Raw genomic sequence first — 72,089 nt, forward strand, 5'->3', positions numbered from 1 at the left:
GGGAAGTTCAAGCAGACGACCGCCTAGCCTGGAGGCTCGCGGTCAGGCAAGGTACGTCACGCGTGGAGGCTGCGCGCAACGAGGAGGCGGTCCAGAAAAGATCGAGGCGGAAGCAGCGTCAACAGCAGCAACAACAGCCATCTGCCTTCACCTGTACCAAGTGCGGCAGGGATTGTCACTCCCGAATCGGACTGCACAGCCATTCTCGGCGGTGCAGATAGACTCTCAAGAAGCTACGCCATCGTCTCTCGAGACGGACGGCTGCCGACGACGACGACGACGACGAGTCCTGAGAAATTTTCTTGATCTTTTAATATCTTAAAATAGTGACCTGGCACCAGTTTAGGCCTATAAAAACATAATTGTCACAAGTCACATAAAAACATGATAAATAACACAAGTTTCTGCATGTCTGAAAATAAAAGTCTTTGGATAATAACTATAATGCATAATGCTGCAGAGGATCCAAAGAAGAACTCTAAATGATGGGTATTATTTAATGATGATAAGTAAGAATTACTTTCTAAAAAGCAGTACCAATGTCAACTTTAGGTAGAACATAACACGAAATTATTTCACGAAATATAGTCTCATTCTATGCTCTCCCGACAATACCCCCAGCAGAAAGCATCCAGTCTGTCTGCTGTGTCTTGGCTGATGAGACATTCATCCTTTAATTCCCTGATTGTCTTCCTCAGTGATTTTTGGAAATGTTTCTCTCGGTCTAAAACATTCTGCAGACTTTTCCTGGTATCCTCTAGCTCGCTGATCACATGATCTAATTTATGCTTCAGTTTCTTTGGACTGTCCATTATACTGTAGCTATGTTCCTAAAAACATAAACACCAAGTTAGTAAACCAGACAGACAGTAGCTAAAATCTTATAACTAGGCATCAGCTGTTTCTCTATTTACTGTGCGTAGAAAAGATTTCTAGGTTGGGGATAGTAAGAGGTTTAAAGAACATAAGGAAAAGAGAGGGAGACAGTAGTGTTTCAGGGACCTCTTTCTTTGGCTGAGGCTAGGCAGACATGGGGAGTGCAGAATACTATGGATGGGATGCACTTCTCTTTCGGAGGTAGGCGCCTGCTTATGAACACCACGATACAATGACTACACAGCTTTTGTTCTCTAAGTGTGGGGCTGCTAAGTTTAAGTTTTATCTATAAAAAAAAAACTTGCATTCTTAAACCTGTAAATGACTTACTTTATTTTGATGACTATTTGACTTTATAAGGGAAGACAGGAAAGCAGCACAGACTGAAGCAGGAACTCCTAAAGAGATAATTTCTCTCAATATTTATTATGATTATGCTTACATTTGCTGGGTATACTATTTTGTTTTTCATTTGAAAATAGGGAAAATACCACTGACATTTATAAAGGTACTATAAAATAATTTTGAAAAGCTTTTTATTTAATATTAAAATTAGCGAGAAGGAGTTTTGCTTCCAGCCAAAATGAAATAAGAGACTGGACTGACTCCTATCTAAAAAAAGTTTTGAGATAATGAACAGCAACAAGGAAGGAAGCAATTGTGGAGAGATGGGAAACAAACAGATGACTCTATGATCGTCTACAGTGGCTTAGTACCTTGAGAGAGATTGTAGGTCTTAGTGAAAGGAGGGGAAAGAGGCAGATCTTGGTGAACTGAGTTGAAAAGATAACGCAAAGCATCCAGGGAGACTAAGGTGGCTACAATTCACAGGACAAGGAACTAGAGAGGAAAGATCTGTATAGAGAGAAATGTGGAGCTCCGCAGATGCTCCCCGTCTCTCCCTACAATATTACTCTGGGTAAGATCAGAGCATGTGTGTAGGAAACTGCTCAAGGCTGAAAAATGAACAACCAAAAAAGATCAGGATTCCCTGTGCTCAGAGGGCATAGCTATACTTCCACTGGCCAGACTAGAAAGCTTCAAGATTCTTGGGGCATGGAGTAGAGTATACAAAAGGGTGTTGCCTCAGTAATGGAGAACAAAAACGTCTGAGCACTGTTCAGGTCCTACCTATCAAAGTAAAACCTGAAAGGATCAAACTATTTCCAAATAACTGAATTATATCCCAGAACAAAGTCAAGAATATAGGACACAAAACTATGCAGCATCTAGCTAAGTAAAGTCCACAATGTGTGGCACACAAAACTTACCAGGCATACAGAGAAGCAGGAAAATATGAGCCACAATATGATATAACCAATCAATGGAAACCAAACAAGAACTGATGCAAGTGTTAGTAGACAAGGGGATTGAGAAAGTTATTAAAACTGTATATATGTTCAAAAGTTAAGTAGAGACATGAAAGATAAAAAAAAAAAAAATCAAATAGAACATCTAGAAATAAAAACCATAATGTGTGAGGTGAAAAATACATTGGAGGGAATTAAAAGCAGATTAGACATTTCAGAAGAAAAGATTGCTGAAGGTGAAGATATAGCAATAGCAACTGTCCAGAATGGACTACAGAGAGAAAAGGGAAAAAAAAAAAAAAAAAAAAAAAGAAGAAGAAGAAGAAGAAGAACAGAGAGTCAGTTAACAAAACTTCAGACAATTTAATATACATGTAGTTAGATTCCCCAAAGGAGAAGGAAGAAAGTTGAGGTAAAAAGAAATATTTGAAGACATCATAGCCAAAAATTTTCCAAGTGTGATGAACACTATAAACCCACAGATAAAGAGGCTTAACAAATCCCAAACACAAGAAACATGAAGAAAACTAAACTAAGGTACATCATAATCAAATTATTCAAAAACATTGAAAAAGAAAAATTCTTAAAAGCAAAGAAAAAAAATGCAGATAAAGAGGATAAAGATAAGTATGACAGAATATTTGTCATTAGAAACAATACTTGTGAGAGTACATAGTAGTAGCATTTTTAAAAGAACTAAAATCAACAAATTCCCAAACTATTAACCTAGAATTTGATATCTAGTGAAAATATGCTTCAAAAATAAAGACTAAATAATGACTTTTTAAAGACATATAGAAGTTGAAAGAATTTAGCACCAGCATAGCTGCACTGTAAGAAATGTTGACACAGAGTGATACCAGATGGAAACATGGACTTAAAGGAAGAAAAAATCTTGGCAATGGCAACTACACTATTCCCTCACTTATTGCGGGTATTACATTCCAGAGCCCCCCGTGACAGGTGAAAATACGCAAGTAGGAACCTTACATTTATTTTAGTATTTTAATATATTTTAAGGCTTTATAAACCCTTCCTACACACTTACAAACCGTTCCCAGTCCCCTACTAACCTTTCCCACTCCCTTATTAACCTTTTCTACTTTTATAAACACTACTTATATTCTTAAACATATTCTACACTCTTAAACCTATGTAACTTTAACAACATACGTATACAGTACCTCAAAATCCCGCGATATAGCAAAAAATCCCCAATAAATAATTAAATATAATATTTTAAAAAATCCCATGATACAGTGAGGCTGCGATAAATGAACTGCGATATAGAGAGGGACTACTGTACATGCATAATATAAAAGACTTTTTTCTTGTTATTTAAATCTCATTAAAAGATAATTTACCATTTAAACAAAACTAATAATAATGTAGTGTGGGGTTCATGGCATATTTGAAAGTGAAATGTATGACAAGCAATAGCATAAAAGTTGGAGAGGAGAAATACAAGTATATTATTATAAAATTCTTATACTAAATGTTAATTAGATTAACATCACTTATCATTTAACCTTTGACAAGTTAATGGTGGATGCTATAGACCTGAAAGCAACTACTAAAATAAAACAGAATTATAGCTAATGAGTAAAAATAAAAAGGAGGGGGAGAATATGGAATCATAAAATAATTAAATTAATCCCCCTCAAAAAAAAAGAAAAACAGAAAAAGAAGAAAATGGGAACAAAGAATATAAATAGAAAATATAGGAAACAAATAAGATTACAGATTACTTGTTAGCAAGATTACTAAACCAAACCACATCAATAGTCACATTAAGCATAAAGGGTCTAAATAACCCAATTAAAAGGTAGAAATGATCAGATTAGATTAAAAAAAAAATTCAAGACCCAAGAGCACATTCTGCCTACAAAAAATGTATTTCAAAGATAAAAAGGCACAAATATGTTGAAGGTAAAGGAGTGAAAAAAGATATGATAACACTAATAAAAAGACAGCTACAGTGGGTATATTACTATCAGACAATGTAGATTTCAGAGCAAAGAATATTACCAAGAATAAAGAAGGTCATTTCTTAATAACTAAGGTGTTAATTTATCAAGATATAATAATACTAAATATTTAGCACCTAATAACAATGCTGTGTAATGTAAGGAGCAAATACTGACAACTGCAAGAAGAATCAGACAAATTCGTAATTATACCAGAAGATTAAACACCTCTCTCTCAATAATAGAACAAGTGGATAGAAATTTAATGATGAAGACTTGAACAACATTATGAAATAATTTGATCACACTGACATTTATAAAACATTCCAGCTAACATGAGCAGAACATACATTCTTTGCAAATGCACAGAGAACATCTGTCAAGATAGACCATGTTTTAGGCTATAAGCCTCAAAAAATAATTAAAAGCATTCAAGCCATGCAATGTATATTTTCTGATTACAATAGAATTTAATGAGATATTAATAAAATATCTGGAAAATTCTCCAATATTTGAAAGCTACACAGCAAACTTCTAAACCCATAGGTCAAAAAACAAATAAAAATTGAATTTGGAAGTATTTTAAACTAAATAAAAATGAAAATATGATATTTAATTTGTGGAATGCTGCTAAAGCAATACTTAGGTAGAAATTAATATCACTAAATACCAATATCAGAAAGGAAGAAGCCTCAAATCAATGACCTCAGCTTCCATCTAAAGACACTAGAAAGATGAGAAACTTTTACTGAAATAAGTAGAAAAGAAGTAATAGAGATTAGTGGAAATCAGTTAAGTAGAAAACAAAGACAATAAAAAATGTGAGAAAATGAAAGCTAGTTATTTCACATGATCAGTAAAACTGATAACTCTCTTGACAGACTGATAATCAATTAAAGAGAATAGAAACAAATTACCAATATCAGAAATGAGATGATATCCCTAAAGATTTTATAGATATTAAAAGGATAACAAGGAAATATGAACAATTTTAAGCTACTAAACATGACAACTGAGATAAAATGAACAAATCTCTTGGAAAATACAAGCTACCAAAGAATCTTTTCCACAGAGAAAACTCCAGGCCTGGATAGCTTTGCTGGGGAATTCTACCAAATATTTATAGAAGAAATAATTCCAATTCTATAGGAACTCTTCCAGAAAATAAAAAAAGGAAGCAGTATTTTCTAACTCATCCTTTTGAGTTCAGCATTATTCTGACACTGAAAGCAGACAAAAACATTAAAAGGAAAGAACACTACAGGCCATCATCGCTATTGAACATACAAGAAAATATTCTAAACAAAACTGTAATAAATCAAATCCAATACTATATACAAGAGATAATGCATCATTAAGAAGCAGGGTTTATTCCAGGAATGCAAGGCTGATTTAACATTAAAAAATCAATTGATGTAACTAATCATATTAACAAACTAAAAAAGAAAAACAATATGATCTCTCAATAGATAAAAAAAAAATTTGACAAAATTAACATTATTTTCTGATAAAAACTCTCAGCAAACTAGGAATAAAATGGCACTTCCTCAACCCAATAAAAGGCATTTACAAAAAGCTATAGTTAATATTATATTAATATCTTTAATCGTAGAAGACTGAATGTTTCCTTCCTAAAATTAGGAACAAAACATGAAGCTGTGCATGAGTAGCTCAGTTGGTTAGAGCATCATCCCGATACACCCAGGTTGTGGGTTTCCCTGGTCAGGGCACATACAAGAATGAACCAATGAATGGATAAGTAAGTGGAACAACAAATCAATTTTTTTTCTCTTTCTCTAAAATCAATAAATAAAAATTAAGAATAAAATCACGAGCAAGGTACAGAGATTAGTTCTTAGCAATTCTATTTGGCATAGTCCTGCAGGTTCAAGGCAGTGCAACAAAGCAAGAAAAAGAAATGAAAATTATTCATATTTAAAAAATGAATTAAAACTTTTTAATGACAGACACCATGATGTAAAAAATCTGATGACTTCTACAAAAAGCTTTGATAATTTTTATGTGAGTTTGGCAAGTTTTCCAGATACAAGATCTATATATAAAAATCAACTGTATTTCCACATAGTAGCAGTAAATAAAACGATACTATTTATAAAAATGAAGTGAAAGATCTGTCCACTGAAAACTACAAAACACTGCTGAGAAAAATTAAAGACTTAAATAAATGAAGAGATATAATCAGTTCATGGGTTGAAAGATTTAAATTGGTCTTAATTAAGACAACAATTCTTCCCAAATGTATCTGCAGGTGCAACACAATCCCAAAATTCTAGCAGGTGTTTTAGTGGACATTCACAAAGTGATTCTAAAATTCATTAAAAAAAAAAAAAAGCAAAGGACACAGAATACCCAAAACGACTTTGAAAAAGAACAACATTGGGAGACTACCTGATTTAAACAATTATTACAAAGCTATAGTAATCAAGATAGTAAAACAGATTTGGACTCCAGGCCTGGTTCTAACACAAACAGACAGTAAGATTGAATAAATAATGCAAGCTTGACTACTTTGTATGTATATGATGGTTCCTTAAAACCTAAAGACATAACTACCTTGTAAATGAGATATTTCCACATAAAAATATAGTACCTAAAGGGAGGAAGTAATTACTGTAATTTCTTGGTTGAAATATCCTCGTGAAGGCATTATCTGAACTAAATATGTAATTGAAGGATTAGCTACACTTATATTGTTATTGCATTATTAATGGCCCTGGGAAGCACTATTATTTTTGGATATTACAGATCTAAAAAATATCTCAAACAGTAAAAATTTGGTAATATTTTGAAAGGCTTAATACTAATGGAGAGGAGAAATTCATCTTTAAAATACCAACATTAGCTTAGTAAGTAATTTTACTTACAGAAATGAACTGGGATTGAAATCCTTCAATACATGAGGAAGCATGAACAAGCTGGTGATTGTGGTTTGTGACCGGAAGAGTCTTGAGGGTGAAGTTTTTCCTACAATGAAGTTTTTCTCTTTTCCCCTGTTAAGAATTATTAATAACAATTATTGTAGATAGTTCGGTCCTTTTAAAATTTTTATTACCTCCTAACTATAGTAAAATTAGTACATTTCTTTTCATGGAAATTGCTTTTAAAAGTCAGTAAATTTTAAATTCTACTGAAATTATTTTAAAGAAACTTCCCCAAAATTACTCTAAAGTTCATTTAGAAACACAAATTTTCCTAAAAGAGAAGAGAGATAATGAGGGAAGATATGCCCTATAGCAGTGATTTTCAAGCCATGTGCCACAAAAATTTTAAAACATGCACTGACCTCTTTTCCCTTAGATTGTCAAATAAAAAAAATGACAACAGCCAACACAACAATAGGTGTTTGGTGTGACTGAATCAAAATTATACTTTTTTTTTTCTTGTCAGAGCAGCTAAAAATATATTTTTTGGTGTGCTGCAGAATTTTAGTAATTAGTTTGTGTGTGCCATGAGATTAAAAAAGATTGAAAATCACTGCTCTAAAGGTATTAAAAATATGTTACGCAGAAACAGTAGTAAAAATAGTTTGCTAGTCTCCTAGACAGAAAAATCCAGAAATAGATCAAGTAAATAAACCTTTAGAATTAAAAAATGGCATTTAAACAAGTGAGGAAAGGCTACAAATTAGGTCAAAATGAACTAATTAAGAAATACAATTATATCCTTTATATGTAATAAAATGTGATGAAGTTCTATGTATTGAAAATGTATGTAAAATGCTCACTTTGGCAGCACATATACTAAAATTGGAATGATAGAGAGATTAGTATGGCCCCTGTGCAAGGATGACACACAAATTTGTTAAAGTGTTCCATATTTTTGAGGGTCCAAAGGCATATGAAAGAATGATCAACATCACTAGCCATCAGAGAGATGCAAATAAAAACGACAATGAGATACCACCTCACACCAGTCAGAATGGCCATCATCAACAAATCAACAAACAACAAGTGCTGGTGAGGATGTGGAGAAACGGGAACCCTAGTGCACTGTTGGTGGGAATGCAGACTGGTGCAGCCACCATGGAAAACAGTATGCAATTTCCTCAAAAAACTAAAAACGAAACTGCCTTTTGAACCAGCAATTCCATTGCTAGGAATATACCCGAAGAATCCTGAAACCCCAATTCAAAAGAACTTATGCACCCTATGTTCATAGCAGCACTGTTTACAACAGCTAAGTGCTGGAAACAGCCTAAGTGCCCATCTGTAGATGAGTGGATCAAAACACTGTGGTACATTTACACAATGGAATACTATGCAGCAGAGAGAAAGGAGGAGCTCCTGCCATTTGCGACAACATGGATGGAACTAGAGAGAATTATGCTTAGTGAAATAAGCCAGGCAATGAAAGACAAATACCATGTGATATCACCTGATACAGGAGACTAATGAACAGCACAAACAAATGAACAAAATTGAACCAGAGGTGTGTAAACAAAGAACAGAGTAACGTTATCAGGGGGTAGGGAGGGGGGAGAGAAGGGGGTAAGTAGGGGAAGGGTTTAGTAAAGGAACTAGTATAAATAACCCATGGACATGGACAACGGGGTGGGGAATGACTGTGGGAGAAGGGATGGGCTGGGTTGGGAGGAGCAATGGGGGAAAAAGTGGCACAACTGTAATAGAAAAACAATAAAAAAAAAAGAAAGAAAGAAAAGAAAATGTATATAAAGATGAAAACCATGAGGAACTATAAAAGATTATAGGGAATGTTTATATAATCTTAAAGTGGGAAAGGCTAAAGTCAGACAACACGAGAAAATATAGAGTTGACTAAGGAAAAAAAAGTCTGAATTTCAAAAAAAACAAAATGAAACAAACCAACTCTATTAATTAGAACTAAGACAGCAAAAAGTAACTGCACCATAGATGACATTGAAATGATTCATGTCCTAATATATAGTAATGTTAGAGCATAGAGTAAAAAATGATGAAAATAGGAGAGGAACTGAAAGAAGCCACTCACACAAATGCAGAAAGAAAGAAATGCAAATGGCTAATACATTAAAAATGTAGAAACTCAGTAATATTCAAAGATGAACTAAAACAATAAGATGACTTCTTTGGACTATCAATTTTAGTAAAGGTTAGAAACACAGCTAATATGAGGATAGGTTAGTCAGACATTTTTATGCATTGCTAGTAGGGGAATAGATAGGTATATGCTTTTGGTAGGCCTTTGAAAAATCTGTATCAAAAGCAATGGTCTTAAAAATGTGTGCAATTTTTGATCCAACAATTTTATTTCCAAGAATTTAATTCAAGGAAATAAAGATATGTACAAAGCTTCAGCTATAATAATACTCATTATAGTGCTGTTTAAAATAGTGAGAGATGATAACCTATATACAATAGTGAGGACCGATTACCTAAACTATTCTTCATTCATAGAATCAACAGCTATATGATCATTAAAAGCATTCTCTAAAGCTGAAACCAACAAGTACTAGCAAGGATATAGAATTAGAGGAACTTTTATATGCTGATGGTGGGACTACAAATTGGTAAACCACTTTGGAAAATTATGGCAATATCTACTTAAGCTAAACATAGACTTCCCTGGGACCCAGAAATTTCACAGCTAACAGAAGTGTTTGTATACTCTTCAGAAATGTGTACATAAGTGCGTCAAAAGACATGGACAAAAATGTGCATAGTTGAATGGGGAAATTATAGTTTATTTATCAAATGGAACATTATAGTGCAAAGAAAATAAACGAACTACTATCACATGCTATAACATGGATGAATCACACAAACAAAATGCTGAGCTAAAGAATCCAGAGTACATACTGCAGGACTCCATTTATGTAGCCGATAATGACAGTGGTTACCTCTGTGGGCGTAGTGGTTGGGAAAGAGTAGAGGGAGGCTTCTGGGGCACTTGTAATGTTCTATAACTTGGTCTGAGGGGAGTTAAGTGAGAGTACTTATTTTGTGAAAATTCACTGATCTATATATATACACTTATGTGTGTACTTTTCTGTATATACATTATACTTAAATGTAAAGTTTAGCTTTAAAAAATTGATATTCTATATAGTATTCTCTTTAAAATGTGATCTATAGATCTGTAACACAGTCATGTGGGGTGCTTGTTATAAAGTGCAGATTCCTAGACTTTAACACAAAATTATTGAATCAAATTCTGTGAAAGAGGGGCAGAAGAGTCTATATTTAAACAAGCTTCCTGGATAAGTCTTATGTAGGCTAACACTTGAAAGCCATTGTTGTGAAAAAATACAGGGTAGGGCAAAAGTAGGTTTGCAGTTGTGAGTATGCAAAACAGTTTCTTTTTGTATTATTTTCCACAGGAACAACCATAAACCTACTTTTGCCCTACCCTATATTTAACATCATGGGAAACAGTACTTAAGAGTGCACCCTAGAGCCAAAGTACCAGGGTTCGAATCCAGCCTCTGCCTTTTTTTAATAGCATCAGCCTGGGGAAGGTATTCCAGTTCTCTGGCCCTCAGTTTCCCCAAGTGGTAAAATGAGAATAACAGTAGTATTTATCTCATATGATTGCTGTGAGGACTAAATGAATAAATAACGCATGTGCTTAGAATAGTGCCTGGCACACAGTAAGTAATTTCTTTTTTAAAAAAAGAAACAGAAGCAAATTAGAGAGAGGCTATACATACAGTGTAATTCCATTTTGGTAAGACTATATAAAAATAGATGAATTTATATACAAACATACACATACATACAAATGACTGGAAATATACACACCAGAGTGTTAATAGAATTATCTCTAGATTATATGATTAGGAAATAGTTTTTGAAAGTTAGTAACTTATGCTTTATTTGATTTATTAGGCCCACATTTCTTAAGGTCCTCTTAACATTATAGATAGATGACGCCTTACTATAGGGAAAAAACCCTTTAGAGAAAATTGCACAAGATATTGCACATTTATTAGTATGGAAGAAAGTGAGGCAGTATCTATTTGATAACTCAGGTACAACAGGAACAACTGCAGAAAGTGACCAAGACTGCATTGGTACAGTTACACTTCTGGACTATTTCCCTTGTTTCCAGCAGCCAGGAAGGAGATACCTTTCATCACTATTGTAATGAAACTTCCCACACTGGAATCAGTCAGTCTAAAGTTTTCGGAAGCAAATATACTTTCAGGCATATGAAGTCAAGAAAGATATTTAGGAGGCAGTCAGCCCATGGCACTAATATAACTGAGAAAAAACAGAATTCAGCTAGAGTTTACTTACCCAATCTTGTTATTTTCTTTTTCTGACCTCTTATCTCCTTACTGTCTCCTGTTCTTATCTCTCTTTGGTTTTCTGTTTTCTTCCTTTCAGGCTTACCTAGACTTTAAGTCTGAATGTATATGGCTCTAAAAGTATACTTTGGTCCTGATGGAGGCTCTGCTCTTGACTTTTGCTCCAGCGTGAGGAGGACTGCTAACTTGAAATTTTACTTCAGCCCTCTTATGTTCCTCTGCTTTTCAGATACAAATTTTGAGTTATGCTAATTCCTAGGGTCAGTCCACATCACCAAACCTTAGTAATGTACAAATATTTCTGATTGGCTACTGGTAAAATACTCCTGCTACATATTACAAAGTCTGAAGCAGCAGTTTACATATTTAAAAACTTAAGGATTTCAAAGCAAGTATGGTGAAGCTTCTTTGATAGTACCATAGAGTGAATAATGATGGTAAGCAGTATCTCATAAACAAACCTGTAAGTGAGATGGGGAATCAAAGATAGAAGGTATGACTCCAGCTTTCAGTTTAATATTCGGAGCACTTCTGTCAAAATCTGTCTTCTTAAAGTGCCTTGAACATAACACATCTCCTTTTTTAGGTTCCCAGATGCCTGCAGCATTCACATCAAGTCTTTTCATTGCTAACACCCATTTTCTTTTGACATTTTCATCTGTGGGGAATCTAGAAAAAAATACAAAAAGTATTTTATAATTAAACACTATTGATGTTATATTTGTGTTAAGGGTGTGACTAAAATAATTCCTTAACTAGCTGTTATTACTCTAGGAAAATATTACAGAAACCATCAAGATCCATGCTTTCATAATGTTCATTTCAATAGCCAGGTTTTCCTACCAATCATGCTGTAGGTAAATGGTCATTTAAATTTTTCTCATGTCATAAAGAAGCTTCAAATGATATTTACTACTTTATAGTAATAGCCACAACTGAAGGTTTTCCTTTATCCAAAGATGATAAAGCATATCAGTTGGGCCTTTCCATATCTGAAATGACATCCAGAATATATTTCAGTTGAACAGAGCATTAAATACACAACAGGTCTACAAGTCCTTAGTGAATGAATGCAGGTAACACCTGCAGTTTGGAGTTCCTGAGAGTAGAACTATTTTGAGATATAGAGGCCAAAAACCAGTTATCTTCCCTAATTTTCTTAGCTGGTTCCTTTCCAGAATAAGGTAGAGGACACATACTTACTTCTGATTTCCTCATACCAAGCAAAATAGTTACTAGATCTTTCTCTAGCACATAGCACAGTGCCTGGCACAAAAGCAGCAAAATAAACCTTTAGCAAATGAATAATTATTAAATTTTATTGCTCCTCCCTTCATATGTTGTCAGAAGTATGGCTAAAATGCTAAATTAGAATAACCTTGATTTATGTGCAGTACAGCTATAGAATTAATTGATCTAAATTTGTAATTTATATTTTCTCTCTACAACCTAAACTTGATCTGTTTCTAAACAGAAAGGACAGAATATATTTGGGCAAAGAGCCTTCATTCAGGTTATAAACTACATGTAAACAACACTGAATTTCCTTGAAGGCATGTTAAAATGCAAAGTAATGCTAGCAAACATGACTTTGATGATATTTTTGTTAATACCTTGGCAGGTATTTTAAACTTTTAAACTAAATTATAAAAGTGTAAAGGTATCACTATCATTTCAAAGTTAACTAAAAAAGTTATTTATTTATTAATAATTTATTTGTTTGTTTACTTACTTATTTATTTTTAGAGAGAGGGGAAAGGAGAAAGAGAGGTAGAGAAACATCACTGTGTGGTTGCCTCTCACTTGCGCCCCCAACTGGGTACCTGACGTGCAACCTAGTCATGTGCCATGAACGGGAATCAAACCAGTGACACTTAGCTCGCAGGCCGAGGCTCAATCCACTGAGCCACAGCAGCCAGGGATTGAAAAGGTTATTTAAAAAGAACTTGGGAACTAAAGTTCAAACTTGCAATTTTAAATAAAATTGCTTTTTGCTTTTTAAAGTACTTGGCTTAACTTCAGCAAAATCTTACACATGAAATGTCAGTCCTTTTAACTTGGAATTTGGCAAACAGCGAGAAGCACATCCAATCGCCGAGCAACATTTCACCATGATTTTAGCAACTCATGACAGAACTGAAAGAAAATTAAAATGGTCACAGTTAGTAACTTCAAAGCCAAGGGAACATATTTACCTTTCTCAGTACATTTTAGGTAAAGCGAAATCATGTTAGAAAGCCAAAGGCAACTATTTTCTTCCCACACCTGCAGCTTTGCTCATAAAAATTTCCAGGGGCTTTAATAAGGCAGGTCATATTTAGCTATGCACGTGCTGAAGCATATGACTTCACTTTCATAGGCTTGGTGGTACCATTCCTCCCCACTGCTTCCTTCCATGCTCCCTCTGCCACAGGGCTTTAGCACTCTAACTCCTTCTGGCATTCTAACCCATCCTCAACTTTCAGCCCAAGTGTTGCTCTCCTAAGGAAACCTTCCCTGACGCCCAGATTAAGGGAGATCCCCTCTAGCATTAGCTCTCGTAGAACACAAACTTTTTTTCTAGCATTTCTCAAAGTTGTGATCTTATATTTATTTAAGAGATTCTCTAACGTCTTTCTACCCCAGCAGTCTGTAAGTTCCATGATGGCACAGTGGGGCGTGTTTTTTCTCTTTTTGTCCCCACGACTTAGCTAGTGACTGGCATACAGTAAATATTAATACATATTTTGAAGGAATGAAGAGCAAGTATAGGACAAGGGGAGGACAAAAGCAAGAAGCAGTCCCGGGCGCTGGTGAGTGCCTGGGTGCCCAGCAGGTGCAGTGCGCGCCCGGGGACCCTCTCGGAGCCCAGAGGAGGGCCCAGCTCCGCCCCTTTCTCGAGGCTCCGCGCTCTCGCAGGAAAAGAGGGAGGGGCCGCCCTGTCATCAGTGCGGAAGTGGCCGGAGAGCGTCCCTTCCCCCGGGGCCATCGGCGTCTCCGAGCCGCTGCTCTCCTCCTCGCCCCAGACCACGCCCAGAGTTCCGACGGGCAGCCATGGGGTGGGGAAAGAAAAGGCAAACTAAGAGTTGTTACCGTTAGGAGCGAAGGCAACGACTAACGTCGGCGACAAATTGCGTCTTCCTTCGCTTCCGCCCCATCGACCGGAAATCCGACTGCCCTGGGTCACGTGCTCAGTCACCATATTGACTCTGGTGGCAGCTGTCTCTGAGAGAAGGTGTACCAGGGCGGCGCTGCTTCTCTGGGTGCAATTTTCAACCTAAGAGAAGGGTCCTTCGAGTGTAAGGGGAGGGAGAGGAGATGGCGGCCTTGGTGCGGGAAGATGGCGCCCGAGGCCTAGAGCAAGGGCGGCGGGGCTGCGAGCATTATGACAGAGGATGTCTCCTGAAGGTGACTTCATTGGGCCCTTCCTCTACGAGCTTCCGCCGGGCCGGGCTGGGCGCGGGGTGGGCAAAGCGGTTAGGCTTGGGCTTCCTTTGCGGCTGAGCTGTTTGCCAGGATACGTTCTCCGCCTTGAACTGGGTTTCTGCTGTAGAGAACGTTCTTGGCAAGGCGTCCACAAGGTCCTACCTTTTCTCCTGTTCTGTAGTTTGCAAGCACAGCTCTTCTTGCTTGGGAAGAGCCTGGGTTGTACATTGGTAACTTTTATCAGTGGGTTTATTTATTTAGTTCTTTGCTACTGGAAGTAGACTGAGCTAGCCTCGGGCCTGTGCTTTCTTACCCCCCAGGATCCCTTTCGGGTCTCTGATGAAATAATGGAAGGGCGATAAGCAGGTAGAGACTCATTTGATTTGAGCTCCAGTAGTAGATACGTTTTGTGGCTTGCCAGCTTCATTTTAGGCAATGAGTGTGCTCAAACCTGCCAAGGAGAAAATGTATGTGTGAAATAGTAAGACAGTCATGCAATTGCTACTCGGTAGGAAATTATGGATAGGACAGTGTCTGGTATGCATATATTGTTATTTTTGGTGTTTACTTTGAGAGAAAGATTCCTAATCACGCTAGAATTTTTAAAATTGGCATCCATCCAATTAAAGTTTCCTGATTTTTCATGCAAGAAACAGTAAAGATTTTGCTTAGAATGCTTGAGGTTGAAGTCCCACAGCCCTACACACAAATCTTAGCTCTGCTGCATGATAACTCAGTGATTTTGAGCAAACTACCCTTTAAGTGCCCCATATATAAAATACTGGTAATACAAGTTCCTGTTTCATAGGAACTAGGAGGCCTGTAAGGACAACCTAAAGCTTTTTATTGCAGGTCATGGTTTGGTGAACATTCCTCCACTGTGCTGGGTGGATGAGCTCTCTCCAAGGTGGTCATTCACCAAATGCCGTGTATAAGGAATTGAAAGCTATCCTTATGATTTCATTTCCACTGAGTGGTTCTGTTACTCTTTCAAGCTTGAGATCTAAAACTGAATTAAACATCTTGGCCTTACCTCCAAACGCCCAAGAAACTATGCAAGTATTGTATCTGTGTTTCATAGTACTCAGATACTGAACCTTGAGTATCAGATGCTTTTTTGTCCTTTCCCTCTGTCTTCCTTAAATACCAGAGGCCAAATGAAGAATTTTTAAGGGGAAGTAATCAACTAAGTCAAGGGTGCTGTTTGAGTCAGATAAAAACTAAAAATTGACCTTTAAATTTATCAAGGAGGAGGTACCTATGATCCTGTGGAGATATTGGGACAAACCTTATAGACATGGATTCAAGAGAGAATGGGAGTAGTGGGACTGGTAAACAGTCGTTATAGACAACTTTTGGAGTGTTGTAAAAGAACAAAAATATAAAACTGGTTACTGGGAGATGTGGGCTCATGGGATTCCCCCCCCCCCCTTAAGATGGGAGTTATTGCAACAAGTTTGTATATTCTTGGAAATGACCCAGTAAAGTGAGAATTATTTTATAATGCAGGAGGGACAGAGGAAACTAGGAGCACTGTTTTTGAGCCTTCAAAGGATATGGAATCCAGTGCACAAGAGGAACTAGCCTTAAATAATAACATGGACTGTAGTTCTGTAACAGAGGGGAAGACAGAATATGAAGTATATTTGCAAGTAGGTTGATAAAATCTGTGGCAGGATGTTCTGTTATTTCTACTGTTTTCATAGTGAAATAAGCAAGGTCATTCATCAGATTGTAAGGAGGGAGGAAGAGGTGTTTGAGGTTTAAAGAGAGGTCCTAGACTCTGGAAGAATGAAGGTAACGAGGGAATCATGGTGTAAGAGCCCATTTTTAAAAGTGGTTATGATTTTAAAGTGAAACCAGTCAGATTGGTGTGTTTTTTCTTTAGCTATATTCAGCTGTTCATATATATAAGTTAAGTAGGAGAGACCTGGATTTCACCAGTTGAGATTCTGGGTAGGTGAGTGTGTAGAGGAAGAGAGAAGGAACTAGGTGTCTGCAAGGGAAGAATTGGAGTGAGTTAGAAAGAGAGGAGGTAATTTTAGAGAAGTCCATGCTTGAAATTACAAACAGGATTCAGTTCTTGTTCTAGAGCAGTGGTTCTCCAAATGTGGTGAATGGACCCCTGGTGATTTCTGAGGCCCTTTTTAGGAATCCTCAAGGTCAAAACTACTTTCTAATATTGATCCTAAGGCAGTATTTGTCTTTTTTAATATGGGCAAAAATAATGATTAAAACTTCTGGCACCGTAGCAGGAATCAAGGCAGTGTTATTGAACTGTGGTATACCTATAGTTAAAAAATAAAAAAAAATAAAAAAAGCCAGGTTCAACTAAGAATGCCATTGATAAAATTAAAGCAGTAAAATTACTAATTTTATAAAATCTCATTCCTTGGATACATCTTTTCATACGTTTGATGAAATGGGATGTTTTCATTAACCCTGCTGCAAACTGAAATTAGGTGTTTTGGTGTGAGGAAAAGCTGCTGTGCAATTGGATTACGAACTGCACTATTTGCATATTTCATGGAACAGCATATTATTTAAGGCTAGTTCCTCTTGTGCACTGGATTCTATATTTTTACTTGAACTATGATTATTCAGGCTTAGGTATTTGGTGGGCATTTTCTCAAAAGGAGAGACGTGAGACTGTCATTACAAGGAAAACAACCAACAATGATAAAATTTGAGCTTTTGTACAAAGTAGAATTTTATCTTAGTCCCCGTTAGCTTGAATACTTCGCAATATCTAAATAATTTTCTGATGAAATGGGTACTGATATTAACGAATGTGATTTTTTTAATATTGCATATCAAGTATATTAACAAATGGAAGATCTACATAATTCACTGAACTGTTACTTGCCAGATGATCAAATGCATGAGCAAAGGACACATTCAAAGTTCAAGATAGGTCAATGGGTTTTAATGTAACAGGGAAAAAAGTTTACTAATGTGATATCAGAGTCCATGTTGCAACTAACCATTTACAAGAGTTGTTGAGTTTTGGTGTAGTATCAGAGAAGAATATCCATGATTCTCTGAAAAGGCTACTAAAGGTACTCTCTTTTCCAACTACATATTTGTGTGAGTCCAAAATTTTTTCATACACTTCAACCAAACCTCATTGAATGTAGAAGCAGAACTGAGAATCCAGCTATTTTGGGGGGAAATATAACTTATTTTTCATTAAAATGTTATTTATATTAAGATGTAATGGGCTTGTTGCTATTTTAAAATGTTGTAGATATTCTAAAAAACCTGTCAGTTTCAATTTATAATATGGTATCAATAGATATAATTCACATAAGCAAAAGCTCTCTGGGATACTCAATTTTTAAGAGTGTAAAAGGGTCCTAAGACCAAAACGTTGGTAACCACTGTTACATAGTGTGACTGAGCATATGTGGCTGAGGAGGGTTGGAAGACAGGCCTTTGGAAGTGAGAAAGTCAAGGAAATGAGAGTTCGTGGTATTGGAAGGATTATCATTCTGGGTGTGCAAATCACTAAGATTTAGGACAAGAGAGTGTTGGAGAGAAAGGCAAACAGTTGAGTGTTAAAATTTTCAAGAAATGAACTATATTATAGGAGGTGTCCAGAAATGAATGGAGCTAAAAGGTCACAGTGTACTGGAAAGTATTGGGTTAGTCTGCTAGCCTGGAAACTTATTAATATGTACTAGCTAGGGTAAGGCTAAATTGCTATAACAGAAAGACTCAACAGTAAGGTGAGTTAAAGAATAAAGAGTTTATTTCTTCCCATTAACAATTCCATAGTAGGGATCACTCCAGGAACAGTTTTTCTCCATTGTATTATTTTGCCGTGTTTTAGGGCTTATAGTTATCAGCTGGGTTGCTGCCATGTCCAGGTTTCATCTTAAGGAAAGGGAAAAGGGAACATGAAGGAGGAGTCATGCTGAGTTTCTTAATATTCAGGCCCACGAGTGGTGCTGATGTCTTCTGCTCATATTCTTTTGGTAAGAGCTTAGTCCTTTGGCCCCAACTAAGAACAAGGAAGGCTGGGAACTGTGGTATATAGCTGGGCAGTGATGTGCCCAGGAGGACGGAGAGAACAGATTTTAGTGGACAACTAGCAGTCTTTGCCACTCCTAAAAACAAGGACTATTTGTTACATATATTGTATCATCTAAAATATCAATCATATAGTTAAATGATTAATAAACACGTGAACTAAAATATAATCTTCATAACATTTAATGTTTAGGGGTTGAAGTAGGTGAATGAATTTATCTGGAAATGTCTATAAGAAGTTGATGGCTTGCTGTTTAAGCTAAGAATGAGTTTAGGGTGTTGCAGGATTAATTGTTCAATCTAGGGATTTCTGTTCTTCATGATTGTTTTGTCTTTACCTTGTACATATAGATGTTGAAGAGGATAGTTAAGATATACCAAGAAATAGTGAAATGTTTTGTTTAGGATCAGCTTATCCAACTGATCCGTTGGTTGCAGTCTTTGACCTTGTTCCAGGAGGAGGAGGAAGAAAATTTCTTTTGCATTGCAAACTTGTCTTCTCTTGCTTCTTTTAACTCTTTTTCTCTCCTGGGCATTAGGCACCTTGCTGTGACAAGTTGTATACTTGCCGGTTGTGTCATGATAACAAAGAAGATCATCAGCTAGATCGCTTTAAAGTAAAGGAAGTGCAGTGCATAAACTGTGAAAAAATTCAACATGTAAGATTTTATCGCATTTCTATTTTCTTTCTTTTTTAAAAAATTTTTACTGAAGTGGTTTAAAAATTCAATCGAGTATTGCCAAGTAAGACAACTCTCAAAGTAAGCAATAGCTTTGATTTAAAATATTTAAAAACTTGTTAAAATAAAACTGCATATACTTCAACATAAATTTTAGATATAGTAATTCAAAATGTTTTGGTAAATTTATCCCAATTTTTAATTCCATATGCCTTCTTCAGGCCCAACAAACTTGTGAAGAATGTAGCACATTGTTTGGAGAATATTATTGCAGTATATGCCATCTGTTTGACAAAGACAAGAAGCAGTATCATTGTGAAAACTGTGGAATTTGTAGGTACTGTATGTAAAATGTTCTTTTCTAATTTTAATGTATCTGGGAAATAATAGTTTTTAAAAATCAACTTTATTGGAATATAATCTACATTAATAAAATACGTGCATTTTAAGTGTCCAGTTCAGTAAATTTTGACTAATACCTATATCTGTGTTACTACCAACATAATCAAGAAAAAAAAAATTTCATTCTAAAGAGTTTCTTCATAGTTCTTTTGTAATAAGCATGTTCTTTTGTGTTTTGTTTTATATATTTTAAAGCAATATTATTGGGTGTTTACATAGAATAGTTATATTTTCCTTTATGATTGACTCATTTATTATTATATAATGTCTGTTTTTATCTTTAGTAACGTTTCCTTCCTTAAGATTCCCTCTATATCAGCTTTTTTTTCATTGCTTTTTTGCCTTCAGAGCTACTATATCAGCTTTCTTTTGATTAGTTCTTGCTTCTATATGTTCTCTCAATTTTTATTTTCAAACATTTTGTGTATTTACACTTAAGTTGTGTATCTTGTAAGGAGAACATAGTAGAGTCTTATGTTTTTGAGTTTGATACACTGATTTTTTACTAAAATATTTAGTCCATTTGTTAATGAAATTATATTTCAATTTACAGTTTTAGTGTTTTCTATTGCTAAATATTTTATGTATTTATCTTTATTTTTTTCTCTCCTTTCTTGCCTCTTTTTGGATTAATCAGACTTTTCTATTCAGTTTTTGTTTTCTGTAAGCTTATTAGTTATACATTCTTCCATTATTCTCTTAGTGTTTAATCTTAGAAATTATACACCCTTGGCTTACTCATGTAACACTTTTATCATTTCCTGGACATTGCAAGAACCTTAAACACTAAGAGGATTTAAATGCTATTGTTGTCTCGTACTTTAATCTTTGTGTATTTTAAACTCTATAAGACATTGTTTTGAACAGTCAGTAGTCTCTTATATTAACCTGTGTATTTACAATTTCAATTGCTCTTCTTTCTGCATCTTTAAAAAAATTTTTTTTAAATCATTTTTTAAAATTATAGTTGACATACAATATTATTAGTTTCAGGTGTACACCCCAGGGATTAGACATTATGTAACTTACTAAGTGATTATCCCTAGGAATCTAGTACCTGTCTGATACCATACATAGTTATTAGAATATCATTGACTATATTTTCTATGCTATACTTGACAGCCCCACGACTATTCTGTAACAACCAATTCATACTACTTAATCACATCACTTTTTCACCGATGCCCCCAGCCCTCCTCCTACTTGGTGACTGTCAAAATGTTCTGTGTATCTATGAGTCTGTTTCTGTTCTGCTTCATTTATTTTATTATTATTATTTTAGATTCATTTGTTGATAGATATGTATTTATTGCCATTTTATATTTTTTTTATCATTTTTTTCCTCTTAAAGAAAACTCTTCAACATTTAATGTGATACTGGTTTTGTGGTGATGAACTCCTTTAGCTTTTTCTTGTCTGGGAAGCTCTCTATATGTTCTTTGATTCTACATGACGGCTTTGCTGAGTAATCTTGGTTGTAGGTTACTGCTTTATATCACTTCGAATATTTCTTGCCAATCTCTTCTGGCCTGCAAACTTTCTGTTGAGAAATCAACTGAAAGTCTTATGGGAATTCCTCCGTGGGTAACTTAACTGCTTTTCTCTTGCTGCTTTTGAGTCTCTCTTTGTCTTTAACCTTTTGTATTTTAATTATGATATGTTTTAGTGGGTTTATCTTGTTTCTTGTTTGCGACTCTGCACTTCCTAGACTTATATGTCTGTTTCCTTCACTAAGTTAGAAATATTTTCTGTCATTATGTTTTTAAATAGGTTTTCAATTTCTTGCTCTCTCATCTTCTACCAGCACTCTTGGGTTGTCCCAGAGGCTCCTTACACTATCTTCTTCTTTTTATCTTTTTAAATATTTTATTTATTTATTTTTAGAGAGAAGGAAAGAGAGGGAGAGAAACATCAGTGTGTGAGAAATACATTAATTGATTGCCTCTTGCACACCCCTAACCGGGGAACCTGGCCTGCAACCTAGGCATGAGCCCTGACTGGGAATCAAACCAGCAACCCTTTGGTCCTCAGGCTGGCCCTCAATCCACTGAGCCACACCAACCAGGGCTCTTCTTTTTATGGATTCTTTTATCTTTTTGCTTTTCTGATTGGGTGTTTCTTGCTTCCTTATATTCAAAATTTCTGATTTGATTCTTGGCTTCATCTAGTTTACTGTTGTTTCCTGTAAGTTATTCTTCATTTTAGTTAGTGTATCCTTCATTTCTGATTGGTCCTTTTTTATGCTGTTGAAGTTCTCATGAAGTTCAGTGTTTTGAAATCTACATCTAGTAATAGATTGATTGTCTCCATTTTGTTTACTTCTTTTTCTGGAGTTCTGTTTTGTTCTTTGATTTGGGATATGTTTCATTTTGGCAGCCTCCCTGTCTTTATTTCTAGGTATTGGAGCTGCTATGTCTCCCAGGTTTGATAGAGTGGCCTAATGTAGTAGGTGTTCTGTAGGGTCCTGTGGCACAGCGTCCCTAATAACCCAGGCTGAGCACTTAAGGTACGCCCCTCATGGGAGCTGTGCACACCCTCCTCTTGTAGTTGAGCCTTGATTGCTGTTGGCACATCACTGGGAGGGACAATCAGCCGCAAGTACTGGCTACGACTACTGGCAACCATGGAGAATCAGCTGTGTTGGGGCCCATCCCACAGAGCAGGACTTACTTCAGCAGGGCTCTCTGGTGCCTGCTGAGCCTGCTGCTTGAGTGTGTCATTGTGGAGGTGGTGTTCTGAAGCTTTCCACTAGATACTCTGGTTCTGGGGCCTCCTGGGAGGTACAAGCCAAGGTCATCCGCTGCCTGTGTTCTGTCCAGGGCCACTGGGCTTGAGCTACAAAGTGATCTGCAGCTGCCTGCTCCTTGTGCTGGGTTTGGAGGTGTCCAGGAGAAACCAGGCTGTGAAACATGGCTGGCTGCTGCTAGGGCCTGGCCTGGGTCCAGTTATTGAGAGGTACGGGCACGCTAAGGCCAGATGCTGCTTGTTTGAGAGATTTTAGGAAAGCCCAAAGTGTGAGCCCATATAGGCCATTCATATAGAAAAGCCATTGGAAACAGCTTGGGTGGTGGGTGGACCTGCAGGTTTGGTGGGTTGGGGGTCTCAGGGAATCACCAGGGCAGGGCAAACAGTCATGGCAGGTTGATGGAGACGCAGAAGAGAAACCTGCCTGCCAGCTCTGTTGGGGAAGGGTTCATCAAAGGAAAAATGGCCTCAGCCAGCACTTTTGTTTGGGAGAAAGCTGCCCTCTAGCTCTTGCTCTGATGCCAGACACTTCATTTCCTCCCTGTAGGTCCCTGGTGCTTTAAGAGCTGCTATCCCAGCCCTGGAGCTCAGAAAGAGTGAGTCAGAGTAAGTCTGTGCATGGGCCCTTTAAGGGGAACTGCCTGGGACTTTAGAAGCCCTCTTCACCCAGCCTCAATTCCACTGTTTTTATTTTTTTTTTAAAGATTTTATTTATTTATTTTTAGAGAGAGGAGAAGGGAGGGAGAGAGAAAGGGAGAGAAACATTGATTGGTTGCCTCTTGCACACCCTCAACTGGGGGCCTTGCATGCAACACAGGCATGTGTCCTGACTGGGAATCGAACAGGCAACCTTTTGGTTCGCAGGCCAGCCCTCAATCCACTGAGCCACACCAGCCAGGGCCCCACTGGTTCTTATAGCCAGAAATTATGGGGATTTCTTTTCTCAGCACTGGAACCCTGGGCAGGGGGATCTGGTGTGGGGCTGGGACCCCTCTTTCTTCAGGAGGGACCTCCAAAGCCAAGATATCCCTCCTGATTTTTATCTGCCACATGTGGGTGTGAGGCTGGTCTGTTGTGGGTCTCTGCCCCTTCTACCACTATTGATATGGCTTCTTTAAATCCCTACTTGTAGGACTTCAGCTAGGTTTCAGGCAGTTCTGAATGATGGTTGTTCTGTAGTTTAGTTGTAATTTTAATATGGTTGTGGGAGGATCCGAGTACCATGTTTACCTATACTGTTATCTTGACTGGTAGTCTCCCTCTTCTTTCTTTTTTTTTTTTTTTAAGATTTTATTTATTTTTAGAGAGAGGGGAAGGGAGGGAGAAAGGGAGGGAGAAAGAGAGGGAGAGAAACATCAATGTGTGATTGCCTTTCCCGCACCCCTAACTGGGGACCTGGACCACAACCCAGGCATGTGCCCTGACTGGGAATCGAACCAGTGACTCTTTGGTTCACAGGCCAGCTCCACTGAACCACACCAGCCAGGGCTTTCCCTCTTCTTTTTTATCTTTGGGATTATTTTCTTTCTGCTTGAAGAATTCTCTTTAGTATTACTTTTAGTGAGTCTCTGCTGGTGATAAATTCAGTTTTTTTTCTCTTTGTAAATATCTTTATTTTGCCTTCATTTAAAAATTTTTGTCTTTGCTGGATGTTGAATTCTAAGTTGACAGTTTCTTTCAGCAGTTTAAAGATATTCTGGTGCAGTGGTTTCTGTTTAAAAGTCACCTATCAGGATTATTATTGCTTCCTTGAAGGTAGTCTGTCTTTTATGCTCCTCTCAATGTTTTTAAGTCATTAAGTTTTAGTAGTGTTTTCATGGTGTGTTCAGGTGTATGTGATACTTATCTGTCTTGCAGTTTGTAGAATTGAATCTGTGGCTTGATGTCTTCTGTCAGTTTTGAAACGTTCTTGGCCAGATAATATTTTTTGAAATGTTCTTGGCCAGCTAATTATCTTCAGATAATATTTCTGCCCCATTCACTACCTCTTTTAGGTACAGACCTTTGTACTATGTCCCATATCTCTCTTACATTTCTTCCTGTTATCTTTTTGTTTTCCTTCATGCTTAAATTGGATAGGTTCTAATGTTTCTTCTAGGTCTCTGTTCTGCTGTGTTTAATCTGCTGTGAAATCTGTTGAGTTTTTCATTTTAGGATTTCCTTAAAGAATTTACTTTTTTAAATACTGCTCCTCCTGAAAGTTTCCAGTTCTTAGATGAAATTCTTCACTTTTTTTTTCTTGAACATATTAATTGCAGATAATTTAAAGTCTGTGTCTGATAACTCTAATATCTTGGTTATTTGTGGGTCAGTTCTGTTTTTTGTCCCCCCGCCGCCTTGGTGTTTAGTTCTTTGGTTCTGCTTTTCTGGTATGCTCGATACTTGTTTTAGTTAGACATAGTATGTAAAAAATTATGAGACTTCTCTCGTTTTGCAAAGACTATTTTCTTTTCGTAGGCAGTTAGACCACCTTAGATAGACCACCTTAATCCAATGAAGGATTGAGATAATTAGAGGCTAAGTTTCAGTTGTAAGTTCTGTTTTGTTTTGTTTTGTTTCTCTTTATAATCAGGCTCCTGGGACATGGTCCCTTAGGGGTCTTGACTTAAAGTCTGGGATGTTTACGGGTGTTGTTGTTGTTGTTGGTGGTGTGTGTGTGTTAGGACCTGGACTCTACTTTTGGCCTCCCTAGCAGAGGGAAACTGCTAGAGGCTTTATAGTACTCTTTCTTAACCTCTTACCTGCTGCTTGCTCCTTAGCTTGTTTTCAGCTTCTCACTGCATACTTCAGGGTTGCAAATCCCTCAAGGAGGAAGAAGCAGAGAATTGGCTTTCCCTCAGAATATTTCCCTTTTCTCTGGGATATTGACTCTTTTAGTCCTTAGTTGCTGTTCAGTATTTTTAAACAGATTATTTTCTTCAAATCCAGGCTCTGTAATTTTTAGTAGGAGCTTTGGTCCTATATAAGCTATTTTATCATTGTGGAGTGGAAGTTACAATATGTTTAATTCTGCTGCTTTTAAAAATTATACTGTATATATTCTTCTGTGGCTTTTAAAAAATTGAGCCTTGTTACTAAGATTCACCTATTTAAGAGCTTCAGTTCATTTTCATTGCATGGCGTTATTTTGTATGTCAGTTCTGCACACAACATTTAATTACCACTATCATAACCAAGGAATCACCATATTTTATGGTTCATTTATTGACTTTCAATTTGTTGAAATTGCAAAATACATATTTCATTCAATGTAATATATATTAAGCTTCATGAGATAATATATTTTCAAAGTTTAAATTTCTATACCTAGGAGTGGCCTTCAATACAGCGGGTGCTCAGTGATGTGTAGGCAGTGTATCTTTGGCAAATGTTTTTGGTATTATGATTTTTCTGTATATGAGGAAAGTTTGTCATTAACATTTACTATTTAAGTCTTTTTACAAATGCCAGACAGAAGTAAGAATAAAGGTAGTGGTAATAAGTGTATTGGAAATTTTAATAAGAATTTAAACATTGCAAATCTAAACTATTCAGTATTTTTCTAGTTTTGAAGCTATATGTACTAAATTTTACAGTGTCTTTGAATGTAACTATTTACTGGTCAATTGTCATATATGAATCTTGCACTATGTACATCTTGTGAATAACTGATTCCAAGTTTTGGATGCAGTTCTCATAGGTTGTAGCTTATAGTTATTTATGGTTCTTCTTGCACTTGTATCATCAAAATACAATACTGATTCCAGATCTCAAATACATCACAAATAGATTCTGGCTTATCATTACTTCTGTCTGTATATTGCCAAATTTAATGCTTTTGTAACCTTTAAGAGCTTATAATGTTGTTCAAAGTTGGCTGTCTTAAAAAAACAAAACAAAACCCTGGCTGAGTGGCTCAGGTGGTTGGAGAGTCATCCGGTACACCAAAAGGTTGTGGATTTGATTCATGGTCAGGGCACATACATAGGTTGCAGATTTGATCCCTGGTAAGGGTGTGTTCAGGAGGCAACCAACCAATCAATGTTTCTCACATCAATGTCTCCCCCCTCCCTTCTTTTTTTTCTAAAATCAATGAATATATCTTTGAGTGAGGATTAAAAAATAAAGGTGACTGTCTTCTTAGCTCCAATATAGCAAAACAGTTTTTATTTTTAATTATAAACACCCATTAAGATGACCAATCCTATGAATTTTTCATCATCTGTTTCTTTCTAATTGCTTTAAACACACACTTTTCTTTATTTGTCCACTTATGAGACATATCAAGTAAATTTTGGTATACAAATAGTATAAAAGATGAAAGAATACTGCCACACATCCTTTTAGCAAAATGGGATGGTTCAGGTTCTTTTCAGAAAATATTGCGAATTGAAGTCCTTTCTGTTGAATAACAGGATGAGAATTCTGTATTTCTTTTTGTCCTTAGAAGTATACTGTTCATTTTCTTGAGTGAGACCATTCATCTAGGATGTCATCTGAAAACCATAACCTGATTTATTGCATATGGGATTATTTTCACCATCATCGTTAGAGTCTAAATAGTGGTTTTCAACCAGGGATGATTTTGCCCCCCTTTCTGCACCCAGGGTATATTTAACAATGTCTGGGGACATTTTTAGTTGTTACAGCTGGGTTGGGAGGGGAGGTGGTCTGCTCTTCGCATCTACTGGTTATACGCCAGAGATGCTGCTAAATGTTCTACAATGCACAAGATAGTTTCCCGCCAAAAAGAATTATCTGGCCCAAATAGTCAGTAGTGCCTAGGTAGAAAAACCCCAGTGTAAAATGCTGCTGTCTCTGTGTTATAATGAACAAATTATCATTGTAGTAAAAACAAATCCAATCTTTTGGACTGCTAGTCAAGATGGAGGCATACATAAACATGGCTCGCCTCCTTGCACAGCCACAGCAAAAATTACAACTAAACTACAAAACATCTATCATTCAAAATAGTCAGAAAATTGAGCTGTATGGAAGTCTGACAACCAAGGAATTAAACATCACATTCATTCAGATGGGTAGGATGGATGGAGAAGCAGAGACAGAACGGGCGGTCCCACACTCATGTGGTAGATAAAAATCAGGAGGGATATCTTGTGAGCGAGGGATCCCAGCCCCACACCAGACCACCCAACCCTGGGTTCCAGTGCCAGGAAGATAAGACCCTGTAACTTCTGGCTGTAAAAACCAGTCAAGGTTGGGGCGGCAGAAGAAACTGCATGATTCTCAGGTGTCTCCTCCTAAAGGGTCTGCAATGGACTTAGACTTATGTAGATTCACTTGCTTTGGGCTCCAGCATGGGGGCAGCAGCTTGAAGGGCACCAGTGGCGTATGGCGGGGAAGTCAAGTGTCAGGCATCAGGGCTAGTGCCAGGGGACAGCTTTCTCCTGGACAAAACTCCAGATAAAGTGCTTCCCAGACAAGGTAAAGCTACAGGAGTTCATCATCACCAAGCCATTATTATATGAAATGTTAAAGGGACTTACTTAAGAAAAAGAAGATCAAAACTATGAACATTAAAATAACAACAAACTCACAACTATCAACAACTGAATCTAAAAAACAAACTGAGCGACAAGCAGAACAGAACAGAATCAGATACGGAGCTCATTTGGAAGGTTACCAGTTGGGAGGGGGACGGGGAAGAGTGGGGGAAAGGTAAAGGGATTAAATAAGAAGTACAAATTGGTAGGTACATAATGGGCTGGGGGTTGTTAAAAACAGTATAGGAAATAGAGAAGCCAAAGAACTTACATGCGTGACCCATGGACATGAAGTAAGGGGGAGATTGCTGGAAGGAATGGGGGATACTGGGTGGAGGGGGGCAATGGGGGAAAAACTGGGACAACTGTAATAGCATTATCAATAAAATATATTTAAAAAATAAACCTAATCTTTTGGCTTTCATATTTTTTTAGGATTGGTCCAAAGGAAGATTTTTTCCACTGTTTGAAATGTAACTTATGTCTGGCTATGAATCTCCAAGGAAAGCACAAGGTATTAGTTGGCATAATTTTAAAAGTATTAACAATGTTTTTGAAAACCAGCTTAAAGCATAACATGTTTGGAAGCATGCTAATTTTTTTTTTTTGGTTTAATCTTTTTTTTTAAAGTATATTTTACTGATTATATTGTTACAATAGTTCCAATATTTTCCCCTTTGCTCCCCTCTGCCCAGCACCCCCCTCCCCCAGCAATCCCATTCCCCCCTCACCCCAGTCCACCATGCCCATGGGTTGTGCATACAAGTTCTCTTGCTTCACCCTTTCCTATATTATTCTTTTTTAAAAAAAATTAATTTTTTATAACAATAAAAAATTACAATCCTCCCCTCAGTCTTAAGACCCTTTATAATCTTATAAAGGACAATGGGCGAAGGTCTTGAGCTCCTCTATCTGTTTCAGGCTGGGTATGGTCATCGTCCTAGCTTCCCTTGGGTCCAGAATTCCCTAATAAGAGTGGGGGTGTGGAGGGGAGGGTGGCCTTCCCACATGGGGAAGGATCTTGTAGACTCCAGGTCAGTTGGCTGTCCCTGGACAACGGCGTGCTTGGTTTAACAGGCTGGCGTCCTTGTTGTATTCTGGGAGCAACAGATTTGGCAGCAGGGTTAAAAGGCATCATTCAGTCCATAACCACTAGATGACAAAAGACAGGTATTAATTTTTCAATGTCCCACATTAGGGAAAAGAAGGTGTGCCAGGCACATCTCACCTGTCCAAAACCCTTTTGCCCATTATACTTAGTTTGGGCTGAGGTGAATATTTTAGGTTTCCCCCCTCTCAGACCTCTGGGCCCTTTCTGTCCAAGCCATTAGGATATAAAAGAGAAACCATTTTTAAAGTGAAGCCCACAGACCACCCCATTCTTCACCAACCCAGCCACTTAGTTCAGCCAGACCGTTGAGTCTTAAGAGGCAGCGATGCAGACAGGATTAAGTGAGGCCTGTACAGACAATCACTCGGGTAATGAGATCAAGATCATAGGCTTATGACCTTTGAAAACAGAAAACACATGTTAATTTATGCAACATAACGCACAAACCAGTCTCTAAATCTGTAAGACTGTCTTATTGGAAAGACATCCAGTTGCAAGGCATTTGACATTCTTCTTGCCTGTAAATTAAGCATCTTTGATGATGCTGCAGACCTAGTTTAACTTTCAAATGAAAACAAACTTTAAATGAAAAGAAATTTTAAGGACAGTTAGCGGCACTACCTTATAGTCTACCACTCAGCATTGTGGTTTTCCTGGAATCACAATATTTTTCCTTAAGATTACCCTCCTTGTCATTAAAGGACTGCATTAAGTCCATTTTTAATTTGTCCTGTTCATTTGCATAAACACAAAAAGAGCAGAAAATGATCACTTATGATCTTTAGTTCTGCTTTGCTGGAACTTATGCAAGGAACATTTAGGGTGACCTTCAGTCTGCCCTTCAGGGCACAGAAGCTGAGTCACATACCTGCCATTCAGCCTTGCCTGTAAACACGTGTCTTTTCCAAGTCCTTCAGGTTTTTCATTGTGCCTTAAGGTCCCTTCTAGCCATCTTTCAGGAAAGCAACCTTCCTTCCTTCCCTGGAGAGATTGCCATGGACCGCACAACCAACTAAGGTACCAGGCCTCTTTTCTCTTGGGCTTTTCTTACCTTTGAAAGTCAATCCCAGTTCCTTAGGGCTTTTTGGTAACAACCAGAGCCCAAGCATGTCTCCTTTAGGCATGACATTCCAGTCAAAGTCTTGGTCTACAAAACCTCTTATTAACAACTGGTCTTATTAGTTTTATGCAAAGAACCTTATGTCGTTACTTATTTCTTCAGAATGCCAAATTCTGGAGGGATCAGGTAAGGGAGAAAAATATACAGTGTGAAGGAAGATCCTTGTCCTTCTAATATTCACTAAAATTGTATTTCCATTCTTTATATTTTCTTTTTTTCCCCATTAAAATTTTTTGTTTGTTTTTCTATTACAGTTGTCCCACTTTTTTCCCTATTGCTTCCCCTCACCCTGCCCACTCCTTCTGCCACAATCAGTCCCCACCCAGTTGTCCATGTCCGTGGGTCATCTAGTTCTTTGACTAGACCTTTCCCCTTCTTACCCCCTTCTCTCCCTCCCCCCTCCCCTCTTGTCACTGTTAGTCTACTCCTTGTCTACATGCCTCTGGTTCAATTTTGCTCGTTTGTTTGTGTTGTTCATTAGTTTTCTGTATTAGGTGATATCATATGGTATTTTTCTTTCTTTGCCTGGCTTATTTCACTAAGCATAATTCTCTCTAGTTCCATCCATGTTGTTGCAAATGGTAGACGTTCCTTCTTTCTTTCTGCTACATAGTATTCCATTGTGTAAATGTACCACAGTTTTTTTATCCACTCATCTACAGATGGGCACTTAGGTTGTTTCCAGCACTTGGCTATTGTAAATAGTGCTGCTGTGAACATAGGGGTGCATAAGTTCTTTTGGATTGGGGTTTCAGGATTCTTCAGATATAACCCTAGCAATGGAATTGCTGGTTCAAAAGGCAGTTCTATTTTTAGTTTTTTGAGGAAATTCCATACTGTTCTCCATGGTGGCTGCACCAGTCTGCATTCCCATCAGCAGTGCACCAGGGTTCCCTTTTCTCCGCATCCTCGCCAGCACAAGTTGTTTGTTGATTTGTTGCTGATGGCCATTCCTACATTCTGACTGGTGTGAGGTGGTATCTCATTGTGGTTTTTATTTGCATCTCTCCGATCGCTAGTGATGTTGAGCATTCTTTCATATATCTATGGGCCCTCTGTATGTCCTTTTTGGAGAAGTGTTTTTTCATGTCCTTTGCTCATTTTTTAATCGGGTTGTCTGTCTTCTTGGTGTTGAGTCATGTAAGTTCTTTATGTATTTTGGAGATCAATCCCTTGTCTGAGGTATCATTGGCAAATATATCTTCCCATATGGTTGGTTCCCTTTTCATCTTGTTGATGTTTTCTTTTGCTGAGCAGAAACTCTTTAGTTTGATGTACTCCCATTTGTTTATTCTTTTCTTTATTTCCCTTGCCTTAGGAGATATATCAGTGAAAATGTTGCTACGTGGGATATCTGAAATTTTCCTGCCTATGTTTTCCTCTAGGACTTTTATGGTGTCATGGCTTACATTTAAGTCTTTGATCCATCTTGAGTTTATTCTGGTGTATGGTGTAAGTTGGTGGTCTAGTTTCATTTTTTTGCATGTCCTTGTCCAGTTCTCCCAACACCATTTGTTGAAGAAGCTCTTTTCACTCCATTTTATGTTCCTTCCCCCTTTGTCAAATATTAGTTAATCATATAGATTTGGGATTATTTCTGGGCTCTCTATTCTGTTCCATTGATCTATATGTCTGTTCTTATGCCAGTACCAGACTGTTTTGATTACTGTGGCCTTGTAGTATAGTTTGATATCAGGTATCATGATTCCTCCTACTGTGTTCATCCTCCTCAAGATTGCTGTGGCTATTCGGGCTTTTTTTTAGTTCCCTAAAAATTTTTGAAGTACTTGTTCTAGGTCTGTGAAATACGTTGCTGGTATTTTAATAGGGATTGCATTGAATCTATAAATTGCTTTGGGTAGTATGGACATTTTGATGTTGATTCTTTCCATCCATGAACATGGTATATGCTTCCATTTATTTGTCTCTTTCTTAATTTCTTTCTTCAGTGTTACGTAGTTTTCTGAGTACAGGTCTTTTACCTCCTTGGTTAAGTTTATTCCTAGGTACTTTATTTTTCTTGTTGCTATGGTAAATGGGATTTTTCTTTTAGTTTCTATCTCTGATATTTTATTGTTGGTGTACAGAAATGCCTTCGATTTTCGAATATTGACTTTGTACCCTGCTATTTTGCCAAATTCACTTATTAGGTCGAGTAGTTTTTTTCGTGGAGTCTATAGGGTTTTCTATGTACACTATCATGTCATCTGCAAATAATGACAGTTCTTCTTCCTCTTTTCCAATTTGGATGCCTTTTATTTCTCTTGTCTGATTGCTGTGGCTAGAACTTTCAAGACTGTGTTGAATAGGAGTGGAGAGAGTGGACATCCTTGTCTTGTTCCTGACTTTAGAGGAAATGCTCTCAGTTTTTGCCCATTGAGTATGATGTTGGCTTCAGGTTTCTCGTATATGGCCTTTATTATGGTGAAGTATGCTTCCTATTCCCATTTTGCTGAGAGTTTTCATCATAAATAGGTGTTTTACTTTATCAAATGCTTTTTCTGCATCTATTGATATAATCATGTGGTTTTTGTCTTTCATTTGTTTATGTGGTTTATTATGTTTATTGATTTGTGAATATTAAACCATCCTTGCATCCCTGGGATGAATCCCACTTGATCGTGGTGTTAGATTTAGGCTTTATTATATTGTTTCCCATTACCATTTGGTTCCCTTAGTCCCACCTCTCCTGCCAGCAGTCACTGCGCTGTTGTCCAGGAGTCCTTGTTCCTCTCTCATCCAATCTCTCCACCCTCTCACCACCCCCAGCTGTCGTCCTAGTCTCCTTCTATGAATCTGATTTTTAATATGACCAAGTACAACTATGTCGCTTTTTATTTTTAACCAGTGTTAGGGAGTAGATGTTCTAAGCTGTGTGCCTCAGAATATCTGAACTATTCCCTTTTTTAATATGTAGGAATAATTATATCAGTTATATATTGTTAACAACTTGTAAATTGGTTTTTGGATTTTTAGCATTGATACTAGTTTTAAGATTAGCTTTTAAAATGCATAGTGCAGGAGAAATATGGAGCAGTGGCCTGTTAGCACACAGCATTCCAAGAAAATTCAGAAAATATTTTTATATAGTTTTTCATAACTAGACAGATATTTTTAATCTGGAGGTAGCAATTATGTCATGATCCCAGACCCTTTAAATTTTTCATTATTTAGAAAAAAAGTAATAAACTGTCATTTGTATTCTGTCTAATATAAGGATTTAGAGAATGGAGAGACTAGTGAGGGATTTTAAAAAATAGATACTAAATAATAACTGACCTAAAATAGTAAAGTGGTAAGAGAAACGAGGTGAATATGACTATGTGGGATATGGTGACCTGATAAAATGGAAGGAGAATGGGGCTGAGTAGAGATGACTCTCAAGGTTTTTAGCCCTGGCTTATAGTAGTTATTTAATAGATTGTGAATTTGTTTGAGGTAAAAAGGTTGAGTTTGGTTATAGAGACTTGAGTTTGGGGCAATAGCAAGATATTCTATGCTGTTTTTCAAAAATTACGTACACTTTTCTATCATGATATTTTTGTTTTGTTTCTCAGTTATCTTTTAATGTCTGTATTAGTAAGTGGTCCCACCATCTACTCTAGGGCTTACCTGAAAAACGTGGGCATCATCGATGGCTTGGTGCTGTCCCAAGCCTCCCCACATCTAATCACTGTCTTAAGTTAAGACTTCAGACCCTGGAGGTATCCTATTGGAGCTCAAATATAGTTCCATCTCTTATAAGCTTGTAATTTTGGAAGTTATTTAGCTTTTCTGGGCCTCAGGTACCTCATCTGTAAGATGGGATAATAATTATACCTGTTTGATTTAGAATTGTGAGAATTAAGCTTGTATAGGTAATGAACTTAGCATATGGCATGTAGTAAAATCTTGATAATATGAACTGTTGTTATTATCAATATTATTAAGTAATTTAGCTTTGGAGTAAAACACATATGAAATAGAAAGGTTCCGAATGTTATCTCTGCAATTTTGGTAAGTCTTGAGTCACCGAGTTTCCTAATCTGTAATATGAATATAATGAATAATTATAAGATGTATTGAGCAATTTCATTGTTTCAGATAATATGCCAAGCCTGAAGTAGTTGTGAGAGTTAAATTCTTCTTGTCTGACATATAGGAAACATGTTAATTATTATCTTTTGTATATTGATATAGTTCCTTTGTTAGTTTTTTTAAAAAATATATTTTTATTGTTTTTCTATTACAGTTGTCCTACTTTTTCCCCCATTGCTCACCCCCACCCAGCCCCCTCTTCTTCCACAGTCAATCCCCACCCTGTTGTCCATGTCCTTGGGTTATTTATACATGTTCTTTGACTAGACCCTTCCCCTTCTCATCCCCCTTCTCTACCTCCCCCCTCCCCCCTGATAACTGTTACTCTGTTCCTTGTTTACATGCCTCTGGTTCAATTTTGTTCATTTGTTAGTGTTGTTCATTAGTCTCCTGTATTAGGTGATATCATATGGTATTTGTCTTTTGTTGCCTGGCTTATTTCACTAAGCATAATTTTCTCTAGTTCTATTCATTTGATCGCAAATGGCAGGAATTCCTTCTTTCTGCTACATAGTACTCCATTGTGTAAATGTACCACAGTTTTTTGATCCACTCATCTACACATGGGCACTTAGGCTGTTTCCAGCACTTGGCTATTGTGAATAATGCTGCTGTGAACACAGGGATGCATAAGTTCTTTTGAATTGGGGTTTCAGGATTCTTCAGGTATAATACTAGCAATGGAATTGCTGGTTCAAAGGGCAGTTCCATTTTTAGTTTTTTGAGGAAATTCCAAACTCTTTTCCATAGTGACTGTACCAGTCTGCATTCCCACCAACAGTGCAGTAGGGTTCCTATTTGTTAGTTTTTTATTAATAATATTGTTATATCTGTTGTTTACATCTCATTAAGCTTCTGGTAATTTGAGTTTTCCTTTTAAACAGTGTATTGAAAATGTGTCCCGGCAGAACTGTCCAATATGTTTGGAGGTAAGCTTAGAATATTTTTTGCTTTGGAAATATCCCCTCTTGAATTTCAGATGCTTGGCTGTTTATATTGTCTTCATGTGAGCACTAACATTATTTCTTTTTATAGGACATTCACACATCTCGTGTTGTTGCTCATGTTTTGCCATGTGGACATCTTTTACATAGGTAATATAACTTTGGTTTCTTCTCTCCAAAATCTTTGAAAATGGTGTAAATAATTTTTGCTTTACTGAAATAATGTTATTATTATTTTTTTCAGGACGTGTTATGAAGAAATGTTGAAAGAGTGAGTGTTTGGGATTTAAAAATGTTATAATTGTAAGATGTCTGTTTTTTGTTTTGTTTTTTTCTTTTCCTTTTTCATTGCTGTTCGCATATTGGGCATTACACATCTGTCTCAGATGGGTAGGGTGCAGGAGTAGTGTTAAATTGGGCAAAGCATCTTGGGGGACTGCGTCTTTGTACCCATGGTATCTCATCCTGCAAACTGAGACAGACACCTCTGATTTTCTGGCTGTACTCACCAGGGATCAGTCTCTGCTAGAGGAACTCATAGCTTTGTAAAAATGCTGAGGCATTTTCTCAAAGTTCTGTTCAGTCATTGTGTTGGCCCAGTATAGTGATGTGCAGAGAAAGCTAGCAACGAGATTACCTACAGCTGAGACTTACTGTGGGGGAAGGATGTTAATTGAGATAGAGAAGAGTTAGGAGAGAGGAGATGGTGTAAAATGTATTTTGGTCCTGCAAATGGATGAGCAGAAGTTGTCATTTATAATATCCAGACAGAAGGAAACTGTTTCAGAATTTTTAGGAGATAATATCTGAATAAATTTTAAGGAATGTAGTGTCTTCTTTACTTGAATGTATTTAGATATTGAAGTTGTTTAGCTAAAAAGCAGCTTAATTGGTTTTTAAAATATAAAGTATATTCTACAAAGACTATGGATTAATTCCTCTCCATTGTAGAGAACGGGAAAAAAAGAATAGGTTTAAAAAATGTCAGGATTTAATTGAAAACTTTTATAGTGTAAAAGTTACCAGGTTGGTAATATTCTGTCTTGGATGGTTTATGTACCAGTTAGCATGTATCTTGTATACCTGAGTTTAATGTTTAGAAAATAACCTTTTTATCTCTTCTAGAGGCTACAGATGTCCATTATGTATGCACTCTGCTGTAGATATGACTAGATACTGGAGACAGCTGGATGATGAGGTAGCACAGACTCCTATGCCATCAGAATATCAGAACATGACTGTAGATGTGAGTAGAATCAGTGCTGAAAACTTTCAAAGTTCCTTGTTGATGTTCTTGTTTATTTTTGTCCTTTTGATCAAATCTGTCTAGAAAATACTGCTTTGGCATAGATGCCGATGTGATGCTTAATGGAAGGACAGACAAATTAATCTTTAAATTTTAGTTACTTTGAACTAAAAAGACCAGGAGAAAAATGGTTATATGAATACTTTTGTGCAGTTCTTCACAACACTAGGTGGCAGGCACAAACTTTATTCTCAACTATTTATGTTTTACTTGCCAGAATCAGTCAGTAATGTAACTGAGTGGAGGTGAATTTTCAAATATTTTAAATTTACTTCAAGCAAACATGTTTACTGATTTTTGAAGATCACTTTTGGTTTTTCGTATTTATTACTCTTTTTATTCTACTTTAGACTTTATAAATTTGGTCTTATTAGCCTGCAACCTAAAATATAGAAGTTTTCCTATGCCTTTTAGCTTATGGAGAATGATCATCTTTTCTCTGTTTAGATGTGCTTCTGTCAATTCTCAGCATAGTATATTGAACTATAGGTCATTATTGGAATGCTAGATAGCTTTCTGGTGCTTTAGCAATTTTTGAACATTTAATTTTCTAAACACCATCAGTTTAGCTCAGATACTTATACACAAAAGGATCAGAACCACTTATGAAAGTCAAAATTATTTTTTGTTTTATTCACACTGGAACATTTTATAATTCAGTAAGGTCAATGATCACTTTTGGATTACTAATTGATAATCATGTGATGTTTTACTAGATGCTGCAATGTGCTATGTTCCATGTAGGTTATGTTTTTAAAATAATAGCTTTAATAAGATATAATTAACATACTATACAACTCATCAATTTAAAGTTTACAATTTAGTGCTTTTAGTATATTCTTGGAGTTGTACCAACATCATTACCATCAATTTTAGAATATTTTCATCCCTCTAAAAAAGAAACCCATTACCCATTAGCAATTATTCCCCAATTCACTGGCTCTAGGCAACCACTATTTTCTACATTTAGATTATATTCTTCAGATTATATTATTTTCCAAATTATAATTTAGAGTAAAATTGGAAATTTTCTACTTATTATGGTGTAACTATTTTAAAGCTAATGCTTTTCTCACATCATATTGATCAGTTTACAGGTGAACACGTTTTTTTATTTTTAAGGATCTCAGTACTAAAAAAGATTTATTCCTAAAGTGGCATCTTATTGGCATTTTAGGGATGAGCCAAAAGCTTTTCTTTGTTCAACTTTAGGAACTACTTTTGAATTTTAGTTCATTCCCGAGGCATAGAAGACTAGGAATTTAGGCTATTAAACTTAAAGAGTAAGAAGCAGAGGATTCACTGTCCAGGTAAACATGGTGTTGAAGTCCCTGAACATAAATAGCTCAGTTCCAGGTTTCTCTAATTAAAACTTGTCCTGTTAACACTTCCGCACACTTGTTCTCCTTAACTCCTTAAAACCCTCTGATTATGAGCCATCGAGGAGTTTGGAATTTTGAGCAATAGCTTTCCAATTCTCCTAGCATGGTTCTAGCAATAAAGTGACTCTGATGTCTCCACTGCAAAAATCAAACAAACAAAAAAACCTGAAGAATATGCAAAAGTGATAACAATAAAAAATGATTAAGAAAAGAATAAGCAGAAATGTTATAAGTATGTAAACATTTGTTTTATTAACTAACATAGTGTCAATGAAAATAATAAAAATTCATGTATGTCATTTTGAATTGTAAGTACAGATGGTCTTGGACTTATGATAGTTTGACTTAACGGTTTTTCAGCTTTATGGTGGTGCAAAAGCAACACACATTTAATAGAAAGCGCCTAGGCTAAGCCATGATGTGCAGTAGGTTAGGTGTGTTAAATGCATTTTTGACTTACAGTATTAACTTATAATGGGTTTATCAGGATGTAACCCCATTATAAGTCTAGGAGCATCTATATATATGATGATCTGATTATGCCTATGTTAATTTTTGTGCTAGTACTATTTATACTATTTGGGAACTATTTTAAAATAGATTTCTTGGCTCAAATCCACCTTTTCATTTTCTGAATTCAAAGTAGCCTCTCAGAGCTTTCAGGGAACCAAGGGAAAAAAAAGGATATTTCTACTTATGGAAATGTTTAGATTTACATATATGTATTTTCACATCTTGAGTATGATTTTCGAGGAATTGTTTTTGAGCAGACAATGTCATTTTATAAGGTTTAATATATTTTGAATTCATTTCTTCACTTTTTAGATTCTCTGCAATGATTGTAATAGAAGATCTACAGTCCAGTTCCATATATTAGGCATGAAGTGTAATATTTGTGAATCCTACAATACTGCTCAAGATGGAGGTTGTAGAATTTCACTAAATCAGCAATGAACGGCCTATACTGCACTGGAAAACTCAGCGTTTTCTGATAGAAAAGACTATCTTTAGTATCCTCTTGTCATCATGTGTACAAATCTATGCATTAGAGTTGATGTGTTTTGTACTAGTGTCACAGCATAAAGTCATATTACAAATACTTAAGGATTTGGGTCTCTTTATAGAATTGTCATAGCCCTATATTTAATTAAAGCCATTGTGCTTGTGTTTTGATTGAAAATTCCTTTAGTATCAGTTGTTTGGAAGCTGAAATTCACATCCATAGAAATATATTATACTTTCATGGAACTTTGCTTTAAGTGGCACTGTGCACGCAGAATTCATTTCTAGTTTGACAGAGCTGTACTTAATTCTCAGTATTATTCCTGACTTTGTATGGGTTGTACTATAATAAGAATATGTTCTATCTTACTGTTAAATTGTAATTAAATTGTAATTCTATGCTTTAGAATTTTCTAAGACAGTACTTTGGATCTTTAAATGTGAATTTTGACATAACTGCTAATAAAATTTTATTGAAACAGTGTTTTATAGAAAGTTTTTGCCAAGGCTATCTGTTTTTGGCTCAGTTTGGGCAATATAATCTTATAATGTAAAAGAAATCGTATTTTCTTTCTTTTGAGGTATTCTTCCATAAGAGTAGTTGGGAAAAGTATAAAATAATAGAGATCTTCCAAGCCTTAAGAAAACCATCAACATTGAAAATAATTTTGTTTTGGTTGCCCAAAGTTATTTCTTCAAAGAATAATTTATTCAATTAGTAAGTATTTAGTGAGTAACTACTTTGTGCTGGGTATGGTCTTAGGTATTGTAGAGACAACAGAGAACAGTACCGACAAAAGTCCCTGTCCTCATGGTGGTCCACTCCTTTTCCTTGTTTTTCTTTATGTATGCAGTGGTTGTCTTTGTTGTAAAGTGGGTGTATTCTTTCTTCCCCGAATGCCTGAAAGTAGGTAGATGAGTAGAAAGAGCACAGAATATTCCTGGCAAGATCTCTGATTTCATACTTTTTTGGACTCATGTAATGGATTTAAATATACCTCTTAATTCAAGAACAATGTACACAACAATGCTTGATGTTCCTGAACTTTTACAGTAGTATCCCAGTATCCAGTTTAGCCTGTTTATAAAATGCTTTAGGTTAGGAAGTAAAATATATACAATATCAGTCACCACTCATTACGTTTCTAACTGAGGTAGTTGAATCTATTGTGAATAAGGAAGATAGTGTTATAACTAGAGATCCTAATATTTCTTGTACATCTGTTTCTTCTTTTGTTGGAATTTCTTTACCTGGATAAAGGCAGCAGCATTGATTTTCAGTTTCGGGCCCAGATATTCTCTATCTTGCCTTTCTGCCTTCCATGTTCTACTCTTCTGTGATCTTTTGCTTCATCTGTTTCCTTGGCCTGGGCAGAGCAGCAGTGCTGATATTGACTTGGGAAAGGAATGGGATATCTTGCTCGGTGTTACCACTTTGTATCCAGATAAGGAAAGACTAGTTTTCTAGTTGTAATACTTGTTGTTTTTGTTATCTTGTCCTGCTAAACTAGTTAAATCATATTACAGCTTTTAATCATAATCATTGAATCTTTGAGGAGTGAGTATATAAACAAAGCCCTGTGTTTTGATAATCTGCCAGGCCTATGTGTTAACAATTACAATAATTCTTTAGGATAGATGTTATCTTCATTTTATAGATGAGAAAGCTGAGGTTCAAAGGTTACATGACATGCTCAAGTAAATGACAGATACTGAATGTTGGAGCTGGGAGTCAGTTCCAGGTGTGTGACCCCCAACCCACTGTGCCTCACTGCCTTTAACTTAAACTTCTATTTTGCTAAACTGCCCTTGGTAGCTAAGTCATCTGTTATGGAGGAGTTCATGATTTGGTAGACATTCTATTTTTAGGTGTCTTATTTTAATTCAAAATCTGATTACTTATATCTTCAACTCGGGATTCAAATTTGTCCAAAATAATGAAGAATTAGTATATAATTGCTTTTTTTTTATGATATCCAGTCATGTGCTTGAAGCAGTTTTCAAATACCCTTGACGTCTCTAGGCTCTAGTACCCCAGGTTTCTTCAATGATTTGTTCATGACATTTAAATTCAGTGCTTAAAATTCTTTAAAAATTCTTCTTCTATCATAAGTTCCTTAGCATTCAGTATGTAATAACTTAAAATGGAAAGTCAGATTGTTTTGGCTTTTTCTGACTCAATATTATCTTTATTGTGGGAACTATGTAAGAAGAAGCTTAAAAAAAACCTCAATCTCATCTTCCAGACAACTACTGTTAACATTTTAACAGATAATTTCATTCTTTTCTTGTTCATAGAGGTGTTTAAAAAGCTTACAGAAGTGTGAAATGCCTCGCCTGGTCTTAGGAATGGTAGAATTGTCTGTCCCTGAAATAAGGTTGCCCTGTCACAGAATTCGTAACTTAGTTTACTTATTTTAAAAACCAGTAACTTTTAAAAATTTCTTGGTGCATAGAAGCTCATTGGCCCCTTTTGTCATTAAAGAGGTGTGTACAGGTTAGTTTTTTAAAATCTCTTGTAGATTCTAGTCTTCTTACCCAGTATATGGAGCTCTCTATGATACTAAGTTTAGCTCATGTTTGTAGTAGTGGTAGGTTTATGGAGTCATAGATTTTTAAATCAATCTTGGATTGTTTCACTGAAACCTTCCATATTGCATACATGTTTAATTTTCTTTTAATTTTAAAAATTTTGGTCATGGATCAAAATCAATGTAAGTACTAAGGAGCAAATAGGTGCCTGGCACTTAATAGGTGTTCAGTAGTGATTAATTTGAAATGAATGAATTTAAAATGGTGGATGTCAAAAATTCTATGCCATTTCTTTAATCATCTCTGCTTAAGTTCTCTTTAAAAATTAGCTGTTTGCATCATATTCTTCAAATGTATTTCTTCCTAACTTAACTTGTTTCTTACTGTCATTTTCATGTATATTTTTTTCTTTGTGTTTGTCCACGTAATCCTTTGGATTATATGCTACCTTTTTCCTTTCTCTCTTTTTTAGATTTTATTTTTAGAGAGAGGGGAAGGGAGGGAGAAAGAGAGGGAGAGAAACATTGATTGGTTGCCTCTCTCACACCCCCAACCTGGGGTCCTGACCTACAACCCAGGCATGTGCCCTGACCAGGGATCAAACTGGGAACCTTTCAGTTCGCAGGCTGGCGCTCAATCCACTGAACCACACCATCTAGGGCATATATGCCACTTTTTGACAGGTCTACTTTTTTCGTTTGTTCTTACACATCTCTTCTCATTCCCATAATAATTTTATACCTACTTGCCTGTCTCATAGCCGATTTCACTGTCTCCCCTCACTTCCATCCTGCTAGAATACTTTTCCTAGGTTTAGACTTATTATATTTTTGATCAAAATAAAGTACAGGTTCCCAACTGCGCATTTAAGCTGAGATTCCTCACTTTGAAATCTTCACAATATCTTTTAATTTTATCTTTTTAGTTCTATTTTTCCCTTATATATGCAGTATTTCTTAAATGTACCTCCTCTGGGTTTTGCTTCTTGCTTTTGCACACATGGATTCCTTGTGAAACAATCACTCTTAGAAAAATGTTTTCAGAGGCCTGCCTCTTCATAATTCAGCTCTAAGTTTACCTTCTCCATGAATGCTAATTAGTATCCAAAATTCTTTTATAACTCTCCCTCACTACAGCACTTGTTGCAGTCTTAAAGGACTTAGCATTTCCTCTACTATGGTTCAGTTTTTGCCTCTCCCCTCCTTTCAACATTTTATATGAAGCTTCATATGGACAAAGGAGGGGCGGGGTTGGGGGTACAACTGAAACTACTGAAAACTCTAGCATTTGACTTGTGGAAAACAAACTGATGGAAGCCAAGGTAGAGGTAAGAAGGGTTGAGGGGTGAGAGAAGGGGCCTATTTTTGAGGACACTGTGAGGCTTTTCATCTCATAGTACCTTGCTTATAAGAATTTGTTGAATTTCTAGTGGGATTTAAAAAAAAATCTGTTACCAAGTTTTCACTGTATTTAAGAATCTGATAGAAGTGTATGTACATATATGTGCAAAAATTCCTTGAAAAGACCCCCAGAAGTGTTTAGTACTAGAGTGTATTGATTAAAATGTGATGGTATCATGAACCTTTTCTCGAAATAGAAGACAGGAACCGATTAAGTCATGCTGGAATTTGGTTGATAGGTTCATCTATTCCTTTATGGCATTTAACAAATTTTATTTGAACCAGTTATGTGCCAATTTATAAAAAATTAGTAAATGACCTCAAGTTGTTCCTGGCCCTGGAGAGGTGGTGTGTGGCAGTGTTACAGGAATGCTTTTCCTGATTTCTAACAGTATCATCAAGTGGTTCAGTATGTAAGGAGCCCTTAGAAACGGCCTCTTCTGGACAACTTTGGCTTCGTTCTGCCACACAAGGAACACGAAAGTATGGTCTTTGGCAGGTGTGTCAGCCTGTGACTTGTGTGCTCTCTATTTTAGAACAAGTAGTTAAGCTTAAATTCCTATGGGTGTCAACAGGCCCACTCTGTGATATGTGATAACGCAGGGCCCCTGGTGTAAAGCCTGCCATTCCCCAGTTCATTAAGGATTGTCCTTGTCCAGATTTTGTTGCTTAGGTCTGTCAAGCATCTACTCTAGTAAACCTCTGACCAGGATCAGAGCATAAGGCTGGTTGCACTTACTTTCTCCAAGAGGCAAACACATAGGATATTCAAATTGGAGTCAAAACTTCTCTTGATCACCCACCTGCTTCCAACTATTGCCCATCTTCACTCCTCGTGCATATTCTGTTTTCCTTAATAGTCAACATTCAGAATGAGGTAAGTATGGTGAACAACCCCTTAGCCTGTCTAGAGGCTGTTCCAGTTCCAACCATTGCCAGTAGAGTGGGCTTAGGTGGGGCTTGGCCATTGGCTCCTCGTCCTCCTGGGTGGAGATTCGAGGAGCTGAGCCTGCCGAGTCTGGAAAAAAACAGTTCTGGGTCTTCTAGAGCCTGGTCACTTCAGAAGATCTCTTGGGAACCCATCCTGATTGTCCCAGACTTGTTCACCAGCCTCTTCCCCCACCTCGCACTTGGCATCACATTTGCTTGAAGTCTCTGGCATTTGTTCCAGTCTGCTTGGATTATTTACATGTTAATCTCCCTTGTTGAATTCTAATTTGCCCGATGTGGAACTTATATGATCTGTGCCTGCTCTTAGAGTTTTAAAGGGTTATATTCCTCCAGAGTTCTGAATCAATTGAGAAGTAAATTTGGGATCAGATATCACTGCTAATGGAGAGAGCAGATTATGGCTTGGAACCAAGGCCAAATTGAGTTTGCTCTTCCTTATTCTTAGTTGAGTTTACCGGTACAGTAAGTGACTCTAGGCCTCTCACCTACTGGGGAGGCTCTGCCCCAGGGAGCGGAGTAGTGAGTCCTAAACACTGCAGCTGCCAGAGGGCACAGGCAGAGCCTAGAAAGAGCTTAGGCCACACACGTGCAATGGCTTTTCCCCAAATCTCACCACACATGTGCAATGACTTTTTCCCCAAGTCTCACCACTATCAGGTAACTCCTCTGATAGAGTGGAGTGAAGGGGGAAGCCAAGGAGAGAGGGATGGAGGCTTTCTTTCTAATGCAGTCGACCTTTAAACAATGTGGGAGTAAGAGGCCTGGACCTGCCGCGCAGTTAAAAATCCAGGTATAATATCAGCCTGTCCTCTGCATGCTCATTCTCAGCTTCCTTTTGAGTCATAAGCAATGTTGGTCAATTGAGAAAAGCCCCTCTTATCACAGACCCTCGTGATTCAGACCCACATTGTTCAAGGGTCAACTGTACTTCCAAAGGGGGTAGAATTGATTAGCTGAGACAAGAATATTGAGGAATCACTGTTCCAAAGACCCTGAGGCAGCCGTGTTGTCCCAGCATCCTTTGGATGGAAGGTAATCTGAGTCTGGTCAGACCCTGTGGGCTAAATAATGTTACTTACAGATAAATCACCTCTCCCTGGTGTAACAGAACGCTTGAGCTGCTTCGACTGAAACAGAACTGACGGGCTGTTTAGTTAGGGGCCTGATTACCCGCCGCCAGAATTATAACTCTGAATACTAGAGTTTGGTGAAAAGAAAAAGAATTGTTTAATTACACATAGTTCTGCCTCCCCCTCCCAGACCTGGCCAGTCTTAGGAAAGTCAGAAACACCGTTTCCCTACTTCCTAGGCACAGTTCAGGTTTACCAGTAGCTGCCAATCACTCAGTTCTGATTGGGGAGGTCCTTTCTGTGCTGTGGTGCCCTTCAGCTCTCAATGCAGAACCGCCTGGATTCTCAGCCTCCTTGTAAACTGCCTTCTTCCTGCAAACCGCATGGCGAGAGCCTCTTAAAGCAGCTTGGAGACCCCTGCTCCAAGCCAGATGGAGGGAGCCCACAAGAGCCAGAGAGTGAGGGCGTGAGGGCCAGAGAGAGCCTGAGAGAGAGCTTCCTAGAGCCAGAGCCAGCACAAAATGTCCGCAGCTGCTTCTCTCTTCCTCCCTGCCTCCTCCCTCCCCCTGCGTCCTCTCACGCAGTGGGTGTTGCAAACAGTTCTGACCATTCACAGAACCCTACATAGGCTCTGTCTGCTTCTTCCTTACCAGCCCACAGTCCAAGATCCCTCCCATCTTCCTGAGTCTTGGAAGTAAAGTGGATCTTTGCAACAATGTTTCCAGCCACTAGCTCCAGGCATGCAAGGGCATCCTGAAAGCTGCTTCCTGCTCCCTATCTCAGCTGCAAACTCTGGGGTTTGTTTTTGGACTCCCTTGTTTCTGTAACACTGGTATAGACTGAAGCTGGCCTGACCTCCAGGGATGGTGGGCTGTGGCACCAAGCAAGACCCAGCTTCCACTCTGTCATCTTGTAGTGAAGCCGTGTTGGCTGGTGTAACCTGTGCACTTTTTTCTTTTTCAATCAAATCATTGATGCCCTAGGCAAAGAATAATATTTGTCAGAATTAATCTGCCTCTTGCTTTTGGCCTTTTTCTTTGTGACTTGATGTATTTCTTCGGGGCTATTTTGTTGTGAAGGTTAATGGCTTTGTTTAAAATAATGGAATCATGGACTTCAGAGCTGGAAGACCATATAGTCCATTCCACTTTGGCTTTGCTTGATCACACTGAATTCCAGCAAACTGCAATTTATTTGCCCAAGCTTCCTATGAAGGCCTGCAAAGGAAGAGTTTTTCTTTATTTTCTGCACCATCATCTCCTCTGAGGCTCTGTGTCTGTATATTCGTTGGAGGCTGGAATAAGCTGGAATAAATATAGTTGTTTCCGTGCATAAATACCTACCCTGATAAGAGATGATCTGGGTTAGAAGAAGGGAGACATGAAGAATATGGAAGAATGGAAAACAGGGAGGAATAAATAAATGTATCTTCTCCAAGCTGTATTTCCCAGTGTCACAGCTGGGTGTCACAATCAAATTGTACTTGTATATCCAAACATTTGGGATTCTGGGCTAGTGTAAAATTTTAGGGAGGGGCCAGAAACAACTCTGAGTTGCTTAACACCAGGAATTGTCTGTTGAGTGAGCAGCTCCGTGTAATAGAAATGGCTTGAACTTTGGAAATACAGAAGTTCAAATTCTGTCAGTCTAACATCACCTTGGGCCATTTCTTAACTTCCCAGACATTTTACTCTTTGGGAAATAGGGACACTAGTAACAGCCTCATAGGGTTTGTGTTGTGAAGTTTAAACAAAACTAAGTCTCAAACACTAAGGAGAGAGCCTGGTGTATACTGGGCTGTCAGTAGACACTAAGGCTCATACCCTTCCAGTTTGCAGCATTGAGGTGATCTCTAGTGTCTACTCTCAGTGAACTAGACCAATGTCCCCAGATCTCCAGTGACTGGAACAGAGTCTATGTCCTACCATTTTCACCTGGGTTCTGATTGAGGAGGGCTTGGGAGTCTGCCCAGGGACAAATGACCTCAAGTGGATTGGGTCTTGCTTCTTGCTCTGCCTCGAGGGCCTCACAGACCACGAGGTTCTTTTAGCACCAGACCAGGTCCTGTCCATTCAGCATGCAGCCCAGAGCTCTCCAGTCCCCTGGACATCCCTCTCACCCTCGCCCAGGTGGACATCCCTCACCCTGCCAGACCTATTGGCCTCATTTTTCCCCTGAGGAGGACAGGAGCTGCTTGCTCCACGTCCTTTATGAGGAAAGGCTTTTTCCTCTCTCTCGTACAGGTGTCTCTTGGCAAGTGAACCAGTCTTCGGATGTGGGACATTCTGAGTGACTGCTTAGCTGACTCTTCTGCTGGTGGATGAATCAGTCTGGTTGTGCAGGCCTTGAGCTTGTTATAGGGGGAATCCATTCTCTTTGTAAAAGCAGCGGACAGACTTCAGTCAGGTTGTGATGGGGCCATTACTTTTGGGGTCATGGTAATCCATGTTGATTTCTCAAAAGAGCAAATTTATTTCTAAATTTAGAAGAGAAGGATCTTCTAAATTTGAGAATGGTTTAATTGTGAATGGGAGACTTGGATTACTTCCTAATTTCTCTGCTCAGTATGGGGCAAGTAATTTTCCTGGCAATTCACTTTCTTTTAGGTAAGAGCAATAATATATATTAATAATTCTTGATACATTTACAGAAAGTTTTCCCCCATTAGTAGTCATAGTCATTTATTAGGCAGTAGAGTGGTTAAGGACACAGGGTCTGGAGACAGATTGCTGGGATTTGTATATTTGTTGTGACTTTGTGTAACTTATTTAACCTTTCTATGTTTTGTGAGTCATTTCTGATGAATAATTTTACTTCTGTAAAGGGTTTACAGATAGCTATATTAGGGTATCTCTCATATCTGCTACCTTTTAATATTTCCTACTTATTGCCATTCAGCTACACACACCGATCAGATGTTTATTCTTCGCCTTCACCATCTTGCCCAAATTAAGCACCATACCTTTTCTCTCCTCTCTGATTTATGCTTTTACATCTGGATAAGATGATTGGCAGCCTGTGGTACAAGGATGCTGGTGAATCCTGCAGGGATAAGGAACCCAGGTAACCTTTAAACTTTGTTTCCTGACAGCAGAGGGTGCCACAGTGTTTCTGGTGACAGCAATATTTTGTGTAGAATGCTTTCCTTTCTTTTTTTTTTCCTACCTGGTATTTAAAAAATAAGAGCTTTTCCAGTATGCTGACATTGAGGACTTTTGTTGTCCTTTATTTAAGAATGACACAAACAAACATCAAAAATGTGCAGTCATTGAATAATTTTAAATTTTAATTAAGCACATCTATTACTATCATATTTCATATCTGTCTGTTTGCAATCCTTGGGTCAGATATGTAAAGGTGGAATATTTTCAAGAGTATATGACCAGTGTTGTCTGCTAATGTTATGTGCTTCTACATCTTGGGGCAAGAGAGGAGGGAGGAGCAGTGGTGAGTGGTCAGGGGGAGAGGAAGAAGCCTGGGAGCAGGCAGCACCTGTGCTAGAATGATGCAAATTTTGGTGCCATGGGGAATCTGCAAGCTGAGCAGAACCAGATAGATGATAGTTCTAAGCGGAAAAGTGCTGTTTGGCTTGTTGCTAATTGGAAACTAGTCAAGCCAGAGAAACAAACGTGCATACGAAGGAGGATCCAAGGTATGGCAGATTGAATTTTTTTAAGATGGCTGCAACAAGATCTCCATTCCGTATGCTCATTTTCCAATGTGACATTGACATTCCTTCCATGAAGAAGTGGGACCTACTTTTTTCTCCCCTTGAATGTGCATGCCCCTTGACTATGGTTGAAGTGATATTTTCTAGACTAAGTCATACAGGGGATAGATTTACTCCCTGGGATATATTGGGATGCTAGCTCTTGGAAACTCACTGCCATGCTATGAGGAAGCCCAGGTCACATGCACAGCCCACATGTAGGTGTTCTGGCTGAGAACCTCACTGACATCTCAACCAGCAGCTAGAATTGAATGTCAGACTTGTGAGTGAGGGTGCTTTCAGAGGGCTCTAGACTTAATCACCTCTTGATTATAACCACATGGCAGACTCTGAGTGTAGAACTGCCCAGCTCAATCTAGTTATGTCCCAGAACCATAAGAGATATAAGAAAATGATTATCATTCTTTTAACCCACCAAATTTTGGGGTGATTGTTACCCAGCAATAGTAACTGAAGTACAAAGTTAGGTCCATCAGCCAGAGGGTCTGGGAAAAGAATAAGTCAAGGATGAATTTGCTGCGCATTAGTCAGTAAGTAGTTGTTTCAGTTATCAGATCATCTGTCTGTATTCAGGTAATCCTTATTTTACTGAATAATGGCCCCAAAGCACAAGAGTAATGACCTGGCAATTCGGATAAGCCAAAGAGAAGCCGTAAAGTGCTTCAAGTGAAATGGTGAGTACAGTACAATAAGATATTTTGAGAGACAACACTTGTATATAACTTTTATTACACTATATTGTTATAATTGTTCTGTTTTCTTATTAGTTATTGTTATTAATCTCTTACTGTGCCTAATTTATAAATTAAACTTCGCCTTAGGTACAAGAAAAACATAGTCTACATAGGGTTCAGTACTGTACGCAGTTCCAGGCACCTACTTTCGGCCTTGGAACGCACCTCTTGTGGATAAGAGGGAACTTCTGCATGCTTTCGCTTCTTAACATCCATTCTTGCTTCTCATCTATGGGCAGGCAAGTGCTTTTGATGTGGCCAAAGGAAGGCGCTGCTCAGGTGCTGAAGCAGATCAGGAACTGATGGGTGGCCTGTGCTCTTCAGTCTGCTGTTCCCGGACACTTAGCATCATTCATCAGATGCTCTGGAAATGCATTCCCACAAAATATTTGGAAATAGGCGGGTTCCTTTTAGCTGTTGTTCAGCTGACCCTGGCAGCCATTTCCCTGCTTGCAGTGGAGTGCTAGGAAAGGGGAGGTAATTGTGCTTCCCAGTTCGTTATTATGTTAAGTGATTTCTGCTTGAAAATGATCTCTGCCCTGAAAGCATGGAGCATTTCAGTTAGAGGGCCAGGTACAGGCTTCCTTTTCTCTAAATCAGTGGTACATTTGTGGTGCCGCATCGTTCTTGTCAGGGAAGAACTTCCACTTTGTTTTTCTCTGTGGCTGATTTGTGATCTTGGGTTCTGACTCTGACTTTGAGATGGGTCCTTGGATTACCTCTGTGAAGATATTCGTGACTTCCTCCCTGCCCCCGCTCAAAACTGAAAATACAGAAATAGATCTTAGCATATAAGAGAATTTAAAATGCAATAAAGACCAGTTAGAATTCTTTAAATCTAACTTTAAATCTAATAGAAATCTAGGAAAAGGTAAGATTTGACCCTTATATCACATAGAAATATAATTTTAAGATTGTTTAAAATGTAAATGAAGAAAAAACATCATAATGAAATTCTGCAGGAGAAGTTAGGATAATAAGCTACAATTTAGGGATGCAAAATATCTAAAATAGGAAATTTAGAAGTTGTATTATACATGTAAGTTCATGTGTGTGTCTACGCGTTTCTCTCAAATTGCAATGATCATATGTAAGACTGAACTCACAAGCAATCAGGAAATGAAAATTACAGTGAGATATCACTTAATAGGTATCATACTTGAAAAAAATGTAAAATCAATAACACCTATTGCTGACAGGAAATCAGAGAAATAAGTGGTATTGTATATTATTTATTTTTAATAAACAAGGAAATTCACCTACATAGCCACACACAACTATTTAATTAATGAAAATAACAGTGATAAATCACTACCATTCAATCCGGACTCCATTCAAGTTTCACAAATTGTCCCAGTAATGTCCTTTATAACAAAAGGGACCAGTGTGTAATCATGTGCTGCATTTAACGGTGATGCCTCTTTAAGTTAGAACAGTTCCTTAGTTTTCCTTGGCTTTCATTTCCTTGGTACTTTTGAAGATTACAAGCAAGGTTTTTAAATTTTTGTTTTATTTTATCTTTTTGGTAGAATGTCCTTCAACTTGGATTTGTCTGATGTTTCCTCATAATTAGATTCAGATTATGCATCTTTGGCAGGAACACCACTGAACTGGTTTTCTGTCCTCCTTGTGTCCTACCAGGTGGCATATGCATAATATTTATCCCCTTACTAATGATGCAAACTTTGATTGCTTGATTAATGTGATGTCTGCCCTATTTCTCCACTTTGAAGTTATTTTTTCTCCCATTTTATTTGATAGATATTTTGTGGTGATACTTTGAAGCTATGCAAAAAGCTATGCAATTTGTCCATTTCTCATCAAACTTTCAATTTATGTTTATATCTGTATGAACTCATGTTGCCTATTTCATTCAGTGAGATGTTATTTGTTTATCATTTATTTTGGTGTTCAAAATGTGCCCTGTTTGTCAGTGGAAGTCTTCTCAAGATAGCATGTGTTTTTCCACATCTCCATCATTCTTTGAGCACTCCTTGCTTTCTGACACAACAATGCGATCCAGGACCATCTTTGTATTTACTTTGCCCCAGCTATGATTCAGCCATTTCGCCAAGCAGCCTTGGTTCCTTTTAATGGAGGATAGTATTATTTGGGTACTAGGTATGGCCATTGATTTGGAGGTAATACTATTCATCTCCAGTCTTAGTGGACAATGTTAGGAAATATTTATATTCCCCTCCCCTCCCCTTTCTTTCTCCCTCCCTTTCTCTCTCTCTCTGTCTCTCATACACATCTATTAATTTCTGTATGTATAAATTGAGAACCATGATTTCCCACCAAGAGCTTCATTTCCAATCCTACATCACAGGTATAGTCTAGCTTTTTTCCTTTCCATCATCATTTGAAAGTTTAATTTTTAATTATTTAAATTTTATTTACACTTATTTATTTTTGTGAATTTTGAATACATTTAATATTGTATTCTGTTTTACTCAGGCCCTGGCTGGTTTAGCTCAGTGGATTGAGCGTTGGCCTGCGAGCTAAGTGTCGCTGGTTCGATCTTCCAGTCAGGGTACATCAGAGAAGGAAAACTCTGACTCCAAAAAACCTCCGCTGCCTTGCGGCATACCTCTTCAGGGGAAAGGCTAAGGGAGTAAACCCTGACAGAAAATCTGGAGCCGGAGTCCCTAAGGCGGTTTGACGTTGTAGTCAACACCGGCAACTCCTGCGGTGCACCTGAAGCCAAGCTGTATTGACTCCGTCTTTCCCTTGGACCCTTCAGCTGCAAAGAGAGGGGGGGTCTGCTGCATGGGCAACAGCAGACCCTCCATATCACCCTGCCCAGGCTCTGTAGCTTCAGTGTCATCGCAAGATGTCGATTCAACACGGGAGGAGACAGATACGATGTCACTCCCGAGTCGGACTGCACAGCCGTTCTCGGCGGTGCAGATAGACTCTTAAGAAGCTACACCATCGTCTCTCGAGACGGACGGCTGCTGACATAGATGTTTTAGTCAACATTTGCCAACTTCAATTAGAGAGACTGAAACAAAAATTTTAAATTAATTACCATTCAAAGTTTACAAAGCTAAATAAGTGTAGAAGAAATTTCAATACTGCAACATTAAAATAATTTTTATAAGTTTGTAGAATTTATGGTTCTGAGTTATTAAAGCTTAAAATTGCATGAAATCTCTGGAACACCCTTTATTCATTAATTTGATTAAATCCCCAGAAGTAACCAGTTTTGCATCCCTGCCACCACACCCACCCCAAGGGAGGCCTTCCTCACCCTGCTGGGGCTGTGTCTCTGAGCCATCAGGGTGGACATGACTTCTTACCCTGCTTGTCTAAGTCCCCTGTGTGGATCCCCTTCCCTCCCCCTTAACCTTCTTAAGAGGCCAACTCTATGCTCTGGGCCACCATGGCTTGCCCCCTCCCCTTCTTATTATGTGTATCTCTACTGCTCCTGGGCTCATCTAATAAATTTAGGACTGAATTGTTCAGGGAAAACAGGCAGGAAGATAATGGAAGGGAAAGGCAGAGGAATAAGAAGAGAAATAATTTGTTTTTAATCTTCCTTCAGTGTATTCAAAGATATAAACTTCTCTTTAAGCATTATTTAGGTGTATCTCACAGATTTTAATATATAGTACTTTTATTGTTATTCCATTCTAAATAGCTTATAATTCCCCCATGACTTCCTATTTAACCCAAGCATTATTCATTTATTTAAATAAGACAATCTTCAATCAAACTCTGTGTAAAGCAGAATTCTAAATGTCATTTTACTTGTGTTCTCTAGGCATGGTAAGTGCCAATGATCTTTTTGTGGCTTTACATGGAAAGTCAACAAGTATTTATATTTTTAAGGTGCCATTTTAAATATTATCACCAAGGCAACACATTATAAAACAAACAATCAGCATTATAAACCTTCTAGAGATGAGAAACTGGTTCCCTGGGATATAATAACAGTTTCTAAGGCCTGGATGTCTTACAAATCTTTGTTAGAATTAAAGTCGACAGGTCAGTTTTATGATGCAGAATATTCTGTGCTTTTCTGGCAGCTTTAGGAGGAAGAGGAAATATTTGCTCCTTATCTTGCTAAGACTTTTCACCGGTTAACAGAGTCTAGTTTTTCAAGGCTAAATGTTAAAATATATGAAAAGAAGAAGAGGTAGCTCTGAAAATCCCCAAATTTACAGTTTGTAATGGGTTATGTAAATTTTGCACTTATATTTAGTAAGATTTTTTTTACTTAGTTTTAGTTTGAGAATTAGAATTAAATATTCTATATCTTTGTTGTTGTTGTTTTTTTCTACTTAGGCTTTCTGTTTCTGAACATAGTGACTTAAAAAGCTCTAAGTAGAAGATTAATTTTATTGTTCTTTCAGTTATTATTCCATAAATTTTTAAGCCTACTATTATTAAGTACATATATGTTCTTGCTCATTATTTCTTCTTGGTCTTGTTCCTCATACCAATCAATATATAACACACCTGTTTACCCCATAAGATGCTTTCCATTTTATACATTTTTTGTCTACTATTAAAATTGCTATATTAGGTTTATTTTGGTTTATGTCTAAATAGTTTATCTTTTTGAATCCTTTAAAAAAATATTAAAAAAAAGTTTTTTACTTACCACCTGGCTTAAGAATAAATGGTAACAATTACATCTACCTATGTGTTCCTCTTCCCCCCAGCACCCCACCCCACTTACCAATTTTCCTCAAAGGCAATAGCTATCCTAAATTTTGTGTATGTCATCGCCTTGCTTTAAAAAAGTTTCTTTATATATATGTGTACATATATATCATATGTATGTATCACATGTAAACAATTTATTTTTATTACCGGTTTTTTAAATTTAAAAAGAGTATATCATGTTGTATATAGTCTTCTTAGACTTGCTTTTATTACTTGACATTATGCTATTTACTTCTTAAAATAAGACAACAATGAAATTTGCCACATCCATTGATCCTTCATTTCACAAATTATTTCCCATGTGATGCTGTTTGATAGCAATTTACCCACAATAGAACTTCTTTCAAAATTGGAGTCAGTCTTCTCAAACCCTGCTGTTGCATTATCAACTAAGTGTATGTAATATTCTAAATCTTTTGTTGGTATTTCAATAATCTCCACAGCATCTTCATCAGGAATAGATTCCATCTCAAGATACCACTTTCTTTGCTCATTTGTAAGTAGCAATTCCTCATCCATTAAAGTTTTATCATGAGATTGCAGCAATTTAGTCAACATCTTCAGGCTCCACTTCTAGTTCAAATTCTCTTCCTATTTTTGTTATATCTGCAGTTAATTCCTCCCTTGGTCTTGACTCCTTCAAAGTCATCCCTGAGGGTTAGAATCAACTTCTTCTAAACTCCTGTTAATGTTGATATTTTGACCTCTTTCCATGAATAATTAATGTTCTTAATGGCATCTAGAATGGTGAATCCTTTCCAGAAGGTTTTCAATTTGCTTTGCGCAGATCCACCAGAGGGATCACTATGTGTGGTGGCTATAGCCTTATGAAATATATTTCTTAATAAGACTTAAAAGTTGAAATTATCCTTGATCCATGTGTTAGCAGACATGGAGACAATATTACTCTTGTTGTACATCTTCATTCAAGTTCTTGGGTGACCAAGTGGTGCATTGTCAAATTGAAAATAATTTTTTTTCTGAGCTAGGCCTCAACAGTGGGCTTAAAATCCTGGCTTAGTTGTTTTATTTTAGAGCACAGGCAGAATAGATTTCACATAATTCTTAAGGGCCCTTAGAATTTCAGAATGGGTAAGTGAGCACTGGCTTCAATTTAAAGTCACCAGCTGCATTAGTCCCTAATAAGAGAGTCAGACTGTCATTTGAAGCTTTCGTGCCAGGCATTGATTTCTTTTCTCCAGCTATAAAAGTCTTAAATGGCATCTTCTTCCAATATAAGGCTGTTTCATCTCCATTGAAAATTTGTTTAGGGTAGCCATCTTCCTTCATTAATTATCTTAGCTAGATGTTCCAGATAATTTGCTGCAGCTTGTACATCAGCACTTACTGCTTCACTTTGTACTTTTATGTTATGGAGAAAGCTTCTTTTCTTGAACATCATGAACCATCCTGTCTAGCTTAGAACTTTTCTTCTGCAGCTTCCTTGCCTCCCTCAGCCTCATAGAATTGAAGATAGTAGGGCCTAGTTCTAGATTAGGCTTTGGTTTAAGGGAATGTTGTGGCTGGTTTGATTTTCTAACCAAATCATTAAAATTTTCTCCAACTCAGCAGTAAGACTGTTTCACTTAAAAAAAAAAAAAAATCATTTGTGTGTTCACTGGAGTAGCACTTTTAATTTCCTTCAAGAACTTTTGCTTCGCATTCACAAACTTGGCTAATTGCTTGTCACAAGAGCCTTTTAGCCTGCCTTGGCTTTCAATATGCCTTCCTCACTAACCTTAATTATTTCTTGCTTTTGACTTGAACTTGCAACTCCTCCTTTCATTTGAACATGTAGAGGCCATCATAAGGTTATTATGTGGCCTGATTTCAATGTTGTTATGCCTCAGGGAACAGAGAGGCATAAGGAAAGAGAGAGACAGAGGAATGGCTGGGCAGTGGAGCAGTCAGAACACACATAACCTTTATAGATGAAGTTCACCATGGTATATAAGCGTGGTTCATGGAGCCACAATACAATTACAATAGTAACATCAAAGACAACTGATCACAGATAACATAACAAATATAATAATAATAAAAAAGTTTGAAATATTGTGAGAATTACCAAAATGTGACACACAGGCACAAAGTGAGCTATTTGAAAATTAGGGACAATAGACCTACTTGATGCAAAGTTGCTATAAACCTTCAATTTGAAAAAAAACAAAAAACACCAAAATAAAACACAGTATCTGCAAAGCATAATAAAATGAAGTACAATAAAAACCCAATATGCCTATATTGAATTAGTGTTAAATCCATCTGTTTTTATTTTAAGTAGCCTTTCTTCCTTCCTTCCTTCATTTCTTCTTTTCTTTCTTTCTTTCTTTCTTTTCCTTTCTCTTTATTCCTTCCTTTCTTTCTTTTTTCTTTTTCTTTCTTCCTCTCTCACTTTCAAAATAAACTATTTTTAAGACAGTTTTAAGTTCACAGCAATATTGTGCAGAACATAGATTTCCCATACACCTCCTGCCTCACACATTCATAGCTTCTCCCATTGTCAAAACCTTCCACCAGACCCCAGTCAGCTAGCTCAGTTGCACTATCCTAATTTTTTGGATTCTTTTCTCTTCTTGTTCCAAATCATTGGTTTGATTCTTGGCTTCATCCACTCTACTGTTGTTTCTCTGTAAATTGTTCTTTATTTCAATTAGTGTATCCTTTGTTTCTGACTGGATCTTTTTTATGCTGCTGAGTTCCTCACCAAGTTCCTTGAGAATCTATATAACCAGTGTTTAGAACTCTGCATCTGATAGATTGCTTATCTCCATTTTGTTTAGCTCTTTTTCTGGAGTTTTGATATGTTCTTTCATTTGGGCCATGTTTCTTTGCCTCCTCATTTTTGCAGTCTCCTTGCATTTGTTTCTATGTATGAAGTAGAGCTGCTTTGACTCTGTGTCTTGGTAGTGTGGCCTAATGCAGTAGGTGTCCTGTAGGGTCCAGTGGCACAGCCTCCCCTACCACCCAAGGTGGGTACTCCAGGCACGCCCTCCATGTGGGCTGAGTACACTCTCCTCTTGTAGTTGAGCCTTGGTTGCTATTCGCAGATCAATGGGAAGGATTTATTCATGCCAGTCAGCTGTAAGAATTATGGCTGTGACCATTTATCACCAACCTCCATCCTCCTGGAGGTTCAGCTGCATAGGGGCAGGGTGATGGTCCCCCAATGTGGTCTGTAGCTGTCCTGTGGGTATGTGAGCCCTGGTGTTTCCCAGGTCATGCAGACCAAGGTCAGCCCCAACCTGTGTTTTGCTCAGGGCACCCGCCTGAGCTATAAAGCAATCTGAGATGGCTGTTGCTTGTGCTGGAACTTGGATATTCCCAGGCAAAGCCAAGCTGTGAATGAATCTAAGCTGTCTGTTGGTAGTGCTGGGCCTGGAGCTCACTGAGGCCAGCTGTTGCTTGTTTGATAGAATTTAGGAAGTTGTGAAGCATAAGTCAAGGCCAACCATTTGTATAGAAAAGCAGCTTCGGTGGGCCCTTAAGTTGGGCGGAGCAGAGTCTCTGGGTATCTCCAAGGTAAGTCAAACAGTGTTAGTCAGATTGATGGGGTCTCAGATATGGCACTAGCTTGCTGGCTCTGTTGGGGGAAGGTTTAGAGAAGGGACAGTGGTTTCTGCTTGCCTTGATATAAGACACTTCGTTTCCTCCCTATATACCACTGGGGCCTTTCAAGCTGCTACCCCGGTGCTAGAGCTCAGAGGGAGTGAGTCTAAGTAGGAGAGTCCATGTGTGGGTTCTTTACGAGGAACTGCTGGGTCTCTAGCAGTTTTTTCCACCAACTCAATGCCTGCTGGTTTTTGCAGGCAGAAGTTATGGAGACTTAAATTCCTGTCACTGGAACCCTGGGTGGAGGGGCTGGTGTGGAACTGGGACTCCTTGTTTGCAAGATATCCCTCCTGCATTTTTATCCACCACACATGGGTGAGGGACCAGCCTGTTTTGCATTTGCTTCCCTTCTACCTGTCTGAATGGATGTGGTTTTTAAAATTACATTGTTGTCAGACTTCGATTCAACTTGATTTCTGATGGTTCCTAGTGATGGTTGTTCTATATTTTAGCTGTAATTTTGATGTGGTTATGCAAACAGGCAAGCCATGTCTTCCTATGCTACCATCTTGACCAGAAGTCTCCCGGAGCAATTATTTAATAAATCACTGGCGCACAAATCCTCATCTCAGGGTCTGCATCTGGGGAACCTGACTAAGACATCCATCAAAAAAGTTCAGCCCTGGTTGGTGTGGCTCAGTGGACTGAGTGCTGGCCTGTGAACCAAAGGGTCGCCGGTTTGATTCCCAGTCAGGGCACATGCCTGGGTTGCAGGCCAGGTCCCCAGTAGGGGGTGCATGAGAGGCAAACACACATTGATGGTCTCTCCCTCTTTTTCTCCCTCCCTTCACCTCTCTCTAAAAATAAATAAATAAAGTCTTTAAAAAATTTAGAGGAGGCGTTGTCTATCTGGAATGTGGGGATGTGCCATATAGTTACTGCAGTCACTATTGAAGAGGAAGAGGGAGGGTTATGGCCAAGTTGCCATGATCTTGTTGTTATGGAGATAGACAAGCTGGGCTTCATCACATAGCTGCTTTCTTCCAGGTATGAAGTTGCTGTGGAAACACAGAGTGCAAAGCCTCAAAGAACACTCTGTTCTAATCTCAGCTGCTTTATCCATCTGCTTTTTTCTCAGTAGCAGAAGGAGCTTAGTGAGATAGGAGGGTTTGACCACATGTCTGTTCAATCCAATTCTCTAGAGAAGAGCCCCAACCCTGGATTCTTTCATGAGTGAGCGGGAATCTTGTGGTATTTTAGGTAAGGTTTGCTAAATTAGATCAAGACAAAGTCTTCCTGTGCTGTACGGTTTTCAAAGGGACTTCTTGGAATCATACTTACCACGTATATATTTCAATCTAAGATCAAGTGGATGCACCTTAGATCAGCCTTATTTTGAGCTCATAGATTCTTTTAGTATTAACCTCACTGTTCCCAGAAGTGGGGACAATTATGCTAACTCATGGGTAATGTCTTCTATCATCAAGGAAGCAAGATTTTAAGTAGAGTAGTTATGAGATGTGGTATTTCTCTATGGTGATGGCACTGATTCTGGAGTCTGAGCACAAGCATCAGTGTGGTCCAAGGCTATCTTGTCAGTGGGTGACAGTGGTTCTCAGTTACAGTACAATGTGGCAGATATGACCTCATGATAAGAGCGTGGGCTTTGGTATAAGACAGTCTTGCCTTAGTCAGTGTGGGCTACTATAACAAATACCATAGACTGGGTGGCTTAAATAACAAACATTTATTTTTCACACTTTTTTAGGCTGGAAAGTCCAAGATCAAGGTGCTGGCAGATTTGGTGTCTGGTGAGAGTTCTATTCCTGGTTTTTAGATGGCTGCTTTCTTGCTGAGTTCTCACATGGCAGAGAGAGATCGAGTGAGAGAGAGAGAGAGAGAGAGAGAGAGAGAGAGAGTGAGAGAGAGAAAGAGTGAGAGAGAGAGAGAGAAAGAGCTAGTGAGCTCTGGTCTCTTCTTATTAGGGCACTAATCCCACAATGACTCCACTCTCATGACTTCATCAAACCTAAATACAGCCCAAAGGCTCCATCTCCAAATACCATCACATTGGAGATTAGGGCTACAATAAATATGAATTTGGGAGTGGGATACAAATGTTCAATTCATCACAGATGATCTTCGGATGACTGAGAGTATAAAAAAAGGTCTCTTTTATTGTAAAAAGTTTTTTACTTTGCTGTTTAGAATTGACCATGGCTTCTGCTTTTCACTTTTGTAGCTATTGTTGAAACTAAACTTTGCAACTGAGTTAGAATTTCTAAAGATAATTCTTGACATTTTACTACCTGTATTTCTTAAAGGTATTAGCTAGATTTGGGAGTCAAAATTATTTTCAGATAAAAGCAATGTTAGTCATGGTTCAGGCAGGAAAACAAAAATGATTCTAAGTATTTCAAATAGAACAATATTTAATATGGGGACTAAGGTACCTACAAAAATCGCTGAGAGGACTGAAAGAGAAAAATCAAGAGGACAACCACAGCTCAGGGCCATCCAAGGAGCCAGAGAGATTCTGATGCCAGGGAGAGGCCAGGAACTCATAGGAAACCACTGCTGACATTATAGCTCCTTCAAATCTGCTAGCACCTCTATCTTGGACTTCCCACACTTCCAAACTGTGAGAGAGCCCTAAGGGAGTGAATTTCTAGGGAACTTGCCAGCTGTTATTTAAAAAAACCCATTTGTGGGGACAGACTCATAGATGGAGAGCAGAATGACAGCTTGTAGCAGGGTGGAGGTTAAGAGGTGGAGGGATTGAGCAAAAAGGAAAAAGGATTCATGGACATGGATAACAGTGTGGTGATTGCTGGAGGGAGGAGGGTATAAGGAGACTATATGGTAATGGAAAAATTACAATAAAGGTTAAAGAAAAACACTTGATACTGCCATTTGTGACAACATGGATGGTTCTTGAGAGTAACATGCTAAGTGAAATAAGTCAGATGGAAAGTGTCAAGGACCAGGTGATTTCACTTATATGCAAAATATAAAACAGAAAGCAACAAATGAATAAACAAAAGAAACAAAAAAACTCATTGCCACTGACAATAGTATGGTGGTTATTAGATGGGCAGAGCGGGTAGGAGTAGAGTGAAGAGGGTAAAGGGGTGATGGGAGGATACTAAACTTTGGGTGGTGAGCACACAATGCAATATACAGATGATGTATTATAGAATTGTACATTTGAAACTTGTATAATATTATTGACCAATGTCACCCCAATAAAGGTAATTAAAAAACCCATTTGAGAAGCCATCTTATCTGCTAAAGCTAGCAGAGGAAGTAAAGTAATTCCACCCCCTTTTTGCCTTCTAAGTCTGGCACCAGTTTATCTCTTTGTTGACAACTAAACCATTCACAGTACCCTGCCGGCAACTGAGTAGATGACGTTTTAGTTCCCAGACTTTTAGCCCTAGTGATATAGAGACAAGAGAGAAGGGGAGGGAAGAGTGTAGGGCCAAAAGACAATACTTGATTATCATTCATTCTATTATTATTATTTAAATTATATTTTATGGATTATGCTATTACAGTTGTCCCAATTTTCTTCTTTGCCCCACTCCAACTAGCACCCCCCACTTCCTCAGGCAATTCCCACACCATTGTTCATGTTCATGGGCCATGCATATGGTTTTTGGCTACTCCATTTCCTATACTGTACTTTACATTCCCTTGGCTATTCTGTAACTACCTATTTGTACTCTTCGCCCATTCCCCCACAACCCCCTTCTATCTGGCGACCATCAAAACACTTTCTGTATCCATGATTCTGTCTCTGTTCTTGTTAGGTTGTTTTTTAGAATCAGTTGTTGATCGATATGTATTTTTTATAACTTTATTTTTCTGTTTTTCTATTACAGTTGTCCTATTTTTCCCCCTTCACTCTCCCCTACCCTGCCCCTCCTGACATTCAATCCTCACCCTGTTGTCCATGTCTGTGGATCATTCATACTAGTTCCTTGACAGATATGTATTTTTTGTTATTTTATTGTTCATAGTTTTGATCTTCTTCTTTTTCTTAAATAAGTCCCTTTAACATTTCATACAATAATTGTTGGGTGATGATGAACTCCTTAATTTTTTTCTTGTATGGGAGCTCTCTATCTGCCCTTCTATTCCAAATGATATCTTTGCTGGGAAGAGCAGTCTTGGCTGTAGGTCCCTGCTTTTCATGACTGAATATTTCTTGCCAATCCTTTCTAACCTGCAAAGTTTCTTTTGAGAAATCAGCTGACAGCCTTATGGGAACTTCCCTGTAAGTAACTAACTTTTTTTCTCTTGCTGCTCTTTATCTTTTAACATTTGGCATTTTAATTATGATGTGTCTTGGAGTGGGCCTCTTTGCATCCATCTTGTTTGGGACTCTCTATGCTTCCTGGACTTGCATGTGTATTTCCTTCACCGAATTGGGAAAGTTTTCTTTCATTATTTTTTCAAATAGATTTCCAGTTTCTTGCTCTTTCTCTTCTGCTTCTAGCATGCCTATGATGCAAATATTGGATCTCTAGAAATTTTCCCAGAGGCTGCTTATACTATCCTCACTTTTTTGAATTCTTTTTTCTTCCTGTTGTTCTGATTAGTTGTTTTTTTGCTTCATTTTGTTCCAAATTATTGATTTGATTCTTGGCTTCATCCACTTTACTGTTGTTTCCCTATAAATTGTTCTTTATTTCAATTAATGTATACTTTATTTCTGACTGGATCTTTTTAATGCTGTTGAGTTCCTCATTAAGTTCCTTGAGCATCCTTATAACCAGCGTTTAGAACTCTGCATCTGATTGATTGCTTATCTCCATTTTGTTTAGCTCCTTTTCTGGAGTTTTGATCTGTTCTTTCATTTGGCCATGTTTCTTTGTCTCCTCATTTTGGCAGCCTCTCTGTGTTTGTTTCTATTATTGGGTAGAGCTGCTTTAACTCTGTGTCTTGGTAGTGTGGCCTAATGTAGTAGGTGTCCTCTAGGGTCCAGTGGCACAGCCTCTCCTATCACCCAAGCTGCGTACTCAAGGTGCACCCTTCACGTGAGCTGAGTACACCTTCCTTTGTAGTTGAGCCTTTGCTGCTGTTGGCAGATCAATGGGAGGCATTTACCCAGGTCAGTCAGCTGAAAGGATTGGCTATGACCATTTATCACAAATCCCTGCCCTCCATGGAGGATCAGCTGTGCAGAGGTAGGGTGGTGGTACTCTGACATGGTCTGTAGCTATCCCGTAGGTGTGCAGGCTCTGGAGTTTCCCTGGTGGTGCAGGCCAAGTCAGCCCCAACCTGTGTTCTTCCCAGGGCCACCCTGCCTGAGCTATAAAATAAACTGAGATGGATGCTGTTTGTGCTTGTCTTGGGAAGCCAAGCTGTGAATCTAGGCTGGCTGCTGCTACTGCTGGCCCTGGAGCCACTTAGAAAGAGGTTTGGAGTCTGGGGGTTGGGGACTTACAGGGGCCAGCTGTTGCTTGTTTGATAGGATTTAGGATGTTGTGAGACATGAGCCAAGACTAGCCATTCATATGGAAAAGTCACTGTTAACAGCTTGGGTGAGCCCATAAGTTGGATGGGACGAAGTCTCAGGGGATCTCCATGTCGGGGGAAATAGTGTTAGCCAGGTTGATGGAGTCTCAGATATGGCACCTTCCTGCAGGCTCTATGGCTCTGTGCAGAGAGGCTTCCAAAAAGGGGCAATAGCCTCTTCCTGCCTATCTGTCCAGGAGAAAGCTGTCCCCAAGCTCTCACCTTGATGCCAGTTCCTCCCTGTATGCCACTGGTGCCTTTCAAGCTACTACCCTGGGCCTAGAATTCAGAGGGAGTGAGTCTGAGTAAGTTCATATGTGTTTTTTTTAAGAGGAACTGTTTGGGACTCCAGAAGTTTTTTTCCACTGACTCAATCCCCACTGGTTTTTGCAGCCAGAGGTTATGAAGACTTATCTTCCTGGCACTGGAGCCCTGGGCTGGGGGCCTGTTGTGGAGCTAGGACTCCTCCTTCCCAAGATACTGCTCCTGAATTTTTATCCACCACTAGTAAATGTGGGATCGGCTGGTTCTGCATCTCTGCCCCTCCTACCAGTCTGGAAGGATGTATTGTCTTTAATTCCGTACCTGTTAGATTTCCATTCAGCTTGATTTCTGATGGTTCTGAGTGATGCGTGTTCTATATTTTTGTTGTAATTTTGATGTGGTTGTGTGAGGAGGTGAGCCGTGTTTACCTATGCTGCCATCCTGACTGGAAGTCCTCATTTATTCTATTAGCCTGGTCCCCAGTATCCTGGTTTTATTTCTCAACATTTGTAAGTGTGAATTAGATTGTAGAGTGTGTGAGCTGTATGTTTTTAATGAGTCTGTTGTAATTATGTTTTTGCCCCTGTTTGGCTAAATATATATACTAAATAGACAAAATTCATGATTATGTACACAATAGATTGTTTGATTTTGGGTCAAGTAAAAGTCAGCATGTATTTAGTGAAAGCTAAGGATCTGAGTTCCAATGATTATATGTCATTAACTATCTGGGATGGTAATATAATTATAGAAATAGTGATAATGATATAATAATAATGATGGTAATGATAGCTTCTGTTTATCTTTACTGTTAGCTCCTGTTCTAATTGCTTCACATCTACTAACTAATTTTTTCCTCACCACAATCAGATGTGGTAGGTACCATTGCAATTCTCATTTTACAGATAAAGGCACTGAAATATCAAGTGGTTAAATAAATCTCTCAATTTCATACAGCTAATAAGTGGCAGAACCAAGGTTTGAATTTCAAGCTAGCTCTTGAGCACTGCGAAGAGCAAGACATATAGAAATTCTAACAGTCATCATAGGATTTTTATTCATTTGTTACTTTCTTTTAAATCCTTTTATTGAGTGCCATCAAAGTATGGATTTTCTCTGACTGTCCCTTCTCTTTGCCTTTGTATTTTATGATAAAATTAATGCCTAAAATTTATCAAAAACTTTCTATGTGTTAGAACTATGTTAAACGATTTGCAGGGAATATACCATTTGATGCAAAAAATCACTTTTTGAGGCCTGGAGAAGTTAAATAATCTATCCAGTGTCACACGATACGAAAGTGGCAGAGCCTGGATTCACACTCTATACCTCCATGGGACAATATGGTTAGTTACTAGCCAAATGTCATGGCTGAGAACTTGAACTGTGGCTAGTCAAAATTATGATGTGCTGTAAGTGTAAGATACGTACTGGATTTCAAAGGCTTTTCATATTGTGGTGCATCTGGGAGATGCTGTAGTGTGAAGTAAGATTTAAAAACCTCATTTCCAGCCTCAGTCTCTTCCTAGGAGTTTGCCTGAAAGTTATTGAGGCATGTTGGCTACAGTGATTGGAGTGGACTTTATTGAATGCAAGGGACTGAGTTGGAGGTAGGACTCTGAAAGGACAGGATAAATTCACATTTCTTAGAAATGTCAATAGCATTTTGAGGTTAGTGAGCAGATCAGTTTTGCTGGAGTGAAGTGTTGTCTTCAGAGACTATTATTACAAACCACTCACCCTGGCTTAGGCAAAAGGGCGGAATGTATTGGAGGGATGCAAGACTATTTCCTGCCCACACAGACAGATAGTATAGCTGAGTCTCAGGTGGAACTGGAACCAGGGCTTTGAAACCTGCCACTTAAAAAAAATTTTCCTGGGGTTTCCTAGTCTAGCAACTCAATTTCTCTCTCTGGTTTATTGTCCTCTCTCTGTTGACTGACTTATTTTGACCCTTTAAGAATATGGTGGAAAAAATGCTTGATTGACTGGAATTGCTGGGTCCCTGTTCAAAATTCTCTGAGGGGAACGTGATTGACTGAGCTTTGATAAAATATTCTCCCCTAGTCCAACTAATGAGTCAAAATGTAAAAATTAATCAGTATGCTACAGGAATAACTGCCTCTGTATTATTATTATTATTTTCTACCTACTCTTCTATCATGCATGTGTAACTTCCTCAACTCTTTTCTCTCAAAAGAATTTAAAAAAGCTTCACCACTCCATAATGACACCACAGCTCTTAACCTAGTAAAGCAATATATAGTTAGCAATTTTATTTAAGGCATTTTCCAATACAGGTGTTCTGAGATGTCCTCTTGTTTGGCCAATGTATGAACCTTTTATTGTTCCCATATTTTATATGTAAAACCCAATTAGATTCGATAGCTTTGTTTTCTCTCTCTCCCCAATATTCTTACATTCTATTCACATATATAGATAATGTCTTTAAATAGAGTAGACTGTTAAAATCTGGAAGGCAAGGACTATATTTTACTTGTCCTTACTTTTCTAATGCTGGTACATGACGAACTTTTCATAAACATATGTTGAATGAAAGAAAGAATGAATGATGCTGCATTTTCTATACAAAAAAAGACAGGTTTTGTATTTTTATAATTCCCTTTCTATCCCCTGTTCTGTGATCCTTTTCTAATTTACCACCATTGCTTTTTAAATAACTTGTGCTTTGGATTTTTTTAGTTGGGGGTGATTTTTAAATACTCAAACTCACTCATGTAGGTGACGAGATTTGGCAGTTGAATTGCACATTTCCTCTGGAAGGACTTTTCTCAGTAGCAATCGCCCCTACAGAAATGCTCTACAAATGGCTTCTCTGAAGGGAGCCTCCATACTTGAGAGTACTGATTCAGTCCCCTGTAGATCTCTGTTTTGTGAAAGGGTTCTGAACTGAATTATGTGACAATTTCTCACTATCTGATCTGGCTACTCTAAACCTTCTTCTCATCCATGTCCCTGGGCATGATTATTGCCCAGAGAGATTCAGGATGAATGGCTAATTCAAAGTCTGCTGCCATACGTTTAGCTACAGAAGTAGACATTTTTGGCCTATTTAGTTGTCTATAAGATCAGATTCCCTGGACAACAGCCAAAATTTTGCTCCACATCATGCCATGGTACTAAAACTCAAGAGTCAAATAACACTCCTGCCAATTTTGGAGCTTTGCAACCTTGACAGTAATTATTAAAAACTGTTAACAGTCCAAATATTTCAGCAATTTAATGCCATAAAAGTGAAGCCAAACCTTCAATCAAGGGTTTCTAATATAATTTCTCTGTGCTAGCATTGTTATTTAAGATGAGTTTAACTAATTCACATATTAGTATATGCAAATTAACCGGGTTGGAATTGCTTTATTACTATGAGAAATTGGCTTATTTTATCCTCAAAATAAGAAACTATCCATTTAGACCAGTAAATAGAATTATTTTCCTGGTTTATACCAAACATACAAAATTGATAATTGCCAGTGCTCACTCTGTGATGAAAGACGTGGTTTAATTATTTACCCAGTGAAAAAAAATATATAGATAACATGTATGAAATGTTTCCTAAGAGTTTGGAGCTTTACATACTTTATGCTGTTTAATATCACAAGATCATCTCCATTTTACAGATGAGGAAACTGCTATGCTTCAGGCTAACAGTAAGTAACACAGCTGGTACCTGACGTTCCTCTGTATGGTTTTAAAGCTTTTTTTAAAAAAGTATATTTTATTGATTATGTTGTTGCAGTACTTCCAATTTTTTCCCCTTTGCTCCCCTCTGCCCAGTATCCCCCTTCCATCCAGCAATCCCACCCCCCTTAGTTCATGTCCATGGGTTGTGCATATAAGTTCTTTGGCTTCACCCCTTCCTATATTATTCTTAACTTTCACCTCTCTATTTTGTACCAACCGATTATGCTTCTTAATCCCTGCACCATATCCCCATTTCTCTCCTTCTCCCCTCCCAGCTGATAACCCTCCAAATGATCCCCATACCTCTGATTCTGTTCCTATCCTGGTTTGCTTATTTGGATTTTGTTTTTATTTTTTAGATTCAGTTCTTGATAGTTGTGAGTTTGTTGTCATTTTAGTGTTCATAGTTTTGATCTTCTTCTTAAGTAAGTTCCTTTGACATTTCATATGATAATGGCTTGGTGATGATGAACTCCTTTAGCTTTACCTTGTCTGGGAAGCACTTCATCTGCCCTTCCATTCCAAATGATAGCCTTGCTGGATGCAGTAATCCTGGTTGCAGGTTGCCTTTCATCACATTGAATACTTCTTGCCAGTCTCTTCCTGCCTACAAAGTGTCCTCTGAGAAATCAGCTGATAATCTTATAGGCACCCCCCCTGTAGGCAACTATACGTCTCTGTCCTGCTGCCCCCAGGACTCTCTCTTTATCTTTCTCCTTTGGCATCTCAATCATGATGCATCCTGGTGTGGTCCCCTTTAGGTCCAGCTCACCCGGGACCCTCTGTGCTTCCTGGACCTGTATGTCCATCTCCTTCACAAAATTTGGGAAGTTTTCCTCATTTTTTTCAATTCTCGCTTCCTCATTCTGCACTAGTTGACAGTTTTTTTCTTCCTTATGTTCTAAATCATTGATTTGAACCCTGGTTTCCTTCCCTTCACCATTGGCTTTGTGTGAATTTTCCTTCGTTTCACTTAGCATAGCCTTCACTTCTTCTCTTATGCATTTGCCATACTCAAGCTTATCTATCAAGCCTGTGAGCATCTTTATCACCAGTGTTTGAGTTCTGTGTCTGTTAGGTTGTTTATCTCCTTATCTGTGAGGTTGGCTATCTCCTCGTCGCTTAGTTCTTCCTCTGGAACCTTGATCCGTTCCCCCTTTTGGGCCATACTTCTCTGTCTCCTCATTCTGACAGGCTCCTGTGTTTGTTTGCCTTCGTGTCCCAGGTACAGTTGTTGCTCCTGTTACATTGTAAAGGGAGGAGCCTTAGGGATTCGTCAGTACAGGGCGATCTGTTTCACCATGTTGTGGCACTGTATGTGGGGGAGGGGTCCGAGAGGGATCAATGCCACCTGCCCAGCACTGGCTCCTTTTCCAGGCACCTCTCCCACTTCTGCACCAGACTGGTGCCCCTCTAGCTGCTACCCCGGCTGTCGTTTCCAGAGTGGGTGGGTCTGCAGATGTTCTAGGACCATGGGGGCCTTTTAAACAAGTGGACTCTGCTGAGAGACCAACGGTTTCTGCCTCCACCCCAACCCCCACTGGTCTTCACGGTCAGAAGCAATGAGGCTTTATTTTCCCAGTGCTGGGACCGTGAGATGCAAGGTCCAGTGAGGAGCTGGGAACGCTCCCCAGGTGTCCCTCCTGACTTTTTAAAACGTGTGACTGTGCTTTCTGGTGGCCTGCCACTGCCGCCGCTGCTTTCACAACCACACCGCGTCCTCTCTGCCCTAGCTCTGCCCCTACTACCTTTCTGGATGAGTGTTTCTTTTTTATATGTTTGTTTGCTGTACTTTCATGCAGTTTGATTTTCTGGAACTTCTGGTTGTCCCTAGTTTTGAGGTAGTTGTATTCCTCCTTAGTTGTGGAGGGAGACGCAGTGTGTCTGTCTACACCTCCATCTTGGCCGGAAGTACTCCAAGCTTTGGTTTTAAAGCTTTTACTATTTCTAATCTTCTAAACTATCTCCTTTACAGTTCTTCTCTCTCTCTTTTTTAAATCTCTTAAAAATTAAAATATATTGATTGAATGTATTTATGTGTATAATGAAGTCTGAGGGCAATTTTTTGGGGTGATATGAAGATAATGATATATTTATAAACTGTAACTCAAACTATGGTGACAGGAGCTGCCACTGGCTTTATGACCAAGGTCACACTGTTCCCAACCTAGTTCTGAATGGGGCTGCCTCACGTGTCCTTAAGAATAGAGAAGGGACCACAGGTCCTTCTGTCCCCTCCTCCTGCCATATCTCCATGCTGAGTCTCTTCTATATCCCAAGATCCCACTTTCTCTACATCAGGGCCCTTACTTTGGCAAAGAAGATCTACTGAGGCTGTGAATTCAGTTACCCTCTAGCTCTGCTACCTTTGTGGTTGCATCTTATTCCTGCTTTTCAACATAGACTGCAAGATTTAAAGGTCTTTAAATTCTTCAAGGGAGACTCAATGACTTTCACAGTGTGTCTTCAATTGCTAGCTAGCTAATCTGAGCCTGTCATTTTATTTTGTCAAGGTTTCTAAATTTATCAAATAAAACCAGACAATTCACTATTATTATAATTATCATGGGCCCCATACCATTCAAGTGTACTGTTAGCGCATACTCTGATACTTCACTTACTTTTGCTCCTTTCTCCAAACCACACAAGAACACCTTGGTGGTTGTGATGCTACTGCACACCAGGGGTCATTACCTCCTGATTTACCAACACCTTTATGGACTTTAGCTTTGTCTTATCATGAGAAATTTAGATCCAGAATCCTGTCTTGAGGGTCTGCTTTGTAGGGCCACTTTTGGTAATAGCTGCCTTGGCCTAGGTTCTTCATGAGACAAGGTCTTGCATTCATGATACTTATATTGGGAAGCATGAAAGAGGGAAGGGGAGAAGCCAATCCAAGGGTGAATTATGGTCTTTAGTATGGGATACTGCAGCTCAGTCCCTCCAGGGACCCTTTGAGGAACTGTGAAATGATTCTAAGAATTACCTCTGTGAGAGATAGATGAGAACAGAATTTATCTACTGCTTTTCATTCCCCATTGGTCAAAGTTTGCTCCTGGTGTTAACTTCCTCCCTTTACCAGCCATCTGTAGGAATGGCTGGTCTTCAGGCATCTCACATGGCTTGACAGTGACAGAGAAGACTGGGGGCAGAAAGTGGGCAGAATATTTGGGGCAGCAGACATAATGTATGACCAGGCTAAATCTGAGCACAGCTGGTTGCTTCAGTGATGATGAATAAAAAGGTGGGCAGGGAGGATGTGCACTGAGGCATAAGAGGTGTCAGATTCAGATGTGATCTTGTTATGTGGCCCCAACAAATTATCACACAATAGTCAAACAATAGAAGATTTTCTAAAGTCTGGATTAGTTGGTCTCAGATCACACCAACACCAGGCATTGATGACCCTGTCTTGGTTGGGGTGCTCTAGTTTCTCTTCAATCCCTCTCATCAAAGGTTTACAAATGTTGGACTTCAGACTCAAGGTGACACAAATCTTCAGTGCTTTACTTAAATGAATGCTTAGCTACATTTATGTGACTAGGGCCACATACACAAATACATTTTTGGTGTAAACCCATGTGGTTACTAATGTTCTCTGAGGACTGTGGTGGTATAAAATGTGCTCTTCTATGGGTCAGGGAAGATAGAAAAAGGTTTAATTTAACTCCAAGTTGTGAGAGAGTCCAGAACAAAGGTGTATGCCTCCATTGATATGGGCGAATTCAATTAGATCCATTGGGAAGCTTTTTCCAGATATCATGCTCTTGGCAGAGGGAAATGGGAGTGTATTGAAGGGGGAGAGTATGTGTTGCTTGGAGCTACACAACAGGTGATTCTGCAACATCCTACGCATTGCCTTTTGAGAATACTGAAATGAGTTAATTGCCCAGGGTTAGCTAAAGTTTCACAGGATTGTTGGCTCAATCAGGTTCCTGCAGCAATATCCAAGGCCAGGAGATGCAGTGTGGAACGAGGGTGGCTCCAGCTCCTGGAACAAAGAACGGATACCATTTGATTAAAAAGTAGGCAGAATACATGCACAGACTTCTGTGTTATGTCAGCTTTTGAAAACCCACAGCTTCTCTCTTGACCTCTTGGCCACATGTACAATAGTAAATATCTCTTCAATCCCCACTGCTAAAGGGTCTGAAAGTAACTATGCTTTCCTAAACCTGATCTTGATGCTTGTGACAGGCTGTGTCTACACTGCAGCTCATCTGCACGCACTGGGAGTCCTGCCTGCCAGCTCCCCAGCCCGTGGCCTCCCGGGATGCTTCCCTTGGCAGGAGTGTCTTACAGCTGGGCAGATTATTAGTGGGTTTCTGAATTATTTATGCCAATGCTGTCTTTCATTAGTGTGAATTATCATGAATTGGTTTAATCAAAGTGATTTAAATTTGAGGAACACAGTGTGAGGTCAATTTTTTTAGTTTAATGTTTTAACTCGTTGGGTTTTTGTTGTTGCTCTTGAAGATTGTTAGGAGAAGCAGTTTGGTGTTTTGGAAGGGACCCTGGACTTGGAGTCTGGAGACCCTGGTTCCTGGATCTGCTCCCCTTCCCTGGACTCATCATTACAGTACCTTAATGATCACTTTGTCTGACATCCTGATACTTCAGTTGAGGAAACAGAGGCCCAGTGAACTTAATGGTGGAGCCAGAATTAGAAGCCAGGTGGCTGAATTTCCTTTCTTTTCATCTACATGATCTCATTGACCTACTGGGCATTTATCTCACTTGTGAGAACACAAATGAGAAGGCAGCTTTCCACAAGCAAGAAGAGAACTCTCACCAGAAAATGACCAAGCTGGTGCCCCGATCTCAGAATTCCAATGTCCAAAAGAAGTG

General features: G+C 38.2%; 2 protein-coding genes and 1 non-coding gene across 3 annotated transcripts; 2 read left to right on the forward strand and 1 right to left on the reverse strand.

The window, feature by feature from the left end:
- Positions 1 to 437: 437 nt before the first annotated feature.
- THAP6 (THAP domain containing 6) lies at positions 438 to 14,601 on the reverse strand. The gene is made up of 5 exons (XM_090266749.1): positions 14,493 to 14,601; positions 13,454 to 13,556; positions 11,882 to 12,089; positions 7,039 to 7,164; positions 438 to 830 (listed from the first exon to the last, which is right to left on the reverse strand). The coding sequence occupies exons 2-5, from the start codon at positions 13,531 to 13,533 to the stop codon at positions 591 to 593; spliced, it is 654 nt and encodes a 217-aa protein (XP_090122875.1). The 5' UTR covers positions 13,534 to 13,556; positions 14,493 to 14,601; the 3' UTR covers positions 438 to 590.
- On the forward strand, positions 7,891 to 7,995 carry LOC150019961 (U6 spliceosomal RNA). Its single transcript, XR_016509408.1, has one exon. It is a non-coding gene; the product is annotated as a U6 spliceosomal RNA (small nuclear RNA).
- RCHY1 (ring finger and CHY zinc finger domain containing 1) lies at positions 14,389 to 39,492 on the forward strand. Its single transcript, XM_090266750.1, has 9 exons — positions 14,389 to 14,807; positions 19,397 to 19,516; positions 19,759 to 19,874; positions 28,603 to 28,681; positions 35,360 to 35,404; positions 35,511 to 35,569; positions 35,664 to 35,690; positions 36,545 to 36,665; positions 38,933 to 39,492. The coding sequence occupies exons 1-9, from the start codon at positions 14,718 to 14,720 to the stop codon at positions 39,059 to 39,061; spliced, it is 786 nt and encodes a 261-aa protein (XP_090122876.1). The 5' UTR covers positions 14,389 to 14,717; the 3' UTR covers positions 39,062 to 39,492.
- Positions 39,493 to 72,089: the final 32,597 nt, after the last annotated feature.

The sequence above is a fragment of the Furipterus horrens genome, unplaced genomic scaffold (genome assembly GCF_987537825.1).
Source record: "Furipterus horrens unplaced genomic scaffold, mFurHor1.1.pri manual_scaffold_2, whole genome shotgun sequence".
NCBI lineage: Eukaryota > Metazoa > Chordata > Mammalia > Chiroptera > Furipteridae > Furipterus > Furipterus horrens.

Coding starts and splice junctions, on each gene's coding strand:
- RCHY1 (XM_090266750.1), top strand. CDS start 14,718: ATGGCGGCCTTGGTGCGGGAAGATGGCGCCCGAGGCCTAGAGCAAGGG. Junction 14,808..19,396: donor ACAGAGGATGTCTCCTGAAG/GTGACTTCATTG, acceptor CCTGGGCATTAG/GCACCTTGCTGTGACAAGTT. Junction 35,570..35,663: donor TGTGGACATCTTTTACATAG/GTAATATAACTT, acceptor TATTTTTTTCAG/GACGTGTTATGAAGAAATGT.
- THAP6 (XM_090266749.1), bottom strand. CDS start 13,533: ATGGTGAAATGTTGCTCGGCGATTGGATGTGCTTCTCGCTGTTTGCCA. Junction 12,090..13,453: donor AAAGGACTGACATTTCATGT/GTAAGATTTTGC, acceptor ATTTTTTTCTAG/ATTCCCCACAGATGAAAATG. Junction 831..7,038: donor TTCAATCCCAGTTCATTTCT/GTAAGTAAAATT, acceptor TTATGTTTTTAG/GAACATAGCTACAGTATAAT.